Genomic DNA, 70,465 nt, shown 5'->3' with positions numbered 1-70,465 from the left:
CCTGCAAATATCGATCTATCTTCCCATACCAAGCTCTTGGAGTCTGCTTCAGTTCATATAGAGCTTTCTTCAACCTGTATACACTCTCTTCTTGCCCTTTGAAACTAAAGCCTTCAAGTTGTTCAACAAAAATCTCCTCCTCAAGCTCTCCATTAAAAAATGCAGACTTGACATCTAACTGAAATATAGGCCACCCATTCTCTGCTGCAATAGCTAACAGTAACCTTATTGTATCAAGTCGTGCAACATGAGCAAATGTTTAAGAATAGTCTACTCCCCATATTTGTGCATAGCTTTTCACCACTAGTCTAGCTTTGTGTTTATTGATAGAACCATCAGGATTAAGTTTTGTTCTAAACACCCATTTAACCCCAATCACATTATTATCAGATGGTCTGTCAACAAGCTCCCATGTGTGGTTTTTCTGGATCATTGCAATCTCCTCCTGCATTGCTGCAACCCACCTCTGATCCTCCTTAGCTTCCACAAAGTTAGATGGTTTGAGCATTGCCACATTGCTTCTTTCATAGATTTCAGCAAGTGACCTTGTGCCTCTTACTGGTAAATCATCCACATTGTCTTCCAATCCATCTATAAATTCATCAACCTCTACATCTGTTGCAGGTTTTTTTTTTCGAACTGCTGCTGTTCTGCACTCTTTCCTTCCATCCAATTCCACTCATCTTCCTCTAGAAAAACAACATCTCTGCTTACAGTCACCTTCTTTGTCATAGGGTGAAAAATTCTATAAGCCTTTGATTGGAGACTGTACCCAATGAAGCTTCCAAGCTCTGCTTTCTTATCCAGCTTGTCCCTCTTGATCTCAGGAACATGAGTGTAACACAAACACCCAAAAACCTTCAAATTTTTCACAGAAGGTTTAACACCATACCAGATTTCAAAAGGTGTTGACCTTTCTAAGGCCTTTGTGGGCAATGCTTCAACAGAACACTGCGTTATTAGCTGCTTCAACCCAGAACTTCTTAGGCAACATCTTCTCCTGCATCATACATCTGGCCATCTCCATAATACTTCTGTTTTTCCTCTTACTGACCCCATTCTATTGAGGTGAATAGGGAGCAGTGAACTGCTGCACAATTCCTGCTTGCTCACAATTCAACTTAAACTTGTGAGCAGTATACTCAGAACCATTATCAGACCTGAGCATTTTAATTTTCTTCCTACTCTGATTCTCAACTAAGGCTTTAAACTTCACAAACACATCAGCAACTTCAAACTTGGTTCGCAGAAAATAAATCCAACTCATCCTAGTTATATCATCAGTGAAGGTAATGAAATACCTGCTACCATTGAGAGAAGACTCAGACATAGGTCCACATAGATCTGTGTGGACTAATTGCAGCTTCTCACATGCTCTCCAGCCTCCTCCTTTGAAAGGAAATCTGGCTTGCTTGCCAAGAAGACAAGTTTTACCTTGTAGAAATTCCTCCTCCAAACTTGGCAAGTCATCGCAAGCTATTTCTCTGCATAAACGACATGCTCTTCCTGTGAACATGCTCAAGTCTTTTATGCCATATCTCTGCATTTTCTTCTTTGCACTTTAAAGCCATTTGTTGCATCTCTTGTGGCTTGAACATGAAACTCTTGTCCTCCATTGGAATTCTTAGCACTTCTTTGCTATCTGCATTATTAGTAAGACATTCATTCCATTCGAACTTCATTTTATAGCCATTCTCAACTAATTGACCAACACTTAACAGATTATGGTCAATATTTGGCATAAAGAGAACATCACTGATCAGCTTCACCTCATGATTTCCTTCAATAGCCACTGTACCCTTTCCTTGCACTTCAATATGCTGTCCGTTGCCAATTCTGACTCTGGACCTGACTGACCTGTCTAGACTCCTAAACAGCTTCGAATTGCCAGTCATATGATTGGTATAGCCATTATCCACCAGCCATGCATCATTCCCAACAAAAGATTCAGAAAAAGAAGCTACAAACAAGTGCTCTTCCTTAGTTTCATTTACCGCTACCTGTGCTTTTCCTGCTTGCTGGTAATTTTTTTTCTTTGCAGATGGCTTCCATGTGACCCAGCTTGTGACATCTTTTGCATCTAGCATCAGGCTTTCTCCAACATCTAAAAAACTGATGATTAGTTCCACCACAGTATTGACAAGGCTTTTTGTTCATCTTCCATTTGCTAGACCCACCAAAGTTTCCTTCTTTTGCTACAAACTTGGAGTCATTGGCATTTTCTCTGGACTGAATCCATTTCTTCCCTTTGCCTCCATCATTTGACTTCACTCTAGCTTGCAGCGCACCCTCTACAAACTCTTCTCTTCTCATCAGTCTTCTGTGCTCCTGTGCCTGTAGAGCATTTAACAATTCTGCAAGCTTTATATCCGCTAAGTCTCTTGTATTTTCCAGAGATGCTATGGTGGCTTCGAACTTCTCTGGAAGAGACACAAGGATCTTCTGAACAAGCCTTTCATCCTTCAAGTCAGTCCCTAAAACTCTGATTTTTCCAGCTATCCCAACCAACCTATTAGAGTACTCCTTCACTGACTCTGAATCTTTCATCTGCTGTCTCTCAAACTCCCTCAAGAGATTCAGCACCTTCATGCCTCTTATCTTCTCATCTCCCTCGTATTCATCCTTTAAGAAATTCCAAATTGCCTTTGCAGAATCACATCTCATGATCCTTGTGAAGATAGTGGGTGAAACAGCAACGTACAGGCATGACTTTGCCTTGGCCTTCCTTGTGATTCTCTCTCAATGGTACTTTATCTGATTCAAGGTCGAATTGTCTGGAAGTGAAGCAACCTCATAAGAACAGACGTATGCAAGTTTGTGTTCTGTTTTTTCTCTGTGCTTCTCTTCCTCTATAGCTTCTGGTTTTCTGTTTTCTTGTTTACTGTTTTTGATCAGTAACAACAGTGGTATCAGAGCCATTATAATCCAACAGTGCTTCGGGTGGCTGGGGTGTTTGTACCCCATGGCTGACGGCAACGGGGACGGCAGCTGGTTAGCGTGGCTGTAGAGGTGATGATCACTTCCACTTTCCCATGAACGAGCACCGACGACGGTGAAGGAGGAGGAGAGGAGCCTGAAGATGACTTTCGTGTTTGAAACCAAGTCAGATGATTATGACTCCATCTACTACTCGAATAGCTTGAGAGGCGCCAATACTCAGCTTGACGGACACGCCAGCCCATCTTCTACACTTCATCAAGTGGAAAATCAATCTACGGTACAAAAACACACAAGTTCCTTAAATTAAGATAGGATGGACCCCCACATATATCCATCTATAAGAATCTATTATTTTGAAGGCCTTTAAGGGGTTTTTCTTCCAATTTGCCAATTAACAATTTCATTTAGGGCGCAAGAGTGAAACGAGCCCAATCAAAACTCTACAACACATTCATCTATAAAGTTGAAAAAGCAAAATCAACAACACTGAAACTAATATGGAACCTAAATGTAATTATAAAGTCGAACATTAGGCAAAACATTCATAAAATGAAAATTTAGCACTATCGCATAAAAGATTTTACATGGAATTATTTAAATAATAAAAGAAAACAGGTTTAACGGCCTGGAGATCAATAGTATTGTATTTAATTTTTTTGACTTATGTAATTATAATTAATAGAAAATGTAAATTCTTTACTTCTTTTTATCAATGTAAAAGTAAAATCAAATATAATGCCCTTAATCTATTGACTAGTATAAGATTCTTGAATAGAGCCAAACAACAGTACCTCTTGTTAGTAGCTAGCTATTATCCATTAGTATATGAGTAGAAGTGAACTTCTAATCTTTCCTAGCTCAGATGCTACACAAAGACAAACACAAAGATGCTCAATTCAACTCATAAATCATTGGACTAACCAAAGAAATCACAGCGGGGTATACGATGGGGGTCTAGTTTTCATCGGAAGGGAATTGGCTAAATATTCTTTTTATCTCCCACAGGAAAACACGAAACTAGTGATACAATTATAAAATCATAAATAATTAAAATAAAATTCATTAAAACAAAACCATCTCACATAAAAGTTCACAAAAAATAGTGATTAAAAGTTATAATCTTAATTTGTCAAAAAGAAGAAGTTATAATCTTAAAAAAGTACCTAGATTCACCTCCGCTTAGTAATATTCAAGTTTTAATGACCTTGAGCCTAATCATGTGGTTTTTTTTTTTTTTTACATAGAAAATTTCCATTTATTATGAAGGGATCCATACGAAATCTAGAAATCACTACAACAAGCCCATAGAGCTGCAAAACAAACCAAAATTCAGAATCAAGATATATTATTAGAATATGGTTGGTAGAGTTAAGCATATACCCGTCCTTCAAGAACAGATTTGTGACTGCATCCAAGCAAAATAATTGGCAGCCAATCACCAAATCATGCATCATCATTAGTGATATACCCGTCCTTCAAGAACAGATTTGTGACTGCATCCAAGCAAAATAATTGGCAGCCAATCACCAAATCATGCATCATCATTAGTGATGATCATATGCCAAGATCTTTCTTTGTATCTACGGTTTTGCTTTTTGACGGTGTGTGCTTAGGTTTGGTGTTTTTAATATCATCACCATATAGAGACAACAAAAACATGTGAACCAAAGTTAGATCTCTCACTTATGAGAGCAAACCCTTCGGTAAGTGTGAGATGCTAGAGCTTCTAATGAAAAAGGTTGAAAAGGCACGAATCTGACACTGATACGGGTGATTGCAAGTTCATTTATGTCATGTGGTTATACTGTCTAATATTTTAAGAGGTTTGTGTCTATTTCTTTTGTAGACATTAAATATTTAAAAAAAAAATTGTAGAAGTTCGACTAGATTCGTGAGCATCTTGATTTGAGTATTCACGAGCTTGAGTTTGACTTGACAAGATGCACGAGTAAGCTCGAGTTCAATTTGAAATAAGACAATTCAATCTCAAAAAATTAATGAGTTGGGTGTAAGTTACTCACGAATTGACTTAGTTTCAACCCTACATATGTGATTGTAAAACTAAATAATTTAGTGGAAGAAAGAGGTTCCAAAAAGTATATATGGCATTTTTATTTTTATTTTGATGCATACATAAATCTAATCTAATCATTTTCCAATCTCATAATTAATGAATCTGATTGTAAGCGACATCTGTTTTAGGTGATTCGTGGCAAAAAAAAAAAAAAATCTTTTGTTTAACATTTGCAAGGAAAACTATAAACGGTTAATTACCTTTTCTTGACTACATCCACGTTATCCCAAGATTAATTTAATCTTAGGCTTTATTTGCTTCTCAAAAAATGAATATTTGAAAAATACTGATATAAAAATAATCTCTTGACATTGCTTAATAATTAATCAACGAAAACTTCAAATTTAAATATTTTCGTTGATAATGAAAATATTTTTTTGTTTATTCATATTTATAACTGGTACAAATGAATATTTTTTTCTTTTAAATATTTTATCATCATTCATTTTTTGCAAAACGGACGCATTCCTAGTATTTACATCCTTAGTTTTTACGGCACGGACTTGTGTGAATAGGCAAGAAAGAGTCAAATCATTATCACGACGGTCAAAACTTTTGCTGACCCGATAGCTTTCCTGGTCTTCTCTTTTAAGAGAAAAAACGGCACAATTGATCTGTTAGCTTCATGCCATTCTAGGACAAATTTAAATTCCACTCTGAAGGGAAAAATGGCATCCGTCACTTTTAGGAAAAATCTACCTCAAATGACACAGATTCTTGTACGGAGAGGTAGTAAATGTGAGAATATTGATCACCGCCAATGGGATTGGGAATAGTTTTCTAAATGCAATCGTGGGTGTGGTGGAGTGGGTCAGGTTTTTGGGGGGATTTATCGCAATTATGTCAATTTAGTTCTAATTTTTTTTTATGTTAATTTAGTGCTAAACATTTTGCATTTGTGTCAATTTAGTTCATTTGACTAATTTTGACTAGGTGCTGATGTGGGTGTAGCTAACACTAATGTGGTTTTTTTTTTTTTAATTTTTTCTTCGTTTTTGATTTTTTTTTCCCATCGAGCAAGGCTTGGATGTCGCGGCCAAAGTTGGCTGGCGAGGCTAGAGTAGCTATGCCGGCACTTTGCGATCTAGGCGTGAGGCCTGGGGTTGTGTATAAGGTGGCCTTGCCTGTGGTTGGTGAGGCCATGGTTGCCTCTGCCCACGTCGCCAAGGCCTTTCTGGCCGTGGGTGAAGGCGGCCATGGTCTTGCTAGCAAGGGTGAGGCCATGGCAAGGCTGGCCTTACCTAATAACTAGTCAGTGTTGACGTGGGCATCGGCTATTTAGCCAATGTTGACGTAGGTGCTGGCTGCCCAACCAACGGTGAAGTGATATTTTTTTCTATTTTTATTTTTCTTCCTTCTTTTTTATTTTTTTCTCCACGGTGGCTGGCACCATTGGGCAAGGCCTGGAGGCCACGGGCAAAGTTGGCTTCCCTTGAGGTTGGTTGGGCATGAGGCTTAAGGGCCGCGTATAAGGCAACCTTGCCATGGCCTTGTTGGGCATGAGCGAACATGGCCTCGCCTATGGCTAGCGAGGCCATGGTTGCCTTTGCTCACATTGCCAAGGCCTTGCTAGTCATGGGTAAAGCCAGTCATGGTCTTGTGAGCCATGGTGAGGCTGACTTTGCCCATGGCCAGCGAGGCCATGGCAAGGATGGCCTTGCCCAATGGTTGGTGATTGTGGGGAAAAAACAAAAAGAAAAGAAGGAAGAAAAAGAAAATAGAAAAATTCAAAAATACATTAAAAGAATTGCCTTGTTAGCATTGGCTAGCTCTAGGCGGCATCCACATGAGCATTGGCTGGCCAAAATTAGCCCGATGGACTAAATGGATACAAAAGCAAAAAGCTTCGGATTGAATTAGCATAAAAGAGGTTTAGGACTGAATTTGCGCAATTACAATAAGTTTATAACTTTTTTGGTAATTTTCTCTTTAAATATTTGATGCACGGTGTGATTGTTTGTTTTCTTAATTTGGGAAAAAAACTTAGAGTGTGTTTGTTTTACGAAAAAATTGAATGATACAGAAAATGCTTTCCAAGAAAGCATTTTCTCTGAATATGGTTAGTTTTCCTTTATTTGGTGATATGTTATCGAAAACAATTTCTGATGTTGGGATCTCCTTGGAAAATGATTTCAATCTTATGATTTTATTTTAGGAAAAAAAATTGAATTTTTAATTATTTTGATCTATTTTCTATTTTTTTCTTAATCTTTAATTTTCTTTTTCGTTTCTTTCCTTTTTGTATTCTTGACTTCCTCCATCACGATTGGCTAGTGACGACCACAAGTGAACTAAAGTTTGTTGGCCTCCGCGAAGCCCGACCTCACCTAGGTCTAGTGAAACTTGAGCTTAGTAGTCTCGGTTAGCATGAGTTCGCTAGCCTTCGCAAAGTCCAAACTCACCTCCCTCAATGGAGCCCGTGCTCATTTGGATTTGGCAAGTCCCAAGCTCGGTGGCCTCGACCAGCTTGTGCTTGCTTGGATTGGCCGAGCCTCTAGCTTCTTGGCCTATGTCATGGCTGGTTGTCGAGTTGCCAACTATCGCTGTGGCATGCGGTCGGTGGAGGATGAAGGAGAAAGGAAAGAAAGAAGAAAAAAATAAAAGAAAATAAAAATAATTAATAAAAAGTTGAACTTTTTAAAATAAAAATAATTAAAAATTGTTTTTTTAAAATTATTTTATAAGAATAAAAGTTCCATTAACTAAGGACCCTAAAATTAGGAAAATATTTGGGAAAATGTTTTCCGATTCTTTCAAAAGGGAAATTATTTTTCTGAACTTAAATTTTGGTGGAAAATTATTTTTCGTTTACTTATTTTTCTAAGTGAACTAAACGTCGGAAAATGAGGATTGCAAAACAAACGGACCTTTAATATGTGTTGGCTTTGATGAGTTATGTAAAGATCACGTAGTTAAGTTCCTAATTTTTTTTTTTTTTTTGTGATTCCTCATTAAATTAGAGCTGAATTTATTTCTCTCTTTTTTTTTTTTAGTCGGGGCTGAATTTATTTATCGAATAGTAAGTTTTGTTGACATGAGAAATTCTTAATACGTTGAATACGAATTTGCATTTGCGGTCATGAATTTCCTTAACGATCACACTTCACAGGTGTAATCTAACAGATAGGATCGCATTTTTTACCGAATAATTTGGTCATTCTCAATTGAAAAAGAGAATCAGGTGTCTCGAGAGAATGTCGTAACTTTTAATATTTTTCTATGAGTTGTCAAAGATAAAAAGTGGAATAGTGGAATATCTTTAGACAAATAGGCCCACAAACATCTATATTCACACAAATTTTGACCTGAATTTGCATTGTGCTTCACTTGTACCTTCGGTGACATATGAAGGCCATGAATACCTCCATCAGTACCTTTGTTGTCCAAGATGTCGGATTTAAACAGTTGTGGAAATGTAGTTTATACGAGGAAAATCCTTATTTTTGATTGTGGAAATGTAGTTTATACGAGGAAAATCCTTATTTTTGAGCTAATTTTTTAAGTGAGAGAGGTCCTAAGACTATCAAACACTGGTATACGAGCCCGATTACCAACAAGTTCGGGCCGCTGCTATCCCATTCACAAATCTGCGACCACCCATATTAATCAAAAGTTCACGCCTGCTGCTCGCAATCCAGCTTGCATGTGTCTCTTCTCGTAATCTCTCGTTTTCTACTGGGTGTTAGCTCCACCGACTGTTGAACTCGAAAAAGAAGCCGAAATGGGAAGTGATCGTTCGGCAACCGACGATAATCATGCCTCCTTTTCTTTCCATTTTAGATCAATAAGCTGCAAAGTTCTATCCAAAGGAGAATTCTTTAACAGAAGAGCTAGAGAGGATCAAGGATAATTTACAGGCGGTACGGGTAAAAAGAGAGATACCTGAGCGAAAACGTGCGATTGTCAAAGTTGAATATGTTCTTGAAGTCTTGTATATGATATTGAAGCACATACATTTCAATTGTATACGTTGAATGGGTAATACACAATCAACGTATACAAGAAAAGAAGTCTAAACTGTGCTGCCTGGAGGTGGACTGCCATCTCGCCATGCACTTGCTGTGCGGGCGCTCCTTGTGCCTGTTCAAGCCCCGGTATTGCCACCGGCACTGGTTTGAGCTCAGGAATTCAATGAAGCAGGAGGACGATGATGACAGTGAAGATGAATTATTTGATTACTGTGATGTTTGATTTTCTATTGCGACGATTGGGAGTACATTGCTCATGTGAAATGCTTATTATCACAGATATGTATATGATACGTTCAGAATCCAAATTTGATTACTCTGTCGTGTTCGCTCTAGCTTTTGAGAATTCTATGCTTTCGAATTATCATCATTTTCCATGTCTCTAAGGAAGCTGTCTCATTGTTCTATTCTTTTTCTCTGATTTGTGGCATTATCCAATTGCCTGCTGTGGGCATCAGAGCAAGTTCAATGTTGAGCACGAAGTTGCATTGGTCACACAAGAAGGTGAAGCCATGATAGTTCTTGTGACAGGCACTACACCATTTTCAGTCAGATATTTCCTGAAGACTCACTGTTCCAGAAATATTCTGATGAGTTCCTGGTAGACAAGGCTAAGAGGATTTAGTAGGTAAGAGTAATGCTTTATTTCCTTGGGCAATTCGGCACATGCTTTTGGATGAAGAACTTGCATAGGCTGCAACTGTAAATCGGGCCTGAGCAAACAGTCTCACATGCCGAGCACATAATTCTTTGATCATCCTTCAATTCACAGAGTATCAGATGGTGCCCATGAGTCCGTGACTGAGATGTTCAATCCAATCTCGGCCTTCTGGTTTTCGCCTTTCAGGCTTTAGCGAGCACATCTAAGTTGAAATCACATTGCTTGCAGCAGAAGGCAAAGCCTGAGCGTGTGCTGCAACAAGCATTGCACCGAAGTCCTTTTTCACCGCAAGGATTAGTGAGCAGCGCGAGAGGGTATAGGTTCTCGCGGCAGCTTTGCACATGATTCATGGACGTAGAATTGGGATCAGGATATCAGAAGTGTTGGATTTCTTGCGGCAGCTGTGCACATGATTTGTGGACGTGGAACCGACATCGGGCACAACTAAAAACGGGACCGAGTTGCTTGTGCAACACGCATTGCAGAAGATACTACTTTCTCTAACTTCATTCTTGCTGGCGAGAGTCAGTGAATGCTCATTGATGAAGTTTATAAATAAACTAATGGAAAATGGCATAAATAGTTCATGAATTTTTGCCACATATGTATTGCGGTCTCTAATCTTTTAATTTATTTGATGTAGTCCTTGAACTTTTAAATTGTTTAATGTGATCCATGAACTTTTGATACATATTTAATTCAGTCTCTATATTATATGAAAGCGTTGAATATTGTCTCTGAACTTGAATTAATAGAAGAACAATATATATATATATATATATATATATATATATATATATATATATATCTTCCGCTCCGTTCGTTTCACGGCAAATAATTTCCGGGAAAACGTTTTCCGGATTTTCCGGCATTCGTTTCACGGAAAATGAATTAGGAAAAAAAAATCTTTTAAAATAGGGGAAAATATTTTCCACTTTTGAAAATGGGAAAACATTTTCATCACTTGATCACTTGATCTCTCTTATCTCACACCTCTACAAATCCTCACTTCCTTCTCCTCTTTCTTTTTCTTCTTTTCTTTTTTTTTTTATTCGAATTATTTTTTAATTTCCTTTTTCTTTTCTATTTCTTTTATTTTTGCTTTTTCTTTTATTTGTTTCCCATTTTCTTCTTTCTTGACTAGTTGTCGGCCGTTGCTAGGCGAAACTCAAGCTCGTCAATCTCAAGCTCGCGCTTTGCACTCTTGCTTATCATTTTCTTTATTTATTCTACCCTGCAGTTGGATATTGCTCAATCAAATGACTCTACATGTTTTGCTTCTTTTTTCTTTTGTTTATTAGAACACAAAAGACGCACGGGGAGAACAGGCTACTCAACTGAAAGATTCTCATGAGGGTTGTACATACTTTACTTCTGTTCTCTTTTACTTCTTTTTAAAATCCATACAAACATTTTTTAGAGTAGATGGGTGTTTGGTGACAATGAGGGAACAAAGATATGAAGCAAGTTCGTCTGGTTTTAAAGGCAAGTTCATATTTGAGGATTTATAAGTTGGTAAGTAATACATGCCTAAGTGGTGAAGTTTTAGAAAATATTTTCCTTACCGAACATTGGAAAATATTTTTCAAAACATTTTATGGTTCTACATTTTCAGGTTCTAGCCGAACACTAGAAAATATTGTCATTTTCCTAGAAAATGACTTCTAGGAAAATATTTTCTGAAAATGACCAATTTTCTGTGAAAGGAACGTACCATTCTTATAGTTTAGGGACAAAATTGAACATATACCAACAATTTAAGGATCACATTGAATAACTTAAAATTTTAATGATGACATTGCACATTGGGCCAAAATTTAAGGACCACATTGAATAGATTAAAAGTTTAGAAACCATATTACACATTGAGCAAAAATTCAAGGATTATTTATGTTATTAACTCATAAATCAGTGTTCTCTAATTCCTCCACACTGGACGTACTATTGAGATTTTGGCATATGGTAGAGTTGTAGACTATATTTTGGATTCTATAGAAATACCAAGAAATTCAATCCGCAATATGTAAAATAATTTCTCGTAGTGACTCCCATTTGCATGCTCACATCAGTCTTGGGTCTAACAAAATCTCAAACTCCAGGACATATCTCATTAGGATAAGTATATTAGAAGTCCTAAAAAGTGTAATTGAATTCTAAAATTTTTAAGAAGTGCAATTAATTTTAAAAACTTGTCACAAAAATGCAGTCGATTCTTAAAATTTTTAAAAAGTGCAATCGAATTCTAAAACTTATTACGAAAGTACAATCAAATTATAAAACTTTTAAAAAGTGATATCAACGAAATGACTTAATTTGACCAATTTGATAAATTTTAGGATTTGATCATACTTTTTGAAAGTTTTAGGACTAAATCGCACATTGTTGACAAGTTTTAGGATTTTCAATGCATTTATCCCTATCTCCTATGATTTGTAATTTTTTTTTTTTTTTAAGAAAAGGACTAGGAAGCAAATATGAAATGGAAGAACTAGAAGCGGATATGAATTCTATATGTATCTTAGCTTTCTTTATGGACATAAATTTTCTGTGAAAATGGATGGACTGAAGGCCAGCAATGCAATGTTTTTACAAGCCGGCAATTTGCCTCTGAATCCAAGAATTAGGATGCTGGTTCTGGGATTTGCATAAGCCAAGCATATAATGTTCAGCTGATTCCCGAAACACTCCTGTTTGGTTTGGTAATTGTTCATGGACGTGATTCCCAAAACACTCCCTATCTTACACACTTGTGTTGCTGAGTTTTTGCCATCATAAATTCGAAGGTTACAAATTGATATACTTGTGACAAATTTACATGAAATTTATTTTTTGACTATCGAAAACCATAAACCACTAATTTACCCTCGTTAAATTGGATTAATACAACGAAAAAAAATAAACTGATACATATGTGATAGACAAAGGGTAAAATCCCAAACTGGTGCATCTGTCAACTATCACGTATATCACATATCATTAAACTCAGCAATTTGACGGTAAAATTTAATGAAAACTAACAAAGATTAAATTTGTCACAAAAATATTAGTTTAAGATTTTTGATGGTAAAAAAATTAGGTTTGGATAATTTTATCATAGATGTATCATTAAAGATTTTTGGTGGTATTAACCCTCCTATTTTGAAGATGTTTGTTCACAAGTAGCGCAATATCAATAACAATTTTGGGGTTCAAACGTGTGTTCATCGGAGGGATTCAGAGTGCATATGGAGATGGTAGATTCAGAAGAAGCCCAGGATCAGCAAGGCCCAAATAAGAAAGTAAGTGGACTAGGAACGGACGTTGTCCACACAACAACCACGATCACGAGCTTTGGTAACAGATCAAGCAATTTCTTCTTTATTTTCCAAAACAGAATGTGTTTAAGAATGCGATCATTTTTGGTTAATCTGAGTAAAAAATTTCCCGTGAGTACATAAGCAACTTTAAACAAATAATTGATGGGATAGCATACCCGGTCCATGCAAGAGGTGTTTCAGGGCGAGTCATATACTTATCAACTGCCTATTTCGCGGTCGGAAGCTTTTGAAAGCTATGAATGCTGCAAACTTTTGTGTAAGTGAGTAGACTTGTTGATGAAAAAGAAAGAAGACACTGGAGCTAGAATCTGAAAAGGGAATCCAGGAATTGACCTCATTCTGGGAAAAATTGGTAATGAAGAGAAGCCCATGCCACTTATTGGACGAAGCTTTCAATGAGATTATGCTTACAAGCCAAGCTCACATCACTATTAATCTTTCAGTTACGATGCGTCACGTTGTGGATAACCAAAGGCTGATCTTGATAGCTTACAGACGCCCGTCGGCTAATAATGGCATCGAGCATGTTTTCTTGGTATAGAATATATTGCCTAAGCCAATTTTTAGCCAGCCTGTCAAGTTATTCAAGTTTTCCACTTTTTATCTTCAAGAAAATGCTTCATCCTTTTGAAAGAGACTAAAGCAGAAAAAGATTCTCTTGAAGCATCTAATTGGTCATTTTTAACCAGTTTGTCAAGTTATTCGAGTTCTCCATTTTTTATCTTCAAGAAAATGCTTCATCTCATCCAAAGATATTTCAAATTAAAAAGATTCTCTTGAAACATCTAATTTGTCATTTTTTAATGATCTGTCAAGTATTCAACTTTTCCAATTTATATCTTGAAGAAGATGCTTCATTTTATTAAAAGAGACAAGAGACTGGAAGATTCTCTCAAAGCACCCAATACTTCTTTTAAATGGAGGATGACGAATTATTCGGTAGAAAATGTAGTTACATGCATTAAATAATGCCTATGAAGTGTGATCGTTAAGGAAATTTACAACTACAAATATAATTCCACGTTCACTGTATCGAGAATTTCTCATTTCAACAAAAATTATGATTCGAGAAATCAATTCAGCTTTGATCAAACTAGGTAATCACAAATTACTTCGGGAATTTAATTGTGATCTTTGGAGGACTGATCAATGTCAATGCCCATTTAGTCATTCCCCAAATTGCCAAGGTATCTGCATCATTTTCACCGAGGTACCAAAAAGTCAAGTCATCCGGCTCGAATGGGTTCATTTTCTTTCACTTGGGTTAAATTTCAGTGGCCTACTATAGCACTAGATATTGGATTCTGATGCATATCGTGCATCGCATGTCTAGATGATTACGGTTGAACCCACTTGCACTTGATTTTGGAAAACTAATCCCACTAATGGTGATTCTTTCCCAGTCTACTACCTCTCCATATAACGGTCTTCATCACTTGCCCTAGATTTTTCCTAAAGGTGAACGATGCCATTCTTTTCCCCTTTAAAATGGAATTTGAATTGTCCTAGAATAGAATAAAGTTAATAAATAAATTATGCCTTTTGATAAAGAGAGATTTGATTGGGGAAATTCCTTGTTCTTTTAAAGTCTCTATGATTAATGGTTCTTTTATGCACAAAAGGTTTAGAAGTCATCCACCTTGTAAAGGGTCACTTTATAGTATACCTTTCAAATGGGGCATTTCTATGATCCCATGTCCCCTTGGCCGGAATTCTATATGGAATCTCATCTTTTTCTCTTATGTCACATTAATGGATTACTAATGATGAGAAAAGTATGCGTACGGTTATGCTCGCACAAAACGCGGGCGAAGTAATTAGTGTATAGTAACTTTACAAAGTCTCGAGTTACTTTTACAACTATTACATGTAGCTAGTGACTCCTAAATGTGGTTAGTATTTTGTTCCAAGTGGAAAAGTAAATTGCAATATATTAAAATGGTAAGTTTTCCACATTTTTAATTAGCTATTTTTATGACAAAACTTCTGCTTCAATCCTTTCATTGTTAAATAATTTTGTTGACTTTAGTAGCATGTTAAGGTGAAGTGCAAGTAACCAAAAAAAAAAAAAAAAAAAAGGTGAAGTGCAAATTTCGGAAATGGTCACTAGCTTTTCTTTTCTATAAGTTTGAATAAACCAACTATTATAGGGTCAATTTTTTTTTTTTTTTTTTTTTTTTGGAAAATCTACAATTTGTTAGAAAATATTTTCTAGGAAAATGATTTCATTTTTCGATGCTTGGTTGAAATATGAAAAAGACCTGGAAAGTATTTTCCTTTGTTTGGTAAGGAAAATATAATGGGGAAAATGATTAAAAAGTTCATAGTTCTTCAAATTTTTTTTTTTTAATTTTATCTTCTTTTTGCTTCTTCCTTGGCTGGTCGCCAACGATTGGCCACAATTGAGCTCTAGCCTCACTAGATCTGACAAGCTTGAGCTTGAGCCTCACCACATGCCAGCTTGCTACCAAAGAAGAATCAACTTAATCCAGGGGGTGAGTTGCCCTAATCATATAGAAAAGCTATTCATACTACTAAAAAATAATCAACTCAATTCAAGGAACGAGTTGCCCTAATCGCGAGGCTCAAGCTCGTCGGTCTCAAGTGAGCTCGACCTTGTTGGCCACCGTCGTAGCCAGTGATTGGCCAAGGAAGAAGCAAAAAGAAAAGGAAAAGAAAAGAATATATAAAAACAAAAAAAAAACGAATTAATTTTTTGTTTTTGGTAAGAACGAATGTTTCATTAAGGACTTGCATATGGCTTTTGTGGACTCAGGCCTGAGAGTCGAGACCGAAGCTCAAGTGTTGGGAAACATAGCATGGGCCTTTATGGATCCGAGCTTGGGTGCTGGAGCATTGATAAGGGCACAAGGATTTAGGGCTAGCCTCAATGGACGTGAGTGTGGGTGCTTGGGGGCCAGGCCTGAGCACTAGGGTCTTGGGCTTGGTTTCGAGCCCTAGCTACTAGAAACCTAGTCTTGGATGTTGGGATTCGAGAACCAGCGTTGGGGTCTTGGGCTTGGTCTTGGGCTCTAGCCGCCGAGACTTAGTCTTGAATGTCCGGATCGAAGTGTTGTGACCTAGTCATATTTTGGAAAACTTTTTCAGGTTCTTTCAAAGAGGAAATTACGTTTCTAAATTTAAGATTTGATAGGAAAATTATTTTCTGTTTATTTATTTTTCTAAGCAAACCAAATGTCGACCAAATGTCCAAAAATGAGAAAAATGTTTTTCCGCGAAACAAATGGACCTAGGTTCTAAGTGTTGAGTAATTTCTTAACATAGAAAGTAGTTTTCATTTAATCAATTCCTAGTAAGTTTCTCTTAAAAGTTACTCATTTGTCTTGAAATTTACTTCGGATTCAAGACAAAAGTTTGCTGGCAATTTGTATCTGGGCAATCGCGCGTTTCATCTTCTTTCTTTAGAAATAGCCCAACTATAATTTCCCAGTCACTTAATTTGTCATCCAAGAAAAGTAACGTTCAATGAATTCCTCTGAGTCTGCGAACTGACTAGAACAATTATTACTATTGTTAGTTTTTTTTAAGGAGTGGATTATCAGAACTTACTAAACGACAAGAACAATTTCAGTATCAAGATTGTGCTGGATTGGTGAACCAAGAAATATTACTTTTCTGGTGTATATCATCAGGTGGTCCTGTTCTGTGTCTCTGTCTGCTTATATTGTTATGTTATCTTGAACCTCAATTTGTATCCATCAGCAGAGACATGATTGAATTTACCAAGCAAAACGAGTATAACAATTCTTGTCAATCCAATATCATCCTCTATTAGATCATGGTTAAAAATTTACAAGATACTCATACTATCATCAGGAACAAGAGTTCTTCATATGATTACCACTATCATTCTTGAACAAGATTTTGACATGAAAATGGAAACCATAGTACCAATTGCAGAAGCAGAGAGAACACGGAATAAAAAGCAAAAACATAGAAACTTTTGCCCATTTTCTATGTTAATTGACTAGGACTCTTGAGGATGAATCTCACCATGCTCACCCACCTCCTTGGCTTTGCGCTTCTCATAGAAAATCTCCCCCGTAACTTTTGCAGCCAGTGGCAGACCAGCACTCTTCTTTGTGACTGCTGGTTTCAGCTTCCTGATTTCGTCATCATTCAATTTTTCCCCATCTTTCTCGACCTCATCCCTGAATATACACCAGCAGCTCTCAGGGTTTGTGAGGGGCTGCAGGCGGATCACATTGTCTTCCCCATCCATGGTGTTGGCCACTTTCTCTGTCCTGCTTGTGATAACGACTGAACCGCCATTACCTTTGGGCAACTCATCCCAGACGTTGTGCCATGGGTTAGTGTCCCGCACGTCATCGAGCACTATCAAATACCTTTTGCCCAGTAGTTGCAGGTGGAGAGCGTAGAGTAGGCCGCGGAGGCCATGGCTGTCAATCGAGCTGATTATGTCCGTTTCAACTCCTAGACGGGTCAGTAACTTCTTGGCGATAGCCTCGCTTGTGTTCTCGGCCTCGTTAGGTTGTGGGGATAATGATACCCAGATTCTTGGAAGGAAGTGTGCCTTCACTTCCTGTTTGTTGTATACCAATTGGGCTAGTGTTGTTTTTCCGATGCCGCTTGTGCCGATGATTGCTATTGCTTGGGAAGAGTCGGATGGTTTTCCTGGTCGCAGAAGCTTTGTCTCCAAATTCACCACTTCACTGTCGAAACCACGGACTCTTGACAGATCGACCCATGTGGAGCTTCCTCGAGAAGCTTCTAGATTCTGTGGCAGAATACAGGTCTCTTGCGAATTTGCTATGGATTGGTCGATCTGGTGTTTGATCTTGTCCAAGGTTCTACTGATTTGAAATTTTGAGGGACTTAGAATTGTTGGAAGAGAGAGGCGTTTCTTCCTTGCTAGCACTTGGCACTCTTCCAAGACATTATTGAGGCAGTAGAGCTCCTCTTTGATTGATTTCCGTGCAGGGGACTCAGACGCTTTGATTTTGTCGAGCAGAGACTCCAGTTCTGTGAAACGGCGATAGAATCGAACTCTTGGGCCGTTGTGCAACTTCGTTCTGAACTTTTCAGTGAGATATTACTCAATGGTTTCTTCCATTTTGATTCTCTGAGTGGTGAGTACTTCTTCTCTCCTGAAAACTCAGTGCTACGTTGCTGGAAATGGCAGCCTAAATGCAGGGCATGAATATTTTCCATGCTCCATGACCTTTGGAGGAGTCTCAGATGCGGAGGTCACCCAATGGACCCCTCAAATTAACGAATAAACCGTCCAAAAAAGAAATTGACGAATAAAGTCGTGCTCATTGTTTGAGACTTGAGGGTATAATTAAAGCAGCCACTTAAATTATTAGCGGGCGCCTTGAATAGAATCATTGGATTGCTGATAAAGGCAACTCCCTATATTCCTTTGACCAAATTTGGAGGTCAAAAGGAATAATAGCTAGTTTCAGAATTTAGAATTCTGAAATCTTGCCTATTTTTATCCACTTAATTAGAGGAATAGATAATTGCCAAGTATAGCTTACTCTATTAGGGAAAGTCTCACTGTTACCGGGAAAATATAATTGCATGGGCAATCAAATCTCCGGTAATCATGTCTATCATTTCCAATAAGATTCTCCAACAGTTAAATTAGAGATTGAAGATTATATAAGAGGCTCCATACATGATGAAGGAAGTATGAAAAATGAGGAAAGCTACAAACGCTGATGTTGTCACATTTTTTTTTTCCACTCTAAAATCGCGATTCTACTTTTGAGAGTTATTGTTATTGTCATTTGTGGTTTGAGGATGTACAAGTGCATTAACAGTACTTGTTGATTGATAGTGGGATCTTTCATTTTAGGATAAAAGCAATACTTGATTCATTGTAACTATTTACAAGGTCCTTAGTGGATTTCAGCCTATTAGTAGTTCTTAGTCTAGTGAGTGAACGTAAAATTAATCTAAGTCGAATCACTATAAACTTTGCGTGCATCATCTTCTATGTCTTGACTTATTTTAATATTTATATGATGAAGCATCTTGCATGGACGGTATCAAACTTTCATCTGTCAATAACTTGAGTTATTCCGCAAAAAAATTGGTTAGTTATGTGAATCAATCTATATATCCTCTTTAGATTGTGTTATTGCTAGTCTTAACAGCCACCAGCTTAGGGTAACTGCCGAGCTAGATAAACGTATCCGATAGTTTTACATTAAATCTTCCACTCATTGAATTAAGGAGCAAGATGTGAAATAGAGTAGCCATGTAATCTGATTCCAAAAATGGTGTAATGGATGGATAATATAATTCAGGTGAAGGCAAAACATATCATTAAACAGCAATATCTGCGACATGTCTCACCAACAGCCAAATATCTAGACAGATAAATTTTTGCTCAAGTAAAAAGAAGAAGAAAAGGATTACTGCTTCCAAAGCTACTTAACGACATCATATGAAATAAGAGTTGCCACAATTTGGTGGGGACAGCATCATAACAGAGCAGAGCCGACCGTGTTACCCTCAAGACTCTCTGCCTCAATCGACAGCACCTTTATTAAGCTTGATTCTGCAGATTCACGATACTGCCTGCGTGCATCGGTCAGTTCTGCTGCTTTCACTGTCCATTCCTTCAAGGATGCCCGACAGTTTTCGATTTGACCATCCAACTCTTTCAGCTTTTCTTCCTGAACTTTGTTTGCTTGGACAGCAAAGCGAGCTCGCAAGATTTTGTCCAGATGACCCAAGAAAAACCGGGTTTCGAACCCAGCGTGCTTGGCCATTGTAACATGGTTGCACCAATTATAGAACAAGGTCTCGAAGAAGGGATGGTCAACTTTTGTGCTGGACATGCTCCGTATTGCCCCACACAGCATAGTGAAGATCAGGTTCTTTGAATATGAACTCAACCGAGACTCCGTGCTTATATCTCCTTGCTTCTCCAGCAAATTTTTTAGGACTGGGGCTAGGCTTTGGACGACCATGAATCCCTCAACTTCAACAAGCACCTCGTTTTCGAAAAATGTCATCGAGAAATGTGAGTTCTCTGTCTCGGGCTCTAGCATGTTCCTGAACTGGGAGAAAGCTTGATGCGAAAATGGGGAAGCTTTTGGAATGCTGCCCTCACCTTTCAGTGGCTTCCAGAAAGATTTAAGTCCTAAGCCACACATTTCCTTGGTCAAGATATGAAAAGCATCTGGGAATTTCATTTGCTTCTCTTCAAGGAAAACATCTAGTAACTTCTCCAATGTGGGTACATCTTTAGTGCCCATTTCCCTTCTAACATCAGTTGAACCATGAGGTTCGAACTCGGTTATCTCCTGGTCTTCACTCATTATTTTCCCAGAAATTCGTGTGCCAAGAGTTCTTAACTCTACATCTTTCTGCTCTCCCTTCAATAAACGTGTGACCTGACAAGCAAACACAATTAAAGGGAACACGAGTTAAGCATATTATGGCATCAAAAAGAAGCAAAAATAAACGAACAACATGTGAAGAGGAAGACTGTTACTTCCAAACAGGTCCACTGGCTTATTCTAATTTATGACTTGGATCTGATGGGGATATTTCCACCGTTTCTTTCTCCTTATGGTCATGTGCTTCAGTTTCTCACAGTTTTCCAACCATACCGTGATTCATTGTGATATTTTTATCTTGTGCTTGACATTTACTCTTAAATTGGATTATGTAGATTTAATTCAGAACGAAAATTGCATAAAACATCTGATTCTGGGCTTCTGGCTTAAATGGAACGTTCTCCAGCAAGTTACACAAATCTTGAGCTATAAAAGGGACTAGAAATACCTCAGATTTCATGCAATCAAAATGAGCAACATATGGGCATCGTGCTTGTGTACATCTGTAGACGCTCTCTTCTGGATTCCTTTTTCTCTCACAAGCATCACAATAGTATATGCCTGACTCATCTTCATGAAGCTCATCCTCAAGTTGGATGTCATGTTTGTGGTCCTCAGATTTGATTGTGCAAGGTAATGGACCACATACAAGATGTCGATTGTAATTACAACGAACACAGCGAACGACTTCTTCTTTGATTTCCATTTCCCCTTTGTTTTTCTTGCCGGAACATGGGACTATTTCTCCTCTGCAGGCATTGCACTTTACTTTGGCATATAAACTGTCAAAGAAACAAAGGTAGTGCTCATGAGCATCAAATTGTATTTTGGGCTTTAGATTTGCACAGCCAACATGGAGGCTGAAGAAGGGGCATGAATGGCAATCATAAGTGAAGCCAGAACTTTCTTTGAGACAGGCTTTACACGTGAATCTGTCTTTGTTGCCCAGCTCTAACCGGTGGTTAGGATGAAAAGGATGACGGATTGGAGCCAGTTCTGTGCAGGATGCATGGACAAAGAACTCACATAGACTGCACTCATACGTTGCATCGACGCAATGGTTCTCACATACAGAGCACCAGCGAACTGTAGCATCTTCATTGATTTGACGTAGCTGTAAAGGGTGCCCATGCCCGGTAAAATGTTTTGTCTGAGTACCTTCAGGAATGATAGAGGGCATTAAAGCGCATGCTACGTCCAACTTGAACGGACAGATCTCACAGCGGAATAAAAACCCCTGGCATTCTTTGTGACAGGCCCAGCACTTTACCTTTCTTAGCCCGGGCTTCAGGGTGGGTCGAACTTCCAAGTTGAGTTGACCTGTGCATTTTTTATGAAAGAAGTGACGATCGATCTTCTGTGGTAATTCAGCGCATGACTTATGAAGCCACACCCCGCACTTCTTGCAACCATATATTAGGCCCGAGTCCAAGCGCTGTTTACTGCAAGCTAAACACTTAGTGTTCCACTCCTCATCAGTGATTTTTAGGGGATGCCCATGACTGAAGTGTGGAATATAGCAATCCGGATCGCGAGTTACTTTTTTGGCCTTCATAGCGCACACAACATCCATATGGAACTTGCATTCCCTGCAAGAGAAGGTAAAGCCACAGCACTTTTTTTCGCAGGCTCTACAGTAAACCCCCAAATGGCTATTCTGGAGGGTGAGCTTGTGGAGCGGATGGAAGAAGTGTTCGTACTCTCTGGGTAACTCAGAGCACGCTTCATCGAGATAAAACTTACACGTGTCACATGCATAGGTTAGACCGGAGCACTGTTTCTTGCATCCGCTGCAAAAAACTCTATCCTCTTCGCTCTTCTCGCTACCTGTCAACACATGTTCATGACAGAAATGTTGCTTTTTTATGTCTTCGACTTTTTTCCTCGTACGTGTCACTCTTCCTTCTCCAGGTCTCATGGAGGTCATCTGAGCACATAAAACGTCCAGGTCAAAGTCACATTGCTCGCAGCGGTACGTGTAGCCTTCAATTCTGTTACCACAGAGAGCACAGTTGTGGTACTTTGCAACCTGAAGTTTCAGGGGATGCTGTTCGTGATAGAAGTGTTCCCGCTCCAACGGTAATTCTGCACATGACTCGTGGAGAAAATACTTGCACTGCTCACAACCGTAGACTGGACCTAAGCACCTCTCAATGCTCTCATCACATGCTCTGCATTTAAAACCATCATCTTCGTCATCCCTCAAGCGAAGAGTCAAAGGGTGCCTGTGACCAAAATGGTCTGTCTGCTTCTGACCCCTAGTTTCACTGGAAGGCAGTTGTGCACATATCACATCTAGGTGAAACTGACATTCATTACACTGGTACACAAAGCCATGAAAGATTTCTCCGCAGAAATCACATGATAATCCTGCATCATCATCTACGGTTGGGCAGAGCTTTAGGGTATGCGAGTGTACTGGGTGGCAGAGCTCTTGCTGCAACTCCGCACATGACTTGTGGAGAAAAAATTGACATGAGTCACAGGAATATGCAATGTTCAAGCAGCGTTTTTCGCAAGCTCTGCACCAAACTTCTTTATCCTCATCAATCACCTCCATCAATATTAAGGGATCGCCATGGCTGAAGTGCTGAATTTGCTTCTTGACATTGGAACCATAGGTGGACTTCTGAGCACATTCAATATCGAGATCAAAGTTGCACTTCTCACATCGAAAGGTGAAGCCGCGGAATCTCTTCATACAGCCATCACAGTAGATGCTGCCATAGTTTACAGTATCACAGAGGGTTAAACTGTGAGGATGTAAATCGTGTTTGAGCTCTCTCGAAAGCTCCGCACATGATTTATGGAGAAAAAATTTACATTCTTTGCAACAGTAAGATTCATTGGAGCAGTGCTTCTCGCATGCAGCGCAGTTAACTTCTTTATGCTCGCTGATCTCACATATTGTCAGCAGGTGTCGGTGGCTGAAATGTGCAATAGTCTCCATGTTCAATTCAGGTGAAACACCGACTTGATCTCCGGGGTGACACTCAAAAGATTTGTAGAACTTTCATCAGTGTTTTAGATTGTCATTACTCCTCTCATCCATCCAGCATTCTGAATCACGAAAAGCAATTCTATCAAGAAAATGTACAATAGAACAACCGGTTGTTTAACATGATAATCCATCAAACTATTACTGTTTTCCATATATCAAATTAAGATGTCGATAACTTGACTGCACAATTCCACTTCACCCTGCTTGTGTGGACATATGAATGTTTGCCATGTACTATTTTCACGTGACAAATTACAGGACCATTCCTACATCTGAGTTAGGTATGATGCTGGCAATATGCACAAGGTTGTGAAACTCACAAGATGAGACGCAGGAAACCATTGCTCTTAGTGGGGAAGAGAGAGAGAGAGAGAGAGAGAGAGAGAGAGAGGCAACTTCAGATTGATGAAACTCAATCTTAAGGAAGAGCCACGACAAGAGCAACACATCTTATTCCCAATTCAAACACGCCACGCAGATCTACCAACAACTCCGTAGACTCAACAAAGATTGAGGCTAAGTTGGAAGAAAACCAGTACTACCATCTTCAAAATTTATACATCAAGAGCAATGGATGTGACTCAATCACAATTATAAGAAAACTCACCTGTGGCTCTACTCCTACTGAACATCCAGTACCACATGAAAGAAGCTCCAATGTTGCGAAAAGAAAACCCTTTCCAAGGCAGTATATCAAAGCCCAAACGTACATTGACTGGCTCGAAGTCTCAGCTTCTCAGCTCAACTAATGAACATGAGACACCGCGTTTAGATAATTTGACGTGATTTAGAGCAACATTTGTCTGATACGCCGAGTATACATCAAAATGCGCAACTGAAGTAAGAGAAAATTGAAAACCAGCCGATTTCTCAATAGGCCTTTTCTCAGCATAGTATGATGAACACAAGCGTCCGTGATGATAACTAAAAATGGAAGGACAAAGGAGATGAGTTTAGAGCTCTCTCTCTCTCTCTCTCTCTCCCCCAACGGATACGAACTTGCTATTAATAACTTCTCTAACTCGTATTTTCTACTCATTCCATTGAACTCGCTAGAATTTTTTCTGGGAAAATTTTTTCAGGTCCCTCAGTGTAGTAGAAATCAACTAGATTGCACCAACTTAAAAAAGTTGTAGATGATTAAAGAAGCATAATCCAAGAAAACATCAAAATCAAGAGCATAAAAAAAGAACAAAATATTTACCTACTGATGCCTCAAAGGTGCTTGTCCACTCTCCAGTCATCGGGAATCATAAATAGCCAGAAATGAAGTCGACAGTGAAAAAGAAAAACTTTGGTTCGATTCGTATTCTGATGCAAGTGCACGGTGGGTGGATGCGTTTTAAGTGATAATGATGGGATCTATGATAGATTACAATCACCACCGAGGTTTATAGAATGTGCCACTGGCCAAGTATGAAGATTGGGGTTGATCGATTCTCTCAAATCATATTCTCTGTGATGGTTAAGGTCACACCTTTTCTTTTGTAATTTTCATTGCGGGCATAAATGATAACCTTTGCTTCCTAGGCCCTATTTATGGCCAGAAATAAATTATTCTATTTCTATTCATTGAATAAATTTCAAAGCAAAAATATTCTTTTAAAAACGACACAAAAATTCTATTTTCAAGAATAGAAATTTGTCTGATAGACCTTCTTAAATATCTCACTCCCAAGTGGCTAGTGGGCATGATGGGCATTGGTGAATAGCGGAGATGGCGAGTGATGAGAAGAGTTGTGACGACCTCGATCCGGGGTAATACGGAGGGATGGACTGAGATCGCTTTGACAGTACGCGGGTGAGGCTAAGGGCATGTCTCCCGTCCCACATCGCTTAAGAGGGAGTTCTGTGGCTAGTTTATAAAGGCTTGGATCCCTTTAATCTGTATAACACGTTTTAAAGTCATGAGGACTTAGTGTCCAAAGCGGACAATATTATACAGTGGGCTCGGATCGTTACAAATGGTATTAGAGCCGACTCCCGACCGCGTGTGGGGGCCACAGTGAGGGCCCTGTGCCTTAAGGGGGAGAATATGATGACCTAGACTGCGTGTGGGGGCCACAAAGTGAGGGCCCTATGCCTTAAGGGGGAGAATGTGACGACCTAGACTCCAGGGCAATACGGGTGAGGTTAAGGGCATGTCTCCCGTCCCACATCGCTTAGGGGGGAGTCTTGGGTTAGTTTATGAAAAGCTTGGATCTCTTTAATCTGTATAATGCATTTTAAAGCACTGAGGATTTAGTGTCCAAAGCAAACAATATTATACAATGGGGCTTGGGTCGTTACAAGAGTTATTATTTTTCATTTGCATTCCAAATCTCGAAAAGTTCATTTTTGTTTCAAACTTATTTTAGGGCAAAAAATTTGTCCTGAAAATAGAAAAATAAAATTGCGTTATCAAAGAGAATTATGTTCCAAACTTGTTTTCGAGAACTAAAAAAATAGAAAAATAGAGAAGTAAAATGGTTATAATCCGTGCCCTCATTCTCCTTCAATTTCAGTCAAATCCTGTGTTTGATATATTATCATTCTAAGGTTTTACTGACTGCTAAGTTTCAAGTAGAACATTAGGAAACATGTTCAACAAATTTTACAAAAAGAAAATGATTCAATTTTCACAATGTTGATTAGTTGTGTCACAAGAAAACTCAATGAGTTATGTGTATTAAAGATTGTGTTTTTCTATATTTGGAGAACAGAGCGTTCCGAAGAAAACCTCTAAAAATATGCATTCTTTTTTTGTCAAGTAGAATCATGCAATTGATGAATTATTTTCACTTAAAGGACAAACTATGACAGCCTGAATTTTTAGAATTTGTTTTCGATTAAATAAATCGGGCCATTCTTCGACGCGCCGATAGTGCTATTCTCTGAGCTGATCTGGAATTTATTTTCACTTAAGAGTGTTTGTTTAAGTGTCATTTATAACATATTTAAATTTGGGGATTTTCTAAACTTGTTTGGTTAAGTTTCTGGAATTAACCTAGAGACGCACGGGTAGACTCGGTTTCTGCCGATGAGGGCTAGTTATGGTCTCGTGGTTGTTCTTGGTGTCTTGCTTGCTAGGAAATGTATATGTTGTGATTTGATTGATTTTGGCATGCAAAGAACTTATGCGTGGTATTATGTGAATGGTTGTTCTATGGTGATTATCTATTATTATTGCAAAAGATGGCCTTATGGGTAATTAATTAGGAAAGCAATGCGGTGTCGGGTTTGGACACCAAAACTTATTTGCTCAATAAAACAATGAAGTTTTAAACTAGGTGCGTACAAAGTTTGACGGATTAATTTTGAATATGAGAGCACCTACGAATTTCTTTCCAAAAGTTTTAAAGAAAAAAAAAAGAGGGATTACAAAAGGGGTGGTTGGAAAAGAAAATAGAAAATAAATGAGATGTTGGGTTTGGACACTAAATTTTATTTGCTCAATTAAATAAGGAGGTTTTATAGTAAAGTGTGCAAATTTTGACAGACTGATTTTAAGTACGCGACCCTGTAAGAATTTATTTCGAAATGCTTTGAACAAAAAAAAGGGTTGCAAGGTTTATTATTTAAAAAGGGATTTTAGTGTTCTTGGCTAGTGAGGAAGATAACAATGGACTTGAGTGATGGTATGCTCGTGCGATCACCTAAATACCATGATGTGTATAAATATGCGGGATAATGAACCCGTCCTGATGCATATGAATATGCAAACGATGGATGATTAAGTTTGGATGCCCCCATGTCAACGGGATACCGAGTCGCGGTTGAGGTCGGACTGATGCTCCTTATTGGAATGCTGTCATGATGCGTATGAATACATGAGATAATGTCGTGCCTGACTAGGTGGGACAATGTCCGGTTACGCCGGATGACCGCCGACTTTTGAGTTGGCCGTGGCCGTTGGATTGTAATAATCGGAACACGCATGTATGGTTGTGCTATTGCGCTTGATTATGGGGCAAAATTATGTGGCATAGTATGGGACGTGTCATAATAGTTTTACATTATAATTGAGACCCATGTGAATGTTTGAGGGATAAAAATTATGTGTTCCGGTTATTCACTACACTTGTGATATTTATAATGGCATATGTGATGCACTATTATGCAGGGATGCGCCGAGTGATATTTATAATTGCATATGTGACGCACTATAATGGCATATTTATAATTATCTCACAATTGGACTTGGTTTTCCCTTCAATTCAATCCCATTTGGCCCTTACAAATTCAATTGACACCTCAATGCTCCAATTGATATTTTTTCCTCACCTATGGATCCATCTTGCATCACAATTTCTCAACCAAAGACAATCCTAGCCTTTTTCTGAATAAAAACGTTCCTATGCCGACTTTTTCCCAAAAAGTCTCGGGTTGCAGAAAAATCTTCTGAGACTAAATCAACGTTTCTAGAATTTATTGTGACATGACATAATTTTCAATTTTTGAAATCGGATTCAAATTCACGATTAATTTCACTCAGGCGCGTTTTTAGCGTGACCTAGGCTACTGGGTAGTTTTCAGAAATTTTTAGTGCAAATGACTAGTGGTCGATTTTCTTTGAGCCACAATGAACCCACTTGACACATTGGTGACTCTCGTTGATCGTAAAAATCTCAAGGTTTCAATTACGAGTATAGGGTACCAAAAACGATAGAAAATTAGTCTAGTGTCGATCGACAAGAATTTTGCAATCAGGTGGAATCACCCACACTCTAATCACACATCTCAGTCCAATTGACCTATCCCTGATCTCTGATTGACTTTGACAATGCCGTAATGACCCTTGCAAATTAGCACGGTCGAGCAATCGACTTCTGGTCGAATCCTCAAGTCTATTTGCCTTAAAAATCTTTAATGGCTTCCTCAGATAGTCTAGTTATCTCATGAGTGGCCATTTCAGAGAAAAGCACTATAGTCGCATTAATGAAATGCCCGACTTATCCAATCTAAATCAGAATCTGAAATTCAAGATGTCACACTGAGGCGATGTGAGTTTTGTATGGTGCGTGTTTATGTCCACCTTCGAGGCGAATCTACGTCCTAATCGGGGTTTAGGGTTTTGACTCACTGAGATTTATCTCACCCCATCATGGTTAAACTTTTTCAGGGTCGTAGCGTGGAGATCTGCCGAGTACTGATTTGGTGGGCGCATGATGCAACACCTTTTAGTTGGCCTTGCCGTTAGTGAAGTAGGTTGATCCTAATCCCTGAAGGTTTTGAGAGGGTCGATAGGAAGTGGCCGTGAAAAGGCTTGCAAGTATTAAACTTCCTAGGATTAACAGTTGATAAATGAATGTGTTTTCAACAATGTTTATCAGGTTTTACTATCCCTATGTTGTTTGTTGGCCGGGTGTTTATTTAATTTGCTTTCGCATGTGGTTAATTGAAGGATAAAAAGAATGGGTCGGCGACGCGTTCTGAGATATCGCATTTTTAATTAACCGCCAAGAGATGTGCATGTACCCGGGGTTCGGGGCGTAACAGCTTCCGTGAATTAATTTTAGTTTTCACATATATATCCTAAGGACGCTCTCCCCTACTTCAATGTGTAATTTGAATCATTCTTACCTTTTCATTATTCTAGAAGCTTATCAGGACCTGGTTGGACCAGATTGCTACACAATCTATCTTGAACCAGATTTTAATGCCCCAAAGTTTCAACAGTACAAATAAAAGCACCCATAATTAAAATGCCTATACAATTGAATCAGCATAATCCGTGCAGTGAAGAACTTCTCGCCCGTACAAAAAAGGGAGCATCGAATTCTCCTGTTCATGACAAGGCCGTTTCTTACCCATGTCACCACCGTGCTGAACCAGCCGACCTAGTACGTTTCCTACCTTCCTCAAGGAGGCAACATTGCAGAGCACAACAGCAAGAGATAGACAATGAATTGTACAAGGAAGTCTACATCGACTTGCAGGTAAAAAAATGAGATTGATTGGCATTTGAGAGAGAGAGAGAGAGAGAGAGAGAGAGAGAGGAATAAAAACCGATCCTGACGCAATAACGGGAAATTAAGGCAGAATTTATCCATCGTGTCTTTCATATCACAGTAATTATACTATAATGTACATACCAGAACCACTGAGCTCCACGTACCTCACATTATGAAATCTACGCAATGCTTTCTACAAAAGCCATACTGCTATTGTAGCAGCCATGGTTGTCAAAGTCATGCACAATATACGGTCTCCAGCGTATGAAAAGACTCCAAACGGGTGGATCCGCAAGAACACTTTAGAATGCAAAGAAAATTTTACTCCTCATCTAGGCGAAGTTTTAAGGTTTGCTCACAGTTCCCATTTCCAAGCTAATGCGTTGTTTAAATATGCTTTCATTAGGTTTTTATCCACTGGAAGCTCTCCCCTTTCCCGCTTTACCGTCATGTCTTTTTTCTCCAATTTCTTTTCCAATTCGTTCAACTTCTTCTTATTTACCTTGATCTCCTCAGAAAGATCCATGATCTTTTTTTCTCTTTTGGCTACGGAGTTGTTCCTATCCTGGAGATTGTAATGAGCACGCATGACCACTTTCAACCGATCAATGGCGAACTGGATCTTGAACTTTGACAGATGTACGAAAATAATGTACTTCCACCAGTTGTATAGCAAACTCTCCGAGACATCGGCTATTTTGGTAGTGGCCATGCTGCGTATGGTGCCGCACAACATGATGAAGACCATGTTCTTCGCCTTTGAACTTATTGTGGCTTCTGCGCTCACATCTCCGTAATTTGCGAACACCTCTTTTAGGACAGGTGCCAGCTTCTGGGTCACCTTGTACTCTACCATCTTAACAATCCTGTCATCTTCAGATGCCACCGCAAGCGAAGTAGAGTGTTCGATGCCAAGTTGAAGATTATTCCTGAACTCCAGGAATGCCTCGTCCAGAAAGGGTGAATTTGAATTGCTAAAGCTACCCTCGACATTCTTTCGCCAGGCTAGTACTTTAATAATTTCTGCCACTCTTTTTTTGCAGACATCCTCCAATTCCAATTTTTCTCTATCTTTGAAAGATTTAACGAAATCTCCGAATGTTTCAACATGGTCTTTCTCCTCCTCAGTATCTAAGTTTACTTCTTTCTCACCATCTTGTGCTTCTGTAGATATGATCTTCAACTTCATCCCTCCACGCTTCGCCTTCAGTGAAAACCATTACACAACTAATTGCCCAAAATAGGTCGGTGACAGAGAATGCATTAAAGGACTTCCAAAACAAAAAATAAAATAATAAAAAAATGGATCGCCCTTCTTGAAACAAATATTGATCCAATGACTGTTAATAGAGGTAGGAAAAAGTTCTTTATCGAAGACATGTAAATTCAAAATTCAAAGGATCCTATGCCTATCTAGTCCCACGTTTAATGATTCAGATGACTATTGTAAATACAAACCTCATACAAACTTGCAAAGGTAAAACCATCTCAATCACAGATTTAACATGTTCAACATGGAACGTGCGAGACAAAAGTAGCAAATCTGATGAGGTCATGAAGGAAGAGAAAGTACATAGTTTAACGGTGAAACTGATTGCAGGCGGTGTTACCAATTTCAGTGTGTTTTCCCCCCTTCAAATCAATTCAAGTGCCCTTCATTTTCATGAGATGATGTGACATAATATGACGATGCTTACGACTCCATGTATCTTGTTTGAGAGCCGACGCAGCAGGCAAGGATAATCCCACAGGTCAAAAAAAAAAAAAATGGAAGAACGAGATAACTTGCTACCGTATAAGAATAAATCAGGAAAGCTAGAGCAAAAACAACAGAGTAATCTGATTAGCATTCCGGTACCTGTGAGAATAAGCATTTTACATGAGCAATGTACTTGCAATTGTCGCAATGGAAAACCGGAATCGTTGCTTCTATTTCCTGATTACACGCTTGACAGTATTCAACTAAGTCGTTGTCATTGTCATCCTCCTCCTCCTCTTGCTTCATCGGAGCCCTGAGCTTGAGCCGTTCCCGGTGGCAGGATGGGTGCGGGAACAGGCACGACGAGCACCCACACAACAAGTGCAGGGCAAAATGGCAGTCCACCGTCAGGCAGCACATGACGGAAGATTGGCAAGGCTGGCGGCAAGTGTCGCACAGACGAGGCTCAACCTTCTCCCTGCCTACCTACTCCGATGCAGGACCGCATCAACCGCTAATAGAAATTGAATCCATAAGGCAAAGCAAATGGACGGTGGATTTGGGGCTTCGTTTTACCTGGTCGAAGAAACGGACGACGTGGCAGTGATCGTGGAGGACGATTGGGGGGGAGGGCAAGGCGCAGTGGACGCCGATGGTGAAGCAGCAGGCTGGGTCGAGGCAGAGGAAGCGGAAGCCGTGATGCTGGCGGAGGCAGGCGGCACAGGTGAAAGGGTGGGGAGGGTGGCAGGGGTGCGAGACCTTTCCAGGGAGTTCGAGGCAGGCGTAGTCAATGAAGAAGTTGCACTCCTTGCAGCCGTAGGTGATGCCGTTGCAGCTGGCGCCGCAGGCTGTGCACTGGGAATGCTCGTAGTCGCCCTTGGCGCAAATCACCAACGCATGCTTCGGGTGGCTGAGGTGTTTGTACCCCATGGCTGACGGGGACGGCAGCGGGGACTGGTTAGCGTGCCTGTATAGGTGATGATCACTGTCACTTTCCCATGAACGAGCACCGACGACGTTGAAGGAGGAGGAGAGGATCCTGAAGATGGCTTTTGTGTTTGAAACTGAGTCAGAGCGAGTTTCTCCGGCTCACTTGATGATTATGACTCCATCTGCTCGAATAGCTTGAGAGGCGCCAATACTCAGCTTAACAGGCACGCTGGCCCCTCTTCTTCTATACTTCGTCTGACAAAAACCAATGAAAAATTACAAATAAGAATATGACATGTTTTTAGTTTCTCAAATAAGAGATTAATCTTATTTCAAATAATAACTTAAAGTAGACTCGTTAAATGGCGATATCAATTTCAAAGGAGAGTCGGATTTCATCAGCTGATTAAGGGTATTTTTATCCTTTATTTTTTATTCTTTCTTTTTTCTATTTTTTTTCTTTTTCCATAGAAAGACAAACTCAAAAAAGAAAAAGAAGGCTAAAAATAAAAAATAAAAAAATAAAAAAAGGAAAAAAGGAAAAAGAAAACACACAAAAAAAGAACTCAGCCCTCCGCTTGTGGCTGCCAGCCCATCGCCGAGGCCTAAGGACCTTTGCTAACCAGAGGCAAGGACCCAAGGAGAGGGCTTGTAGGCCCTCGTCAAGGTGTTGGCGACTTACATTATCACCGAATCACACATTATCATTACTGATGAGCAAATGCCGAGATCTCTATTTGTAGCTACGGCTTTTTCTTTTGGTGGCGTGTGCTCAGGTATGGCGTTCCTAACACTATTGTTATATGGAGACAACGAAAACATGTTAAACAAACTCAAATATGACACTTATGAGAGCAAACATTTTAGTAAGCGCAAGATGTTGGAGCTTCTAACGAAAATATATTGAACGGGCACAAATCTGACACCATAGCTACTGTGAACACTATTGAATTTGGAAGTTGAGTACTTATTGATTAAAACTTCTAAAAGTCTAAAACTGGATCAAGAAAGAAAACTCCCAGATTAAAAACCAGGAGAGTGGGGCTCCTTGATCTAGATCTAGTTTGGAAGAGTATGGCGAAAACAAGAGAAAGATAAAAGAAAAATCAACTAAAGAGGAAGGGGAAGGAGAGATTTGGGTCTAATCCCTCTTCTCCATTGAAGAAGCGAAGAAAGGCTGAAATTCAGAAAGGGAGAGAGATATACAGGGGATTGCAAATTCATTTATGTCATGTGGTTATACTGCCTAATTTTAAAGAGGTTTGTGTCTATTTCTTTTGTAGACATTAAATATTTAAAAATGTTGTAGAAGTTCGACTAGATTTGGGAGCGTCCTGATTTGAGCATTTACGAGCTCGAGTTTGACTCAACAAGATGCTCGAGCAAGCTCAAGTTCAATTTGAAATCAATTCAATCTCAAAAAATAAGTGAGTTGAGTGTGAGCTACTCACAAATTGACTTGGTTTCATCCCTACATAAGTGATCGTAAATTTACAGAAGGCAGAGAACTAAATATTGTAGTTGAAGAAAGAGGTTCCAAAAAGTATATATATGGAATTATTCAATTTCGATGCATACATAGAACTAATCTAATCATTTTCCAATCTCATAATTAATGAATTTGATTGTAAGCGACAGCAACTGCTCAACACAAAAACCATCCTTAGCCACCACCAGCTTCATTACTTGGCCGTGAGGGCATGACAGTAATCGTTGTAACTCATTAGTTCCGGCCGGTCATGGGGTATGCGCACTTCAACCACCAGAAGCACACACTGGTGTTTACACTAAAAACTAGCTGACTATTTAGAAACGACACGAAGTCGGTTTGGTCAAAGAGATATTACAGCTATCGATGTACAAAGGTGCATGGCCGACGAACATCTTGTTCTCTACAAGCCGGCAATGTGCCACTGAATCCAAGAATTAGGATGCTGGCTCTGGGATTTGCATAAGCCGAGCATATAATGTTTTCAACTGATAGGCTCCTGATTGGTTTGGGAATTGTTCATGGACATGATTCCCGAAACACTCCCTATCTTTCATAAGTGTGTTGCTGAGTTTTTGCCTTCAAAAATTTGAAGATGTTTGTTCACAAGTAGCCCAATATCAATAACAATTTTGGGGTTCAATATATGTTCATCGGTGAGATTCATGGTGCATATCGGGACGGTAGATTCAGACGAAGCTCAGGATCTGAAAGGCCCAAATAAGAAAGTAAGTGGACTAGGAACGGACGTTGTCCGCACAACAACCTCGATCGCGGGCTTTGGTAACAGGTCAAGCAATTTCTCTTTATTTTCCAAAATAGAATGACTGTGTTAAGAATGCGATCATCTTTGGTTAATCTGAATAATACATTTCCCGTGAGCACATACACAATGTAGAAGCGACTTTAAATAAACAATTGATGTGATCGCATACTCGGTCCATGCAAGAGGTGTTTCAGAGTGAGTCATAGCCTCATCAGCTGCCTATTTGGCGGTCGGAAGCTTTTGAAAGCTATGAATGCTGCAAACTTTTGTGTAAGTGCGGGGACTGTGTTGATGAAAAAGAAAGAAAACACTGGAGCTAGAATGTAAAAAGGGAATATAGGAATTGACCTCATTCTGGGAAAATTGGTAATGAAGGGAAGCCCATGCCACTTATTGGACAAAACGTTTAATGAGATTATGCTTACAAGCCAAGCTCACATCACTATCAATCTTTCACTCATGATGCATCACATTGTGGATAGCCACAGGCTGATCTTGGTAGCTTACGGATAACCGTCGGCTAATAATGGCATCCAGAATGTCTTCTTGATTTGGAATAATAATGGCCTAAGCCATTTTTAGCCAGTCTGTCAATTATTCAGGTTTCCCACTTTCTTATCTTCAAGAAAATACTTCGTCTTTTTAAAAGAGACGAAAGATTAAAAAGATTATCTTGAAACATCTAATTTGTCATTTTTGACCTATCTATCAAGTTATTCAAGTTTTTCATTTTTTATCTTCGAGAAAATGCTTCATCTTATTGAAAGAAACTAAAAATTAAAAGGATTCTCTTAAAACATCTAATTCGTCATTTTGTAATGATCTATCAAGTTATTCAACTATTTCAATTTTTATCTCCAAGAAGAAAAAACATTTTATCGAAAGAGACTAAAGACTAAAATATTCTCTTGAAGCACCCGATGCTCCTTTTAAATGGAAGATGACGAATTATTAGGTAGAAAATGGGTATAATGCCTATGAAGTGTGATTGTTAAGGTTTTAAATTCTAATTTCAGCAAAACATACTATTCGAGAAATAAATTCAGCTTTAATCAGACTAAGTAATCACAGATTACTTCAGGAACTGTGTGATCTTTGCATGACTGATCAATGTCAACACCCACTTAGTCATTCCCCAAATTAAGAAAAACGAGCAACCGTGATTTTTCAAGATATCTGCATCCTTTTCACTGAGGTATCATAAAGTCAAGTCATCCGGCTCAAATGGGTTCATTGTCCTTTCACTTGGGTTCAATTTCTGCGGCCTACTATAGCACTAGATATTGGATTCTGATGCATATCGTGCATCGCATGTCTAGATGATTACGGTTCAAGCCACCGATCCCACTAATGGTGATTCTTTCCCAATCTACGACCTTTCCATACAACGGTCTTTGTCACTTGCCCTAGATTTTTCCTAAAGGTGAACGATGCCATTCTTTTCTACTTTAAAATGGAATTTGAATTGTCCTATAATAGAATAAAGTTAATAAATAAATTATGCCTTTTGATAAAGAGTGATTTGATTGGGGAAATGCCTTGTTCTTTTAAGAACTCTATGTTTAATGGTTCTTTTAAGCACAAAAAAAGGTTTAGAGGTCATCCATCTTGTAAAGGGTCACTATATAGTGTACCTTTCAAATGGGGCATTTCTATGATCCCATGTCCACTTGGCCGGAATTTCATATGAAATCTCATCTTTTTGTCTTACGTCACATTAATGGACTACTAATGATGAAAAAAGTATGTGTACAGTTATGCTTGCACAAAACACGGGTGAAGTAATTAGTGTATAGTAACTTTACAAAGTTTCGAGTTACTTTTACAACTATTACATGTACCTGGTAACTCTTAAATATGGTTAGTATTTTTTTCCACGTGAAAAAGTAGATTGCAATATATTAAAATAGTAAGTTTTCCACATTTTTAAGTAGCTATTTTATGACAAAACTTTTACTTCAATCCTTTCATTCTTAAATAATTTTGTTGACTTTAGTAGCTTGTTAAGGTGAAGAGCAAATTTTGGAAATGTTCAGTAGCTTTTATTTTCTATAAGTTAGAATGAACCAACTATTTTAGGGTCCATTTATTTCACTAAAAATATACCATTCGTTGGAAAATATTTTCTAAGAAAATGACTTCATTTTTCGGTACTTGCTGAAACCTGAAAAAGACTTGGAAAGTATTTTCTATTGTTTGGTAAGAAAATGTGATAAGGACAATTATTAAAAAGTTTGTATTTCTTATATTATTTTGATTTTTTTAATATTTTGTTTTCCTTTCTCTTCTTTTTGCTTCTTCCCTGGCTGATCGCCAATGACTAGCCACAAGTGAGCTCGAGCCTCACCAGATCTAACAATTGCCACATGCCAGCTTGCTACTAAAGAAGAATCAACTTAACCCAGGGGTGAGTTGCCCTAATCGTAAAGAAAGGCTAATCATACTACTAAACAAGAATCAACTCAATCCAGGGCCTAGTTGCCTTAATCGCAAGGCTCAAGCTTGTCGGCCTCAAGTGAGCTTGACCTCTGGCGAGCTCAATCTTGTTGGCCGTCGCCGAAGCCAGTGACCGGTCAAGGAAGAAGCAAAAAGAAAAAGGAAAGAAAAGAAAAGGATATATAAAAATAATAAATCATAAATAATTGAATTTGAAAATATTTTTGTAAGAACAAATGTTTCATTAAGGATTTGTTTATGGCCTTTGTACTTAGGCCTAAGGGTTGAGACTAGACCTCAAGCGTCGCGGAATAGAGCACAACCTTTATGGACCTAAGCTTGGGTGCTGGAGTATTGAGTAAGGGCACCAAGAATTGAGGCTAGTCTCAATAGACATGAGTGTGGGTGCCGGGGGCCAAGCCTAAGCACTAGGGTCTTGAGCTTAGTCTCAGGGCTGGCTACTGGAGAGCTGAATATCAAGATTCGAGAACTAGCGTTGGGGTCTCGAGCTTGGTCTCAAGCTTTGGCCGCTAGAGACCTAGTCTTGAATGTTGGGATCCAAGCGTTGTGATCTAGTCATTTTGGGAAAAAAAAAATTGTTCTTTCAAAGAGGAAATTAATAGCTTTGGTAGGAAAATATTTTCCATTAATTCATTTTCCTAAGTGAATCAAATGTTGACCAAATGTCAAAAATTGAGGAAAATGTTTTCCGCGAAACAAATAGACCCGAGTTCTAAGTGTTGAGTAATTTCTTAACATAGAAAGTAGTTTTTCATTTAATCAATTCCTAGTAAGTTTCTCTTAAATGTTACTCATTTGTCTTGAAATTTGCTTTGGATTCAAGACTTAAGTTTATTTGGCCAGTCGTGCGGTTCTGCTTCGTTCTTTAGAAATGGCTCAACTATAATTTCCCAGTCACTTAATTTGTCATCCAAGAAAAGTAACATTCAATGAATGCCTGTGAGTCTGTGAACTGACTAGAACAATTATTACCATTGCTCGTTTTTTTTAAAGGAATGGATTATTGGAACTTACTAAACAACAAGAATAATTTCAGTATCAAGATTATGCTGGATTGATGAACCAAGATATATTACTTTTCTGGTGAATATCATCAGGTGGTTCTGTTCTGTATCTCTGTCCGCTTATATTGTTATGTTATATGGAACCTAATTTGTATCCATCAGCAGAGACATGATCGAATTTACCAAGCAAAATGAGTATAACAATTCTTGCCAATCGAACATCATCCTCTATTAGATCATGGTTAAAAATTTACAAGATACTCATACTATCATCAGGAACAAGAGTTCTTCACGTAATTACCACTATCATTCTCGAACAAGATTTAGACATGAAAATGGAAATCATAGTATCAATTGCAGAAGCAGAGAGAACACGAAATTAAAAAAAGAAAAGAAAAGAAAAAAAGAGTAGAAACTTTTGCCCATTTTCTATGTTAATTGACTAGGACTCTTGAGGATGAATCTCACCATGCTCAACCACCTCCTTGGCTTTGCGCTTCTCATAGAAAATCTCCCCCATAACTTTTGCAGCCAGTGGCAGACCAGCACTCTTCTTTGTGACTGCTGGTTTCAGCTTCCTGATTTCGTCATCATTCAATTTTTCCCCATCTTTCTCGACCTCATCCCTGAATATACACCAGCAGCTCTCAGGGTCTGTGAGTGGCTGCAGGCGGATCACATTGTCTTCCCCATCCATGGTGTTGGTCACTTTCTCTGCCCTGCTTGTGATAACGACTGAACCACCATTACCTTTGGGCAACCCATCCGGGCCATCCCAGACGTCGTGCCATGGGTTAGTGTCCCGCACGTCATCGAGCACTATCAAATACCTTTTTCCCAGTAGTTGCAGGTGGAGAGCGTAGAGTAGGCCGCGGAAGCCATGGCTGTCAATCGAGCTGATTATGTCCGTTTCAACTCCTAGACGGGTCAGTAACTTCTTGGCGATAGCCTCCCTTGTGTTCTCGGCCTCGTTAGGTTGTGGGGATAACGATACCCAGATTCTTGGAAGGAAGTGTGACTTCACTTCCTGTTTGTTGTATACCAATTGGGCTAGTGTTGTTTTTCCGACACCGCTCGTGCCAATGATTGCTATTGCTTGGTCGGATGGTTTTCCTGGTCGGAGAAGCTTGGTCTTCAAATTCACCACTTCATTGTCAAACCCGTGGACTCTTGACGGATCGACCCATGTGGAGCTTCCTCGAGAAGCTTCTAGATTCTGTGGCAGAACACAGAAGGTCTCTTGCGAACTTGCTATGGATCGGTCGACCTGGTGAAGTTGCTGTTTGATCTTGTCCAAGGTTCTACTGATTTGAAATTTTGAGGGACTTAGAACTGTTGGAAGAGAGAGGCTTTTCTTCCTTGCTAGCACTTGGCACTCTTCCAAGACATTATTGAGGCAGTAGAGCTGCTCTTTGACTGATCTCCTTGTGGGGGAATCAGACGCTTTGATTTTGTCGAGCAGCGACTCCAGTTCTGCGAAACGGCGATAGAATCGAACTCTTGGGCCGTTGTGCAACTTCGTTCTGAACTTCTCAGTAAGATATTTCTCAATGGTTTCTTCCATTTTGATTCTTTGAGTGGTGAGCCCTCTTCTCTCCAAAAAACTCAGTGCTATGTTGCTGGAAATGGCAGCCTAAATGTAGGGTATGAATATTTCCCATGCTCCATGACCTTTGGAGGATCTCAGATGTGGAGGGTCACGAAATGGACCCCTCAAATTGACGAATAAACCGACGAAAAAAAAATGACGAATAAACTCGTTCTCATTGTTTGAGACTTGAGTATATAATTAAAGCAGCCACTAACATGATGGTGGAACCATTATGAGGACTTGGCGTACGGAGACTGGGTGCCCATAAGCTGTATAGTTCCTGGACGCCACATGACAAAAAGTCTTACAGAAGTCCAACCTATCTGGGCCCGGTTTGAGGACGAGTCTTTTACACGACACATTCAAGAAAGAAATTCTTCATTGCTGATTTTGTTCTCTATATTGCAGACCCACCACGGAGTTCAGTCTGTGGGCGTGTGTAGAGAGAGAGAGAGAGAGAGAGAGCTGAACCATGGCTATTACTGCATACATCACTGACCATGTTAAGAAGATTTGGGATGCATGGAACCTGAGGGGAGCCATTCTCCTTAGTCTCTGGCTCCAGGTCTTTCTGATCTTGTTTGCAACCTTCAGAAAACGAGCATCCAAGGCCGTGGTCGTCATGCTAATCTGGATCACCTACTTGCTTGCCGATTGGGCTGCTAGTTTTGCGGTCGGTCTCATCTCCAAAAGTCAAGGCGACCATCTGGGCCCCGACCATTACGGGGACCTTCTCGCTTTCTGGGCTCCATTTCTTCTGCTCCACCTTGGTGGTCCAGACACCATAACCTCCTTCTCGCTTGAGGACAACGAGTTGTGGCTCAGGCACCTCCTCGGACTCATATTCCAGGTGATTGCCGTGGCTTATGTGTTCTATCAGTCACTGCCTAACAAGTTATGGATGCCGATTGTCCTGGTCTTCCTATCGGGAATCATCAAGTATGGCGAGAGGACTCGGGCGTTGTACCTTGCAAGCAGAAGCAGATTCAGTTATTCAATGCACACGAAACCGGACCCTGGACCGAACTATGCCAAACTGATGGAGGAGTACTCCTCCAAGAAAGAGGCCAATCTTCCGGCCGAAATCAGAATGATCCCAGAGCGCGACAAAGAATCCAGGACCCAGGACACCACAGTTAACTCTGGTATGGATGATATCGAGGTGGTTCAGGAGGCTCGCCGCTTTTTCGAAACCTTTAAGGGACTGTTTGTAGACATTATCTTCAGCTTCCGTGAGAGAAACACAAGCCGGGAATTCTTCCATAGGAGAAATGCAGAGGATACTCTCAGATTGCTGGAGGTAGAACTCAACTTCTTTTACGATGTCCTCTACACGAAGGTTGTGGTAGTGCAGGATAAGTTTGGATACTTTTGCCGCTTAATCTGTTTCAGTTCAATGGAGATTGCTCTGGTGCTCTACTTTTTCATGGACAAGGATCGCTTCGGGAGATTCAACGTTCAAGTTACCTATACCTTGCTCCTTGGTGCTATAGCCTTGGAAGTCTTAGCAGTCCTCCGATTTATCTTCTCCGACTGGACAGTTTCAGCATTGAAGAACCCCGAGAAACACAGTGTTTTGGCCACAATCTTGAGGAGTTACCTTTCTCTCAAGAAGTGTACCTGCCCTGACGAAGAAGAGGAGGCGAAGATTGGATTCTTGGCCGGGCTTAAGAGTTGCCTATTCCGCAGGTGGTCGAAATCTATCTCAACGTACAACTTGATTGATTATTCTATCCGGGAACGCCCTCAGAAAATTCAGACCTTCTGTGATCGTGTTGGACACCCATTCAGCAAGATCGTTGATCTGATGGGCCTAAAGGAGCTTCTAGACCACATGAGGTACTCATCGAGGACCCCTTTTACTAAAGAACTATGGTTATTTATCCATCAGGAGCTGCGAGACAAATCAGTGCTCGCTGACGATATGGGATTTGCAAAGAGGATATATTCAGCCAGAGGTGACTGGGTGCTTAACGATCTTCATTGGAGTAAGCTATTGCCTTACGTTAATGATGTAGAGTACGATGAGAGCCTTATATTGTGGCATGTGGCTACAGATCTCTTGTATTCCACTACCACCAACACTGAGGAGAGCAATGATCGTCACAGAGGATTTTCTAAAGATCTCTCTGATTATATGCTCTATCTTCTTGTCGTGCAATCTAAGATGATGTCTTCCGTTGTGGGTATTGGACGAATAAGATTCCAAGACACTTGTGCTGAGGCCAAGAAGTTTTTGACCAGGAAGGAACTATCAACCGGGAAAGAACATGAAGAAGCCTCTAAGTGCATTCTCGGGGTAAAAACAAGCGTGAGACCTGTCGATGTAAAAGGAGATAGAAGCAAGTCAGTGCTGTTCGATGCGAGTAGGTTGGCTCAAGCTTTGATGATGTTCAAGGAGGAGAAATGGAAGATCATCAGCAAAGTATGGGTGGAGTTGCTGTCATATGCCGCGAGTCATTGCAGAGCAACTGCTCATGCTCATCAACTGAGCAAAGGCGGGGAGCTCGTGACTTTTGTGTGGTTGTTGATGGCCCATTTTGGTCTGGGGGAGCAATTTCAGATCAGTGAGGGTCATGCAAGAGCAAAGTTGATTGTGAAGAAATAGCTTACGCAGTCTCATGTTCCTGGATTCTACCAATAAAAGAGATTAAATGTTTTACTTTAAATTGCAGTAGAAAACAGATGTGGTTCATCTTGTGGGCTTATCTCGTAGAAAAGTTCTGCTTCATGTAATCCTATGACTGAATGTAATAATTTTCTCTGGCCAAAAACAAAATGTAGAAGTTTCTTCTGTTTGGAGCTCGGCATACGGCATCAAAACCTGGCCATCGCATTGCCTCAAGTTCTTTGATGAGGCACAACTATTCAAAGTCTATCAGGTCTCGTCGTTTTATACATACTTTGTCTCACGTGGTCTTACGCAATGGTACCTTCTGATTTGAGTAATTTAAGCTTTTAAAATTGTCTGACAATTGCAAATTTTTATTTCAATTATGCGTCCCATTTATGTTAGAAACTTAATGGCTCATATGTTCTATTTATATACAATCTTCCTTTATTTATTAACTTAAGTATTTTGGTAAGACTTTCCAACATGACATTAAATAAGGCATTGTCCCACTTTCAAGCGTGAGAGCCCATCCGAAGGTTATTTCGTCCTTAATATGGCTTGCATGTGAAATAGATGTTAAAATATCAAATATCGTTTGTATAAGAGGATTATGTGTTCTTTATATATGTGTTGTCCTTCCACATATTAATTAGGGATGAGTGCTGCAAAAATCCTAAAACTTGTCACGAAAAATACATTTGAGTCCTAAAACTTGTAAAAAGTGCAAATAAATCCTAAAACTAGTCAAAATATTTCATTTGAGTCCTAAAATCGACGCCTTGATGAAAAATGCTGACGTTGCATTTTAAATTATTTTTTTATTTTCCATCTGACTTTTTAAAATAATTTTTTATTCAATTTTTTTAAAATATATTTAAAAATAAAATCCAATTTTAAAAAAAATATTAAAAAAGAAAAAAAAAAGGCAGGAGTTGCCGGCCGAGTGATGTAAATTTAAAAAAAAATTGAATAAAAAATTATTTTAAAAAACTAGCTGGAAAGTAAAAAATCATTTAAAATACTACATCGGTGCCACGTCGGCATTTTCCATTAATAAAAGTAATGGCGTTGATTTTAGGACTCAAATGAAACATTTTAACAAGTTTTATAACTTATTTGCACTTTTTATAAATTTTAGGACTTAAATGCATTTCTACAATAAGTTTTAGGATTTCCGCAGCACTTATCTCTATTAATTATTTGTCTTGAATATCCTATCATTTTATTTAAGAAATTCTCTATTCTATTGCCTTTTCTCTAATCCGTTGCCGGAAGCGGTCGAGACCTTGTTGGTGCGACGCTCGCACGAGCCCAGCAGACTTCAGTCCCGTGCTGCATGGACTGCGAATTCGGAGTGCGCTCGTGCTTGGTCAAGCCGCTGCCCCAGCTAAGATTGCCTTGGGGAGGACGTCCGCACCGATCTCCTTCGTCTCTGCGGTTCAGAATGAATGGGTTCATGTACTTTCCTAGACGGGAAAATTATAAATATCTAGTATATTTTCCCATATTTATTTATCGATACTTTTATTAATGGTAGTGTTCCCAGAAGTGACGCTTGGTAACCTGCTTCAATGGTGAATCAATGATGAAACAACACTTAAACAAGACGAAAGATTGGTGATGATATAGGACGTGAACAAGCCAGATTCTTCATAGCACTAGCTAATAAAACCTAATTACGGATTGACACAAGCAAGCTTTTGGGCATCAGCAAAATACGGCAAATTCTCGGCGGGTGAACCACTTTAACTTTTAATGGGTAATTATGCTGCAATGAAAATTGCTACTCCCAACCCATTTAGATCCACATGGAGCCCATTTAAACCCGTTTTTAAAATTTTAGGCATTGTGACCTGGCTCATTATATAAGTTAGAGTAATTAATTATCAAAGCATGGTTTCATTTAACAATTTAAGCTCTTAGAATGGTTTCACAAAATCTCATATGATATTAGAATAAAAAGTCTTGAGTTCAAATTTTTCCAGAGTCTTTAGATTTGGGCCAAAGTCCAGCCTATGTATGAGGGAGAGTATTAGTCTAATTAAATATTACATTATGCCTTCATCTGACAATTCAAATTTTTAAAATAGTTGGCAGTGATCCTACAAAATCTCACAATATATGAATGAAAGAATGTGTTTTGGACCCATTTACCATCTCTAGCAACAATCCTTGTGTTGATACTGCCTATTAATGCACTAAATGTGAGGAGTTCATTGTCCTCGATTCACGTACTGAATTGCCATGGGGTATCCTGAAACCTTCTCATCATAGCCACCCTATGGAGCTGCTCAAAGAAGCAAACTTACGCATACAGCCTGTCTCAAGTTATGGCTTCACTTACAACTGCAAGATATGCTTGTCATCATTCTACTTCCACATTGGCTGCATGAATCTCAAGCATCATAAATTGTCGTGATCACAGTTGTGAGATAATGCAGGACTACAGTTGATTTTTTAAAAAGTTTAAGCTGTTAGAAAAATGTGTTGTTTATAATTTATATATTCTAACAATAACCATTACCTTTCCTTCTTCAAGAACATACGGGAGAAAGTTTCATGTAGGACCTATTATGGAGGGATATTGCCTTGTCCAAGCAATGAAATGGAAGTAGAAACTGAAGACAAACAAGGATTTTTTCGTCTCGTGAGGTGTAACCGCAATCTACATTTTTTATGTGGTCCATCACCTTGTCTAATTAAGTCTGACAACCACAAGCACTGTCTCCAACTCGAGGACTAGTTTGTTACATACAGGTGTTGCTGAGTTTTTGCCTTCATAAATTTGATGATGTTTGTTCACAAGTAAGCCCAATATCAATGACTACTTTGGGGTTCAATATAAGTTCACCGAGGAGACTCATGGAGCATATGGTGATGGCAGATTCAGAAGAAGCTCAAGTTTTGAAAGGGCCAAGTAGGAAAGGAAGTGGGCTGGGAACGGATGTTGTCAGCCCAATAACCTCGATCACAGGCATCGGTAACAGGTCTAGCAATTTCTTCTCTGATTGTCAAAGTAGAATGACTGTTAAGAATGCTATCGTTCTTGGTAAATCTGGATAATATATTTCCCGGGAGCACATAGACAATGTATAAGCAACTTTAATTTAAAATTGACCGGATCATTTACTCCATCCGAGAGGTGTTTCAGAGTGAGCGATAGGCTCTTCGGCTGCCTATTTGGTGGCTGGAGGCTTTTGAAAGCAATGAATGCTGCAAACTTTTGTGTAAGTGGACCGTGGTAACGAACAGGAAAGAAGATACGAGAGCTAGAATGTAAACAAGGAATCCAGGAATTGACCTCATTTTGGGAATATTGTGAATTGCGGATGTGCAAAAGATCTGTGAACAGGCGGTTCCCATAGGAGCTAGTCCAGTTTCTGATTCCAATAGATTGGAAATTGATGAGTATTGGTCCGGTTTTCAATAGCAAGTGTTAGCCAGTTCCTAGTTCTATTGTGGAGCACACACCCACTTGGACTTGACTGATACATATATATATTTTCAATTTTTATGTTTTCAAAAGAAACTCTAGTTCCCACTAGTCTCTCTCCCAAGAAGGAAAAGATGAGCACTGCTGAGCTGCTCAACATCGAACCCTTGGATTTGTTTCTTTGTACGTTTTTTTTTATTTTCACGGTCCTCTTTCCAATTTGAGCCTTTCGCGATTCTGTCATTCGAGTTTGAGTTTTATTTTTGTTTTGTTGTGGTTTGATCAGTTGAGCTGAAGAAGTAGAACTCATGTTCTCTTCAGCTGTCAAAAAAAAAAAAAAACTGACCATCATGTCGCTTTCAAGGCATGCGTGTTCTGATCCCTTATATTTTTCGTTCTTTTCTATGAACCTTAGGAATTTGTTTGATTACACCTCAGAAAATGAATCTATTTAACCGCGATCCTGTGAAACAGCATGGAAGCATAAGATTTAGCTATCAAAATTCAAATTTTGTTTTGCCCGTTTATTTTATTTTCTCGGGTAAAACAACGGAGAGAATGCAAATGGGGATGAAAATCCTTTAAAGACCTCTTTCATATTCACTTATGTAGAACCTCATGATTTTGTTGAGAACATTTGGACTAGTTTCATAGACTCATTTAGGTCGCGTTTGGTAACCCGCTAAATAGTGTCTAATTCTGTTATTTTATTCCCGATAGTATATTTAGAACAAAAATCTATTTGGTAAATTCTTTATTTCTGGGAACAAATTTTTTCTCGAGAATAGATTTGAAATAGAATCGAGAAGTAAAAAAAAAAATTGATTCTTTATTCTCGGGAACAATTTAAAATCAAGCGAATCGAAATTTTTCTTTTCTTTTCTCTACTTCTTTCCTTCTTGTTTTTCTTCCTTTTCTCTTCTTCTTCCACCGTCGCCGCTATCCACCGCCGTCGATCGCCGATGAGCAATTGGGCGAGGTCTAACGAGCTCGTTAGAGGCTCGCCCAGCCATCAACAAGGCAAGCTTGACCTGGCCTCCCTAGTCATTAGCCAAGCAAGGATCAACCTCACCCAAATCTAGCGAGACCAAGCTTGCCCAGTGGCTAACGAGGCTCAGCTAGTGAGGCGTAGCCTCACCGGGGGCTGGCGATGCTCCGACGAGATCATCAGCTATAGCTTGAAAAAGAAGAAGGGAAAGAAAAGAAAAAAAAAGAAAAAAAAAAGAAAAAGTGATAAAATTATTAAAAACTTGAAAGAAAATGGCTTCAAGTAGAAATTTTGAGAACGATGCCAAATATAATTGTATTATGGGAATAGAAATTTTAGATAGTTACCAAACGCCTTGAAATGCTTAGAAATTATTCTCGTGAGTAAAATAAAAAATAATCATTTTTTATCATAAATTGTTCTCGGAAATAAAATAGTTACCAAACGTGCCTTAAAAACAAAACCGATAGAACTAATGGGTGGTTCCTAGTTTCAATTGTTCGAATCAGTTCTTAGTGCGTAGTTTTCGATTTTGGGATGGGAACTACCCTCCCTAAAATAGATCACTTCTATTTGACATGTGGAGAAGCCCATGCCTTGCAGGCCAAGCTCAAATCACTATCAATCTTTCAGTCATGATGCATCGCGTTGTAATTAACCAAAGGCTGATTTGGATAACTTACAGATAGCCGTTGGCATGCAGGCTGTCTTCTTGATATGCAATACTAGACACGAAATAATGGCGGCCTCGGCCACTTTTAGCCAATCTGTCAAGTTATTCAACTTTTCCGTTTTTTATGTTTAAGAATATAATTCATCTTATTGAAAGAGACTAAAGATTAAAAAGATTTTTTTTGAAGAATCTGGTTCATTTTTAATCGGTACATCAATTTATTCAAGTTATCCACCTCGGCCACTTTTAGCCAATCTGTCAAGTTATTCAACTTTTCCGTTTTTTATGTTTAAGAATATAATTCATCTTATTGAAAGAGACTAAAGATTAAAAAGAATTTTTTTGAAGAATCTGATTCATTTTTAATCGGTACATCAATTTATTCAAGTTATCCACCTTTTGTCTTAAAAAAATGCTTCAAGCTAAAAATTTAAAAGATTTTTTTGGAAGCATCTGATTCGTCTATTTTAGCTGGTCTGCCAAGTCATTCAGCTTTTCCACTTTTTATCTTCAAAAAGTGCTTCGTCTTATCAGAAAAGACCATAAATTAAAAAAATCTCTTTAAGCACCTGATACTCTTTTTAATTGGAGGATGACGAATTATTTGATAGAAAATGTGCTTACATCCATTAGATAACACCCATGAAGTGTGATCGCTAAAGAAATTTACAACTATGATTGCAAATTACATTCACTGTATCAAGAATTTCTCATTTCAATAGAATTTGCCATCCGAAAAATAAATTCAGCTTTAATCACCCGAGGTAATCACAAGATACTTCAGGAACTTAACTATGCAATCTTTACACGACTCATCTAAGTCAACACCTATTTAGTCTTTCCCTAAATTAAGATAAACAAACGACCGTGTTTTTCCAAGATTGCATCCTTTTCACTGAGGAACCACAAAGTAAAGTCATCAAGCTCAAATGGGTTCATTGTGCTTTCACTTGGGTTCATTATCTGTGGCCTACTGATAGGCACTACGCATCGGATTCTGATGCATATCGTGCATCGCATGTTTAGATGATTACGGTTCACACCACTTCCACTTGAAGTTAGAAAAATAATCCCACTAATGGTGATCAATTCTCACAATCTACTACATCTCCACACAACAGTCTTCATCGCTTGCCCTTGATTTTCCCTAAAAGTGAAAGATGCCATTCTGTTCCCCTTGAAAATGGAATTTGAATTTTCCTAGAATAAAATAAAGTTAATAAATCAATTGTGCCCTTTGATAAATAAATAAATAAATAAAAAGAAGAAGAGAGATTTACTTGGAGAAATACCTTGTCTTTTTTAAAAGGAGGACAAGAAAGTGGTACTCTGTTAGCATGAGGTCGTCAAAAGCTTTGTCCATTGTGATGATGATTTGACTCTTGTTGTTCCTCTTTACACAAGTGCGTGCCATGCTGATAAGCACTAAGATTAGATCCAATTCCTCTTGGGATAAGATGGATGTTGACAAATCGACACACCTACACTAATTAATAGAGCAGCCGAGAAGATAAGGGGAATTAATTGTTTCTAATTTTCCTTGCAAGTATTAACAAAAGTTTCCTCTTTTTTTTTTTTTTTTTGCCAGAAATCACCAAATGTCCATGTTTAGTAGTTCTCTTATGCACAAAAGATTCATAAGTCATCCACCGTGGAACGGGTTATTATACAGTATACCTTTTAAAAAGAGGCATTGCTATGATTCTGTGTCCACTTGCACTGAATTTTATTATATAGTATACCTTTCAAAAAGAGGCATTTCTATGATTCCGTGTCCACTTGCACGGAATTTTATCTGAAATCTCATCTATTTTTCATGTGCTAAGTAATTTCTTGACATAGAAATTAGTTTTCATTTAATCAATTACTATTAAGTTTTTCTTAAAAGTTACTCATTTGTATTGAAATTTTACTTCAAAATCAAGAGAAGTTCTGCAAGAAATTTGTATTTGTTTAGTCACGGAGTTCTTCTTTGCTTGTAAATAGCCCAACTATAATTACCCGGTCACTTAATTTGGCATCCACGAAAGATAACATTGAATGAGTTTGAGAACTGATTAGCACAAGTATTACTATTGTCATTTTTTTTTTAAGGAATAGAATGATCAGAAGTTACTAAACAACAAAAACAATATCGTTGCCAGATAGCACTGGATTGATGAACCAAGATGGTATATATAATAACAGGTGGTTCTTGAACCTTATTTTGTATCCATCAGCGGAGACATGATCTAATTTGCCAAACAAAATGGGTATAACAATTCTTGCCATTCCAGTATCATCCTCTATTAGATCATGGTTAAATTTACAGGATACTAATATTATCATCAGGAGAGTTCTTCACATGATTACCACTATCAATCTTGAACAAGATTTTGACATGAAAATGGAAACCCTAATACCAAATGCAGAAGCAGAGGGAACACCGAAAAAGAAAAAAGAAAAACAAAGAAACTTTTGCAATTTTCTATGTCACAAGCCCAGTACTCTGAGGATGAATCTCACCATGCTCACCCACCTCATTAGCTTTGCTTTTCTCATTAAAAATCTCCCCCATAACTTTTGCAGCTGCTGGCAGACCAGCACTCTTCTTTGTGACATCTGGTTTCTGCTTCTTGATGCTGTCATCAATCAAATTTTCACCATCTTCTTGGATTTCTTTCTATGCTTGTCAGGATAACAAGCATGAAGTTCAAAACAGTAATTGGTTCCCCAGCATCCTGTGTATAGGATGTCCCACTATGTACAGATTCGCAATTATTCTGGGAAGTGGAAGTTGTTTTTTTTTTTTTTTTTTTTTTTTTAATGACCCGGGAACTCTTGTACAGCCGGTAGCCGGCGAGGTAAATTCAAGGGGAAGCTAACGAAGGACCCACCACCCGATATCCCACTTAAGACACCATATGCCTCTACTAGATTTTAAACCCTTCACCTTTGAAGAAGGATCAATGGAAGTTGTTGTTAATCATAGGAGAGGTAGATAAATCTCACCCTTCACCATACTGCCAGAAGATGGCAGGGTGACTCGCTTTTTCGACTTCTCATGATAAAAGAAAGATAAGATCCCAAAACAAAGATGGTGCGTACGTCTCTTTCAGGGGAACATAGCCAAAACATGTTTATTCTATTTTTATCCGATGATCCCTCAATTACAAAGACAAAGAAAATATCTAACTTTTAAATTTAATGCCCATTAAGAATGTAGAATAATCTTTTTAATTTTCGGTCTGGGAATATAGAATACTTTGGAGTAATAAGCTTTGAACTTCTATCCCTGCTTTCAGAAACTATAAATTAAATCTACTAATGTGACTTATTTTTAATGCTGTAGAAGTTATTGAGCTTTGCCTTCTTTTCTTCCACAAACACATTTAGGTGTGCTGATAAACTACTAAAAGAACAAGGGCAACCCCGATATTACATGAACGGCGTACGAGGTTCTAGCTAGGCAAAATGCTGGAGTACAAATAATCTCTTGTTTGGCCTCTGTTAGGGCTTCTTTTTGTCTAACCAGTCATTGAGGTCAGTAAATTATTTCATAAGTCACAATTTTTCTTAGCTAATGCGGGTTTCCTTATCATTCAAAATTATGATTTCTTCCATATTTATTGATCATTCAGGAAAGGAGCATCACTCTTCTTTACCAAAGTAACCAGGAAACTGAAAGCATAGACAGTCACTAATCAGCTTTCAAGTTTTCAAGCATACAAGTTATTTCACCTCTCATATTCTGCAGCTGAAGAACCCAGGTCTCTCTCTCACTTCCCCCCGGTTCTTCATGCTGATTGTCTTTAGTACTTTGTGCTTTTTTACAAGTCAATTTTTCCAATATTATAGGTTACATACTCCGAGCCATTTTAGGTTATGCTGCGGCAATGGCACATTCTTTGGATTCTTAATGACTGTCTTTTAGCCAATGAATTAAAACACCTTTGTTTTGTCCCTTATGAATAGTAATAAGTTCCTACGGTTTAACTGTTAAGGGAAAAGCAAAAAAGAGATAGAGATAGGGAAAATATTGAAAGAAGTCCTGGTGAACTATGGGGCAAGTTTTTGCAGAAAACGTGTAAAAGGGATGGCGGGTCTCGTTCCCAATTCTATAGGGTATTGGTTGGTATTGCTAAACTTCAACAAGTGTAATCAAACGTAACGTTCTCTTATCTGCTGGCCGTGCCTGGGTGTTTGATTTTGCGTGAGCATGTGAACAAATGAATTGCCATCTTGGAACCAGATGATCGACATTCTACATTTGTTTTGCTAGAAGTTTCATATCCTTAGTTTTCTGGATTGTTTTAACAGAGTATATTAAGGAGCTTGTTGCAGAAATAAGTGATCAAACAGTATAATAAATAAAACAAGAAAATAAATGGATCTCATCAGAATATCAACTCCACATGCACCTTTAATCATTTGACAAGGATTTTTTGACGCAACATACTCAATCACATATAAAGCAAACTACCGTTGCATCCATATCTAATAGGAGATCAACACACATTTTTTCAAATTCAACGGTTACAGCAACTGTTGGCTCTATAAGCTTCACCTAGTTATGAGCACTATTTGTGTTGATTATTCCTTTGTACCAATTACCTTGAAAGTTTCTTGGTGCAATTCCACCTTGAGCTGAATACCATTTAGATATGTATGAATGCCATGATTACTACTAGCCAAAGACTTGTCAAATGTAACATTTTCACTAATAACAAGTGAATTCAATTCCAAGCATCACAATTGATGAACTTGCTCATCTTGTGCAAAGCCTAGGAACATGCATTTTCTTGCATTTCCATTGAGCTTACTATCACTCACTCGAACATATTATGGGCAACCAAATTTTATAAAAGTAGAATAATTAGCAATGTTATTGGGCCACACTTGTTTAGGAGTCCAACATCCAACCACGGTTGATGAGGATCTATTAATCAGGTAACTCACTGTATTCAGTGCATTTATTAGGAATTTCTTAGCTATGCTAGAAATAGAGAGCATTCTATGGGCATCTCTAAAAATGTTTTGCTCATCAACTTCATAACCTATTGTGGTTCACTAGCACTGGTGTAGTGTCTCACTAGCCTTCCTTCATACAGAATTTATTTAACAGCTCTAAGCAAAACTCCCAATTGTCCGCATTTACTTGATTGTATTACTAATTTCATTTTTTATCAAAGCTCTCAATTGTCTGATCCTAAAAACAACATCAAATCTTCGCCTTAGCACAAACACCTAGGTCCTCCTCGAGGTCATCCACAACTATTAACACAAATCTGACACTCTTCCTTGAAAGAAACTACAATAGCCTATAAACATGCAAGTGAATTAACTTTACAATCTTTGTAGTTTCTCTGATAGTTGTACTAAATTGTACTTTTTGCTATTGGCTTAAGTCACTCCACTTGCATACATTTAGTTTCTCAATCACATAACCACCCAACAAATTCTTTTTAATAAAAACCTTCAAACTTCTCTCATCAATGTGCCCCAAATACATATGTCACAATTTGGACTCTCTTACAAATGCATATGATGTCTCCACGGTGAATTCTGTCACCATCTCGTCTTGAAGCTCATCTTGATTAATGTCATTATCACTAGGACACCTCTAACAACCTTCAGAAGTCTACCTTATGAAGTATGCTAACACCTAACTAAATTCAAGGCACTTAAGGAAATTAGATTTGTCTTCAATTTTGGAACATGCCTCACTCTAGTCAATATCCCCACAATACCATCATGCATTTTTATTCTAGCATCATTGACACCCACAACATCACACTCAGTGTCGTTCCTCAATTGCACAATACCACTATCCATGCATTGATAAGTAGCACACTAGTTGCTATTTGGTGTAGCGTCAAATGAACAATCATAATCAATAATACATCTATCAAACAACAAATCCTTAGCGATAGACAAATCAAAATCTACACTATACAAATTACATTTAGTTACAGCTGCAATATCATCTGCAGACTCAACTTTAATTCGCTTACCATATTCGTTTTTTAGCTTAGGGTAATTCCTCCTAAGATGCCCCTCTTATCACAACTCCGACAAACAACACAACTAGTCCTAACTAGTCCTAGACTGACTACTTTTGTTAAGGTTTATACTAATTCTACTATCACGGATCCTAGTTCTTCTAATAGCTTAACCTATTTTAGCAATAGGTGTAGATTTACCAAATTCTCTTCTACGGATATCCTAACCTAAAATTAAATCACGAACCTCATCAAATGTCAAGCTTGTTGATTCAAAAGAATTACTAATAGTTATAATAGTAGTATTACAGCTATTGGACATAGAAAATAATATAACCAAGGCACTTACCTTATCATTAAAGTGAATCTCAACTGAACTTAATTGATTAACAACCATATTGAATATATTGATATGATTAGCAACTGACGCACTTTTCCCATCTTAAATAGATGTCACATCATGTAGACCTTAATGATCGCAAAGGCTTCTTGTACATTTCTGAGAGAGCCTTCATCAAATCCGTAGCGTTCTTCTGTTTTGCGATGTTAAATGCGCATTTCAAGCCAACATTGACTACAAAATGCCCAACATTTGTCTATCCAACAAATTCCAATTAACTTCCTTCATCAAATCAGGTTTCTCTTTAAACAAGGGTAACTTCATATTCCTCTAGTAAAGCTAATCATCAATCCGCATCTTCTAGATACTGAAATCCTTCCTAGCATAATTGTCGATTTTACTTTTCCTTCTTCTATCACCATTGATTCGCTTCAACTCAGTTAAGCTTGGCTTTGATACCAATATTTGCTTAAACAAATGATCAAACGATATAATAGACTAATAGACACAATAAGAAAATAGATTTACATGGTTTGGTCAATGTCACCTATGTCCATGGGGAAAGTGGCACAAAGTTCTACTATAGATCAAGCGATACAACGAAGATTACAACCACACTTAAATTATTAAAACACTTTCAGTGTTTTTCAACCTCCAATTACATCTAATAACTCATACACTATTTAGCCCTCACAATTCCTTTCAAAACAATTACTCAATCTCACAATAGGATTCATGCATCTTACAACAAGATTTATTGGCTGCAACATTCTCGAATTGCTCGAGTATGTAATTCATAAAGAAAACAGTGAAGTCATGTTTTATACACAAGAGAATTGGATCCAAAGTAATAAATTAATAAATAAAACATACTCAAACTTGGAAGCTACTCAGCTAAGAAACCTATTCAAATTAGGAAACCTACTTAAATAAGGAAAGTTTTCTTTTCGAATTATTTTCCATAGAGGTGGTGTGAATGAGAGAGAGAGAGAGAGAGAGAGAGAGAGAGTTCTCGCATTCCACGTCTTCATTTCCTTCCTCGTCTATACTGATGAAAGATCATTTCTTCACTTTTTAGCAATGTCTTCAACACAAATTGCAGACAAGAAAGCGAAGATATTAGAGCTCTTGCGTGATAAGAGTGTAGCAAAAGTGATTATTCAAGGGGAAGCTGGTATCGGAAAGACTTGGATGGCAAAGGAGATAAGTGATAGTGCGATAGAGGAGGGTCTATCCTGCGGCTGTATCTGGGTGTGTTGCACAAAGAAACAGCATATCAGATGTATAATTGAAGATATCGTGCATGAGTTTTCTCCAACTCACCCTAGTGAAGAGCTGGATAAAGTCAATGAGGGCAACGACAAGACCACAGGGAACTCCGATGTCTTGAAAGATAAGTTTCTCGAAATTATCAGGGAAAAAACATCATCAAAGGATCGTGGGGAGAAGTTTCTTTTGATCGTCTTGGATGATGTTCCCATTGAAATGAAAGAGGCTGAGATAACCACAGAACTGCTTGCCTCTCATGGACAGAAAGTGAAGCTTTTAATCACAAGGAACTGTGAACATAGACAAATTGTGATCTTGGAACCAGGTGCATTACGTTCCCCATTTGTTTTGCCAGAAATTTTAGTACATTATAAATGGCACTTGTAAGACCCGTATTCCCATCTCTACATTTTCTTCCTCTTCTGTACTGATGAAGGATCATTTCTCTACTTTCAGCAATGTCTTCAACAAAAGCTGAAGAAACAAAAGCGAAGATATTACAGCTATTAGATGATGAAAGTGTGGCAATAGTTGTCATTCAAGGGGAAGCTGGTGTTGGAAAGACTAGGATGGCAAGAGAGATGAGTGAGTGTGTGATGGAAAAGAGTCTATCCTGCTGCAATATCTGGGTGTCTTGCACGAACAAACGGGACATCACATGCATGTATGCAGATATTGTGCATCAACTTTCGCCAATACCCCCCAGTGAAGAAGGGGATGATAGTAATGAGGGCACCGATAAGATCACAAAGAGCTCAGTTGTCCTGAAAGATAAGGTTCTTGAACTTATCGCTAAAAGGACGTCAGAGGATCAGGGAGAGAAGTTTGTTTTAATCATCTTGGATGATGTTCCAACTGAAATGAAAGAGCCCGATATAACCACAGAATTGCTTGTGCCTCATGGACAGAAAGTAAAGATTCTAATCACAAGAAGAGACTATTCTGGAAATGATATTGAGGAAGCAGCAAGAATAGTGGAGATTGAGCCATTTCCTTCAAAAGAATTATCAACTTTGTTGCAAAATCTAGTTGATAAAGAGATCCGTGAGGTCCCAAATTTTGAGACGCTATCAATAGCAATTGCTGAAAAGAGCAGGGGTCTGCCTGCTGCAATTGTCATGATTGCCGCAGCTTTAAATTCCATTGCCCGAAACAAATCCAGCTGTTGGAGCCTAGAGAGTGCACTGCGAGAAATTGCCAGTGGTGAAGGCCTTCCTGAGGACTTACCCAAGATGTTGCATTGTTGTCATGACATGTTGCCTAGCATGGAAAATTGCTTTTGGCACATCAGGCAATTCTTTCTCAGGCATGGTGGGATCCATTACAACGAGCTGATTGCCAACTGGATACTGGAGGGATACTTCAGTGATAACGACCATGTTGAGAATGCTTATGCAAAGGGTCATCGTGTATTGATGGAGCTTCTGGATCGGTGCCTTCTGAAAAAGCTGCATAGTAATATTGTCTCCATAGAAGGATTAGCTCTGAAGATACCTGATTACAGGTATATCAGAACAAGCAATCTAGGACTGACTTGCGCATTTGATGATGGTAAATGGGAAGGCTTTGGGAGAATTGCATGGACAGATGGTATGATACAAACACTCTGTAGGCCAAAGGACCAAACAATCACCACTTTACTAATTGACGGAAGCTGTCTCAGCAGGGAAGTTCCTCAAACCTTCTTTGAGCCCATGAAGGACCTTAAAATTCTTGCCCTCTTCAAGCCCAGATTTAAGTCTCTGCCCTTGCCCCTGCACAAAATGGAGAAGCTTCTGGTGCTGGCACTCAGAGGCTCTGATCTGCTTGAAAGCATAGACGAGATTGACAAGCTCAAAGAATTGCTCATTCTCGAAATATCTGGTGCTAGCTCCCTGAAAAGGATTCCTGATGATATTTTTGAGCATGTTGTCCATATTAGAACTCTAAACCTGTCATCTGTCCCAATAAACAATCTGCCTTCTTCTTTTTCCCAACTGAGTGAATTGCGATGGCTCATCCTCAGAAACTGTCCTTGCTTAAAAACACTCCCATGCCTTACAACTTTGGAGAACCTTGAGATGCTTGACGCCTCCGGCACAAATTTGAAGGGATTCCCTGACAAATGCTTCGCACCACTCCGGAAACTTCAGTATCTGAATCTCTCACAAACTAAGATTGTGCGCTTGCCCTTTATCTGTGATGCTGCAAGGCTCACATGGTTATTACTGCAAGGCTGTTCATGCTTATTCAGGCTGCCCAGTCTGCCAAGAAGCCTTCAGATTCTTGATCTTTCAGATTCTGCCTCAACTGAAATCGAGCCAGGCCTCAGAGCCACACAAAAAGTATCAAATGCAGATGTTACCAGCCTTCGACATCTTAACTTGACAGGTTGTAGTGCACTTGAGAAACTTCCACCTACTAAAGCATTTGAGAAGCTTGAGTTACTTGATGTTTCAAATGCTGTTAATCTGAAAAAAATCGAAGATGAATCCTTCAGTCATCTGAAACACCTTAACGTACTCAATCTCTCTAACACCAAAGTTGAGACCTTACCGTCCCTTCACAGACTTGGCAATCTTCGTCAGCTCTTGCTCAAGGACTGTAAATTATTGAGAAGACTGCCCGTCATGGAAGGTCTTCTGAGACTCAAGGAACTTGATCTTTCAGGTGCCTCTTCTTTGGAGGAAATGGGTCCTGAGTCTCCGGACTGTGAGAAGTTCGACCTCCCAAACCTACAAAAGCTTTCACTGGCTCGTTGTGATCACCTGAAAAAGTTGCCTCCATTGAATTCCTTAGAGAAACTGGACATTCTCAATATTTCAGGTTGTACTCTTCTCAACAAAATACCAGATGAATCCTTCGAACACGTGCCTCGTCTTCATCTGCTAGATGTCTCTGAAACAAAGATTGAAATCCTTCCATCTGTTGCTAAACTTGGCAATTTGCACCGCCTCATCCTAAGGGGCTGTCATCTCCTTACAACTCTAACTGGATTGGAATATCTAACAAAGCTTCAGGAGCTTGATCTTTGTGGCACGAGCTCCTTGGGGGAAGTCAAAGCTAAGTGCTTGGAGTGCATGCCTCAGCTTCAGATTCTCAAGTTATCTGGACTTAAGGTTGATGAATTACCATCCATATCAAATCTCCCCAATTTGACTCAGCTTTCACTGAGCGGCTGCTCAGGGTTTGCAGAATTGCCACATTTGGATGCACTGACCAAACTCAGGTACCTGGATCTTGTGGGAACAGAGATCAAATCTCTAGCCTCCATTAAAACTCTGGGTAATCTCCAACAACTGTCCCTGAGAAATTGTACGAGTTTAGAATCGGAAGAGTTGCCACCTCTTGAACCAGATAGTCGTTTGGAGGTGCTTGATCTGGTGGGAATCAGGATGAATGAGTTTCCCTATTGGATTTTCGAGATGACAAATTTAAAGTGCCTCCATTTGCCAGACCTCAACGTTATTCGACAGGTTGATTGGAGTAAAATAAAGTGCTTACCTGAACAAGTTAACTGGGATCAATGTGGGATCTTTAAGCTTGAGGGGATTGTTACTGACAGTAACAGGACTTTCCTATCTGTTCGTGGTACTGACTTTTTTCAGTTCCTGGAGCAAAATTCCGCACTGAGAAATACATGCTTCAAACGATTTCATTTCAGTGTGTACCCTCCTAGAGAACAAGGTAAAGGTGGTGACATCTATCGCTATCAGAATGACCTGGATTTTAGGAACATCTACAATGAGATCAGGCATCTCCCTGATCCTGGACAGCCTGACCGGGTTCTTGCTCCTGCACAGCCCGACTGGTTTCCTGATCCTAAACAACCTGACCAGCTTCCTGATCTTGGACAGCCTGACTGGTCACTAGAGTTCTACGGGTTTGAAAGTTTGCATAAATATCCCAGAGAAGTGATCAAGCACGGTAACTGTATTTCTTTTATTGATGATTTGTGCATGAGTTGTTTGTCTGATTTGGGGGATGACAACTTGGAAGCACTCAAGGGTTGCTGGCTAGAGAGGTGCAATCGCATCGAATCCATTTTTGCTGGATCAGATGTAACTACTCTGTGGGTTGCCAACCTTCCACATCTAAGAAGCATATATAGTGAGACAGTGCAATCTAAGAGCCCTAAGAATCTGAAGAATCTGTACATAGATTGTTGCCCCATGCTCATGTGGGCTTTCTCTTCCTGCCAGCTTCCGGAAAACCTTGAAGTCATTCAGATAAAGTTTTGCGACAAATTGGAGACACTAGTTGAGCATGAAACATCCACAGAGTGCAAGTTGCCAAATTTAAAGACGTTGCTTCTGTTGGGACTGCCCGTATTGAAGAGAATAGGGCTCCAGCTCCTGGGAAACCTTGAAATTGTCCAGATACAAAATTGCGACAAAGTGGAGACACTGTGCGACCACGAAGCATCAAGGCTGTGCACATTGCCAAAGCTACACACCTTGCATCTATCGGAACTGCCCTTCTTGAAGAGCATTGGGATCAGTAGTGCATCTCCCGGAACATGTGGAGTTCTTGAATGCCCAAATCTGAAGAATCTGCTCATAGATTTCTGCCCCAGGATTGTGAATGTTTCCTCCTCATCCCGACCTCCAAATGACCTTGAGGTCATCAAGATACAACATTGTGACAAATTGGAGAGTCTGTTTGAGGACATAACATCTGCAGAGTTTGCATTGCCAAAGTTACACACCTTTCATCTATTGGAACTGCCCAGGTTGAAGAGATTAGGGGTCAGCAGAGCCGGATCATCTCTGGAACCATATATTCGCGGATGCCCAAATCTGCCAAAGGATCTTTGGAATCGCCAGTACTAAAGAGCTTTGAAATAAATTCTATCTGCTTCTTAATCCTAGAACAGCCTATTTCTTGATGTGTACGGACAATAACATATGCATGTTCCCAAAGCATATTTTACGGTTGTGCTAAGGATTATCGACTTCAAAGTCCGTATAATCTCTTGCTAGCTGTGGTTTTCATTGAAACTCTTGATACAAGAAAGGGGAAGAGAAGAATAAAAAAAAATACCATACCAATCTTCACGGCAGATTCAATGAGACAAATGTACTGTATCAATAGGTGTATGCGAAAGAACAAAAGAAATTGATAGAAATGGTAAACCTCAAGATACATCTAATTTTATGAAGATGAGAAAAGGTCACATATCTTTATCCAACCTAGGACCACTAAGGCTGCGTTTGGCAGTCGGGATAAAATTCGGGATATGATATAATTTATCATATCTTATGTTTGGTGCTCACTCGGAATAGAATAAAGTCAGATATAATGGGGATATAGACAGGATAAAATTATCCCATGGGAGATGTGGAATAAAGGTGGATAGGATTTCTAATGTCCATAATAGGAAAGTTATTTTTCTTGAATAAAAAACTTATTAAATTAACAAAATTGAAATTATATTTCAATATAAATAATATTTGAATTCTAATTTAAGAAAATAAAAATAAAAATAAAATTTTATTTTTAATTAATCTTATTTTAATTTCTATATTCAATTTTAATTCTATTTTATAATAAACATTCAATCTATAAATTAAATATTTATATTTATTATATATTTTAGGTATTTTTGTATTTTAAATATGTTAGTACAGTTTACTATTTGATAATTTTTTAATTAAAAAATGATGAAAGGGAAAAAAGAAATAATAATGAAAATAATATAAAAAAGAGGAAAAATATAATAAATAATAAATAATAAATCAATTAAGGAATAGTGTTACGAGATATTTTCACAATCTTCATTTATGAAGATTTAGGTTCATTTATAATGATATGTCATTTATATATAAAAATATATATATATATATACATGATGTGAACACATCCGACTTTAATACTGCGATTCACCAAACACTGAACGGGATATAAAAAAATCCCAGGATTTTATATCCTATCTTATCCAATCATATCTCGATTATAAATCCGGACGACCAAACATAGATGTCTGGTTACAGCATAACACTTAGCCTGGTCGCTGTCATTTATGTAAGCTGAGAGCTACATTGAAGATTTAAAACCAGTGCAACTTGTAAAGAAATTCTAAATTCCTCCTGCTACATGTTATGCTCAGCATTTATTGCTTCAGATGGGGCAACACGTTGAAATGACAGTAAAATTGATTTTCATTAACAACGCTTTAGATCAATCAATGATAGAGGAAAAAAGGAAACGGTTGGCTGCGTGATCTCTAGTGAATCAAGAATGAAAGTTACTCAATCCTTCAGTTACTTTTTCTTATTGTGTGTTTATTTTGTGTTTATGATAACTGTGTATGAGGTTGTTTTGTTTTCTTAATTAGATCCCCATCATTGACATTTGTGAATTATTACATCTTTTTTTAAATTAAATTTTATCATTGGCGTTGGTAAACTTCAATTTCTATGCAAAGGGAGGAAGTCATGAATTGTGGATCAAGCTATAAGCACAAAGCCACAACGAAGAGAAAAAAAACTCCCAATAAGTTCTCCCTCAAATTTATGGTGCTCTTATTCCAAATTTCCAAAGTTCATTCCAACATTTGGTGTCAGATCTACAAATAGCATTCATAAGTTTTGTTCAATTGCAACTTCCAAAGTTGAATGGGAGGAATTTCAATAACTAGTCCATCAAGATGAAAGTTCTTTTCAAATCGCAAGATTTGTATTAGTGGAGAACAGCCACACTGAAGTGGCTGATGTTGAAGTATTCAATGCTTTAAGAAAATGAGAGAATGAATCTTTGGTGGAATCCAAGAAGAAAGATCATAAAGCATTATTTGCGATCTTCTAGCTTGTAGGGGAAATGATATTTGAAAAAAATTTGAGCACCAAGACCGTGAAAGCAACATGGGATATTATTTAACAATCCTACTAAGGTGATGATTGTGTCAAATAGACCATTGTTAAACCAATTGAGGATTTATGGTGAAGAACTCCAATATGCGCAAGTGGTAGAAAAATTTTCTGAGGTCTTTGATCGAAAAATTTGACTACATTGTCACGGCAATTGAAGAAGGCCAAGATGTGTCAACCATGTTGTAGGAGCAAATAATGAATCAAAAGTCTTTTAGTTCCAATCCCAAGCAAGCATTGTAGAGTTTGGTTGCTCAGTCAAACTTAGGAGGCTATCAAGGTGGCTGAGATCATGGAGGTGGTTCAATACGCAGAGGTGGAAATTTGAATTTTACTGGAAAATGTAGAACACGTGACAAATCAAAGGTCAAGTGTTTAAAGTGTAACGAATTCAAACATTACAAACCTAAATGACAAGCAAAGATGACATACAAGCAAGCAAAACAAGCGCATGCTATTGATGCTAACGAAAACGTGATGCTAGCGTGCATGAAGGATGACTCAAGCACCATAAACACCAAGATCTAGCAATTGATATTGGGTGCAATAATGATATGGCTGACCAAAAGAAGTTATTCTCACAATTGGACAAGCTAATTTATGGTGAAGTTAATTTTGGGAATAAATCAAAAGTTCTTGTAATGTGCAATGGTAACATTAATATCAAGTTAAAAGATAGTACTAATATTACTGTAGCAAATGTTTAATTTGCACCTAGGTTTTTTCTTTTTCTTTTGGAATTTATTAATTATTGGGCAACTTTTTAAAAGAGGCCACTATTAACACCTAAATTTTAGCTAAATATTTAAGATAAATTTGCATAAAAAAATTAGAGATCGATTTGGACCTAACAAAAAGGATTTTTGCATCACGTAGGTACTAATGTTATTTGCATCTACTAACTTTTGTTTTCTATTTTTCTAACCCTATTTTCGGATTATTTTTTTAAAATAAAATAATTAAAAAAATATAATAATAGAAGCCCCTTTCTTCCTCTTCTCCTTTCCCATGCGTGGACCCGAGCCCATTCCACCATTTATTTTCGCAGGCCCGGCCCCTCCGCTTTCTTCTCCTTCCTCCTTCCTTCCCTTCTCTGCAACTCACGCGCGTAGAGGTCGTCGACGCAGGGAGCACGATCTACGGCAGAGAGAGGGGAGAGTAGGCCGGCAACGGATGGGACATGCCTTCAATGCTGAGACGAGACGCCGGTTTGGCAAAGGGGGAGGCCGGTCGGCACGCCAAGAAACGGCAGCCGTATCCTTCATCGACCGGCCCCCCTCGGCCTATGAATAGCGCATCGGGCTGAGGCCGAAAAGCGCATAAAGAGAGAGAGAGAGATCGGAGGAGTGAGCTTGGAGGACTTCACCTGAGAGACATCGGGGAGAGGCCTGAGAGTGAACGAGTCCGAGAGGTAGAGATGAAGAGAGAGATCTGAGGGTTTCTTAAGAGAGAATTAAAAGTGCGCAGGATAAAATTTTTGAAATAGAAATTGATTTCGATCAAAAATTAATTTAATTTTTATTTCAAAGAGAAGCTAAAAAAAATGTTTTTTTAAATTTATTTTTGAAATAAATCTATTTTAAAAATAAGAAATCAAATGCGTTCAAACAGTTTATATTCCAAATCATTCCTAAATAGAGAAATCAAGAAACAGAAATTTTATCGTGCGAAATGAGCAAGAGAAATCAAGAGTTTGAAAGAGAGAAGGTTGAGATCTGAGGGAGAGGGAGCTCGAGCAGAGACTGAGAGTGAGTGGTGAGGTGAGCTCGCCGATTGCCCGGCACGCCTTGTTCCCGTCGAAGCCGCGGTAAGTCCCGCTTTTGTCGAGTTGGGGTTGGTTTCCCGAGGATCTTGGCTCGGGAACGAGCGAGGTGGACGGACGCAGCTTGATCTATCGAACTCGTCCGCTGGCTAACGACTTCAAGCCAGATAGGGAACGCCGTCGACGGCCTCCCTCTCTTTTCTATCCTTTCCTTCTTTGTTGCAGGCTCGCCAGAACAGGCTGCCGTAGCCCGATCCGAGCAAGTTCCAGCCTCAGTTGTGTGTGTGCTGCGGTGGCCTAGGGTGTTGATCGCTTTGAATTTCGGCTTGAATTGGGGCTGGGTTGTTAGCGTTTCTCACCCTCAGGCGATGCACACCACCTGTTCGATGAAATGCTCGAACCAGATCTCACTTAGGTCTCCTCTGATTTCAGTAGGGGGAATGGCCCGTCGGTTTGGCGACATCGTCCTGGTGACCGGTGGAAATCGGGGGAGCGGATGTGTTCTAGCCGGTCGAAGAGCGTCGTGTGTATGATTGGGGTATGGATGTTCTTGAATCGGCGAGCAAACCTTCGGCGTTCTGGGCATGCTCGAAGGGGACTATACGTGAGGGTGAAAGAAAAAGGAGCAAAGGGGAGGGAAAAAAAAGAAAAAAAGAAAGAAGAGAAAGTAGAAAAGTGAAAATAAAAAGTATTAAAAATAAGAAAGAGGCGAAAAGAAGAGGAGAAGACGATGGGTCTTCCTTTCTCTCTCCTGCCATTCTTGCGTGTGCAGAAGGGAGAGTGGGACAAAACGAGGAAAAGACAAAAGAAAAAGAGAGAGAAAAGAATAACAAAAAAATCATGTGGGGAAGCTCATCCGGAGGCGCGACCCGGGTTGGCTGGGTCGGCGGGGCTGGATCCGAATCGGGTCAACCCGCTGGTCTGACCGGCCCGGGTCACTTATCTTATTATTATATTTTCTATATTTATTTTTTTCTTAAAATCCAAAAATATTTTAAATTTTCCAAAAAAAAAAAAAAAAAAAAAAATCTTTGAGTGTTTTTCCTTAAAACGCATGAAAATCCTTAAAAGAAAATCCAAAAAAGTCGTGTTTAAGTTCTTAAAAGAAAATATTGACTTATTCCAATTGCACCTTTGTGGCACACGGATATCTATTCCCTTAATTTGGTTAGGAATTGAATCTTAGAACCCATAATTGGTATAAAATACTGCATAAATATTTTACTTGATGTTTAAATAAGATTATGTATCAGAAGGACATTAATGATTAATGAGTGTAATCAAGTCTCCAAACATAGTATTTCTAGTTGTGTAAGATATTTCACTTGAGTCTCTAATCAACTTACTCCAAATAAATTAATGACAACTCATATATGAAATTGACTTGCAGAATAAAAACTCGAACCATAAGTTGTGAATTAATGAGTTTAGGAGAGTTCGTGCTAAGCTTAATATTTAGCGAGCCATTAGTCTCCACATGCGCCTGAGTGTAAGCGGGCGCCCAAATAAGAGGTCGCGACAGCCACAAAGTCCACATTGAAAATGGAGTTCGCACTGTCAAGTGTTAAAAATAAATTGATCACAACGGTTCATATGACAAAGAATTGGATGTTCCCTCTAACTTTTTAGACGAAGAACCTTTTGAGCTTTCAACTTTTCCTCCCGATGCCTCAAAGGTGTTTGCCCGCGTTTTGAGTTTGCTTTGACTCATCATGAATCATGAAGAGCCAGAAATGAAGGGCGCATTTGGTAACGATTTTAGTCTCAATAATAGATTTTGATCATAAATTATTCTTTTTTATTCTGTTCTTGAGAATTGATTCTAAGCATTTTAAGCCGTTTGGTAGCTGTCCAAAATTTCTGATTCTAGAATAGAATTGCGTTTGGTATCGTGCTCATTAATTTTGTTCCAAATCAATCTCTTTTAATTTTTAAATAAATTTTTTACTTCTTTCCTTTTTTTTCTTTTCTTTTTCCTTTTTTCCTTTTTTTTTTTTTTTCCTTTTTCTCCTATTCTTCTTCTTCTTGTGGTCAGTCGCCGGACTAGCGATCGGCCAAAGAGGGCCGGCGACCTCACCGGAGCATCACCAACCCTCGGTGAGGCCGGCCCTCGTCAGCCGAGCCTCGCCGGCAGCTAGGCAAGGCTCGCCTAACCCCGCCGAGGCTCGACCTTGCCGGATCGGCCGGCCGGCCTTGCTAGGGCTGGGCGAGCCTCGCCTGGCCACCAGTGGGGCTGGGCGAGCCTCGCCTAGCCACCGGCGAGGCTGGGCATCGTGAGGCTTGCCCAACACCAGTGAGGCTCGGCCTCGCCAAATCTAACGAGGCCCACCTGGCCACCGACGAGGCTCGGCTTTTGCCGATTTGGTGAGGCCGAGTCTCGCCGATAGCCGGGCTTGCCTTCGACGAGCTCGCCGAACCTCGCCCTAGCCTAACGAGCCTCCGGCGAGCTCGCCGAACCGGCGGTGGCGGACGGCGGACAGCAGCGGGTGGTGGTGGACAGCGGTCATGAGATGGCCAAAGGAAAGAAGAAGGGTTATTGGTTTTGATTCTCAAATTTATTCCCAAAACAATAATCAACTTTTTTTTTTTATTCTTAGATTCTACTCACAATTTGTTTCCGGGAACAAAAATTTTACTAAACACGATTCTAGGTCAAAATTGATTCTAGGAACAAAGAATCAGAATTTGACCATGTTTGGATAGTTACCAAACAGGGCCGAAGTCGGCAGTGAATAAGAACTCATTCTCTGTCGACGTCTAGTGCTGCTCCTTTTCTTCAATCATTTTCGTTTTGAATCACCCAAATGAACTACTGTACGAACCACCAGTGGGTTAACAGTAGTTTGATTGATGAATATTAGTTTAAAAAACCATTCTGTGCTTTCGCTTCCTTCATTGCTCATCAGTCCCGGCCGGTCATGGGGGTCAGGCACTTCAGCCACCCGATGCACGACCTGGTGATCTGCAGCAAGGCCGACTATGAGCAAGTGCCGTGCGCGGCCTGCACTGACATGTGCAGCGGCATGACGTATGCGTGCAAGCCATGCTGCTTTTACATCCATTACTGGTGCCTGATCCCTGAAGATATCTCCCACCCCGCCCACCCTCCCCACCGTCTCCACCTTGACCTCCACCCTGTCCCTGCCGACTTCACCTGCTCTGCCTGCTGCCGCTCCCTCCACAACGGCTTCCGCTTCATCTGTCGGGAGCCCTGCTGCAGCTTCACCATCGATGTCAAGTGCGCCTACCCTCCCCCTGTCATCACCTACCCTAATCACCGCCATTCCCTCAACTTCTTCGATGAGGTACTACAATTTAGAGCCTATCATATCTTGTCATATTCAAATTTTCAGAGTGCAAGTTCAATTTTTTCCCTTTTCTATTGCTTTTTCCGTAATCAGTTGCCGGAAGATGTCGAGTTATCTCGGTGCGATGCTTGTCGCAAACCTTGCAAATCATCGGTCCTGTACTGCTTGGGATGCAAATTTGGAGTGCATTTGTTGTGTGAGCGCCCCATGTGCATGTTCGAGCACAGGCACGGGGCGCTGCGGCTTCCACAGTCCCGCTGCCCCAGCAAAGATTGCCTCGAGCTCAAGCCTTCGATTGATGAGGAGGAGTTCCCACGCCATCTCCTTCGTCTCTGCTTTTACTGTCGGAAGGAGATAGGGCCCCAGACTCCGCTTTACTACTGTAAAGATTGCAAGATGATTGCTCATGTTAAGTGTATATTCTCAAAGGTAAGTCATGTCTGAGATCTCTCGGAATTGGATCACTCTCTTGTCTGAGCAAAATTTTTCGCTTTTCATTGGGAGCTAGATATGAACAGAAATCCAGATCCAATCCATCATATCAGTTCAATTTTTCTCCAATGGAACCGTGACGGATCAATCCTCTTTTTCTGTGCTTCTGATCTGACAAAGTTAAGCTGGTCTCTTTAGTGCATTCTCGGCAACTGCAACTACCAACTCCAGATCTCTGTCCTATCTTGGATACTATGAAGTAGCTCATGTTGTACTTTACCTATTTATGAAGGCAAAGGGTCGAGGCGAAGTTTTGGAGATGATTCATGCAGAAGCAAAGCAAGATGGTGAAAAACAAGGAGCCAAAGAGGCGGCAACGCAGCATGTTGAGACCTTCGGAAGTATGGTCAATTCTTTGAACGACAAAGAGAAGGCAGAGTTGGAGGGTGTGCACAAGAGGCGGGTGGTGGAAATCATAAAGGTACTAGCCTGGCGAAACAGCACCGCTGGCAGCTCTGACGGCGTCCCGAATTCGCCCTTCCTGGATGTGGCGTTCTCGGAGTTCAGGAAGAAGCTTCCCCACGACATCCCACGGACTAATTCTCTCACAGTGGCATCTGAGGATGAAAGGCTCTTTAAGGTGGCGGAGTACAAGATGACTCAGAAATTGGCTCCTGTCCTAAGAGAACTGTTTGTAACTCACGGAGATGTGAGCGAGGAATCCAGATTAACCCACAATCCGAGAATCATGGTCTTTGTAATGCTGTGCGGTACAATCTACAGCATGGCTAACACAAAAGTCGCCGAAGTCACTGAAGAGCTGTTGTACAACTGGTGGAAGTACCTGATGTTCATACACCTCTCGGGGTTCAAAATCCAATTTGCAATTGACCGACTAAAAGTCGTCATGCGCGCTCACTACACCGATCTCCAGGATGATAACAACTCCATCTTGAGAATGGACAAAGAGATCAGGGAGCTCTCCGAAGAGATCGAGGAATCCAAGAGGGAATTACAGAGATTGAAGGACGAACGAGAACCGACGTCGAGCGTCACAGATGAAAGCTTAGTGGAAGCATGTTTGAAGAACGCGAGAGCTTGGAAGTACTAAAACATGGAGCCAACGCTAGAAGAGTTTATGTTTCCGTGAGCAAGAATTCGATTGGTACATCCAGGCGATGCCGGTGTCTGCGGATACGCCGGACACGATGATAGCCTAAATAACTGCTAGACAACGCGCAAGATTGAGGATTGTCGGGGGTATGGAATGCATTGCGGTATAAAAAATAAGCAAAAAGTGAATGTGTAATTGACCGCTCTATAGCACAGAAGGGCCAACCAATAATCACAGTCTTATCACCATGCAAAACTTGTATAAAACACCTGTGTTACTTGTGATTTTTTTTTTCGGACATATTGTGTTACTTGTAATTAATTAATGGGCTTTGCTAGCATAATAATTTTTGGATTACAATGAAAATAACATCTTATTATAAATGACAAATTCTTGAATGAGTGAATTCCACAACAATTTATAATTATTTATCGTTAGATTTTATGTTGTCCAGAATAGACTGTTATCTTCATTATATATTAAAGATTGTCACCCAATCGTTTCTCTTAATTTATTATAATTTGATTCCCATTAGGTGGAAGTGGGAGTCACTAATTGCCAACTAACAAAATCACTACCCATTAAAATGAGAGGGTACATTTTCCAGCAATTATTGTAAATAACTAGTCTTGGAGCACAAGCTACATGCTAAATAAAAATATTTAAAAAAAAAAAAAGAAGAAACATAATATTAAATTGAGAATTACATTTATAAATTTAAAAAAAAAGGTCATTTTTTGAGTATAGAAAGTTGAGTGCTTGCACTAAGGGTGAATTTATTCTTTAATTTTAGTGAACTTGACATAGATATAGATAAGAACATTTTAGTAGATTTGAAAGTAGACACCACTACTAAAAAGTTCCCTTTATAAATAGCATAATTATAGATAAGCACATTATCAAAATTATTCACATTCCCCACTTTAAAAGACAAATACTTAATCGCTCAGTTTACCCTAGTGACCATCATTCCCATATGAAAAGAGGGAGATTGGAAGTTTAATTCCTCACCTTCCCAAGGAGCTAGGGTGAGTGTTAGGATAATTCAATAGTAAATCATACATTCATCTAACAATTTAAAAATGTTAAAAAGAAAAAGAATATTAAATTGAGAATTACATTTTTTTTTTAAAAAGAAAAAGGAAGAGGATATTTATTTTTTGAGTAGAGAAAGTCTAGTGCTTGCATTAAGGGTGGAATTTATTCGTTAATTCTAGTGAATTTGACATAGATATAGATAAGAACGTTTTAGTAGATTTGAAAGTAGACACCATTACTGAAAGTTATTGCCACATCATTAAAGTTATTCACATTCTCCACTTCAAAAGAAAATACTTAATCACTCAGATTGCTTGGTGGCCACCATTCCTACATGAGAAGGGGGAGATGAGAAGTTTGATTCCTCACCTTCTCAAGAGAGCTTGAAGTGGGTGCTAGAATAATTCAATAGCAAACCGCACCTTCATCTATAGTTTAAAAATGTTTTTTTTTTTTAAAGAAAGAGAATATTAAATTGAGAATTACATTAGAGACAAGGATAGTTATTTTTTTAGTAGAGAAAGCCATGCCTGCATTAAGGGTGGAATTTATTCGTTAATTTTAGTATACTTGACATAGATATAGATGAGAACATTTTAGTAGATTTGAAAGTAGACACCATTACTGAAAGTTCGCTTTATGAATAGCATAAATATAGATAAGCACATTATTAAAGTTATTCACATTCCCCAATGTAAATGACAAATACTTAATCACTAGGGTTGTCCTAGTAGCTACCCTTCCCACATGGAAAGGGGGAGGTTGGAAGTTTGATTCCCAGCCTTCTTAGGGGGCTGGGGGTGAATGTTAGAATAATTAAATAGTAAAGCATGCATTTATCTAATAGTTTAAAAATATTTTAAAATGAATATTAAATTGAGAATTACATTAAAAAAAAAAAAAAAAAAAAAGAGGATAGTTATTTGAGTAGAGAAGGTCGAGTGCTTGCATTAAGGGTAGAGTTTATTCATTAATTTTAGTAAATTTGGCATAGATATAGATAAGAACATTTTAGTAAATTTGAAAGTAGACACCACTCTCGAAAGTTTTCTTTATAAATAGCATAAATATAGATTAGCACATTGTTAAAGTTATTCACATTCCCCTTTTAAAAGATAAATACTTAATCACCAGAGTTGCTTGAGTGGCCACATTTCCTACATGTGAAGGGGAAGGTGAAGAGTTTGATTCATCACCTTCTCAAGGGGGATGGGGGTGGATGTTAGAATAATGCAATAATAAACCACATATTCATCTACGGTTTAAAAATGTTAAAAGAAGAAAGAGAATATTAAATTGAGAATTACATTAAAAAAAAAGATAGTTATTTTTTTAGTTGAGAAGGTTGAGTGCTTGCATTAAGGATGGAACTTATTCACTAATTTTAGTAAACTTGGCATAGATATAGATAAGAACATTTTAGTAGATTTGAAAGTAGACACCACTACTGAAAGTTCTCTTTATAAATAGCATAAAAATAGATAGGCACACCTTTAAA

General features: G+C 38.9%; 7 protein-coding genes across 10 annotated transcripts; 3 read left to right on the top strand and 4 right to left on the bottom strand.

The window, feature by feature from the left end:
• Nucleotides 1-16,948: 16,948 nt before the first annotated feature.
• Nucleotides 16,949-18,160, bottom strand: LOC120293555 (probable disease resistance protein At4g19060). Its single transcript, XM_039313225.1, has 2 exons — nt 18,108-18,160; nt 16,949-18,014 (listed from the first exon to the last, which is right to left on the bottom strand). Exons 1-2 carry the CDS (start codon nt 18,158-18,160, stop codon nt 16,949-16,951), a joined length of 1,119 nt encoding a protein of 372 aa, XP_039169159.1.
• A 1,091-nt stretch (nt 18,161-19,251) lies between these two features.
• On the bottom strand, nt 19,252-24,509 carry LOC104445959. Of its 3 annotated transcripts, none has more exons than XM_010059883.3 (3): nt 23,906-24,509; nt 20,746-23,357; nt 19,252-20,351 (listed from the first exon to the last, which is right to left on the bottom strand). In XM_010059883.3, exons 2-3 carry the CDS (start codon nt 23,245-23,247, stop codon nt 19,434-19,436), a joined length of 3,420 nt encoding a protein of 1,139 aa, XP_010058185.2. In that variant the 5' UTR covers nt 23,248-23,357; nt 23,906-24,509; the 3' UTR covers nt 19,252-19,433. The 3 variants fall into 3 exon arrangements, with proteins under 3 accessions (XP_010058185.2, XP_039168199.1, XP_039168200.1); XM_039312265.1 differs by lacking the exon at nt 23,906-24,509 and adding an exon at nt 23,619-23,673; XM_039312266.1 differs by lacking the exon at nt 23,906-24,509 and having other exon boundaries at nt 20,746-23,017; nt 23,121-23,259.
• A 4,796-nt stretch (nt 24,510-29,305) lies between these two features.
• Nucleotides 29,306-31,860, bottom strand: LOC104443653 (hypothetical protein). Its single transcript, XM_010057154.3, has 3 exons — nt 31,507-31,860; nt 31,090-31,416; nt 29,306-30,435 (listed from the first exon to the last, which is right to left on the bottom strand). The coding sequence occupies exons 1-3, from the start codon at nt 31,858-31,860 to the stop codon at nt 29,587-29,589; spliced, it is 1,530 nt and encodes a 509-aa protein (XP_010055456.2). The 3' UTR covers nt 29,306-29,586.
• A 6,158-nt stretch (nt 31,861-38,018) lies between these two features.
• LOC104443652 (probable disease resistance protein At5g45490) lies at nt 38,019-39,140 on the bottom strand. The gene has a single exon (XM_010057153.3). The coding sequence runs from the start codon at nt 39,138-39,140 to the stop codon at nt 38,019-38,021; it is 1,122 nt and encodes a 373-aa protein (XP_010055455.1).
• Nucleotides 39,141-39,474: 334 nt separating this feature from the next.
• On the top strand, nt 39,475-41,969 carry LOC104443651. The gene has a single exon (XM_010057152.3). The coding sequence runs from the start codon at nt 39,640-39,642 to the stop codon at nt 41,773-41,775; it is 2,136 nt and encodes a 711-aa protein (XP_010055454.2). The 5' UTR covers nt 39,475-39,639; the 3' UTR covers nt 41,776-41,969.
• An 8,241-nt stretch (nt 41,970-50,210) lies between these two features.
• LOC104443650 (putative disease resistance protein At4g19050) lies at nt 50,211-59,380 on the top strand. 2 transcript variants are annotated; one of them, XM_039314109.1, is made up of 4 exons: nt 50,211-50,397; nt 50,496-50,624; nt 54,299-54,790; nt 54,922-59,380. In XM_039314109.1, exons 3-4 carry the CDS (start codon nt 54,388-54,390, stop codon nt 59,274-59,276), a joined length of 4,758 nt encoding a protein of 1,585 aa, XP_039170043.1. In that variant the 5' UTR covers nt 50,211-50,397; nt 50,496-50,624; nt 54,299-54,387; the 3' UTR covers nt 59,277-59,380. The 2 variants fall into 2 exon arrangements, with proteins under 2 accessions (XP_039170043.1, XP_010055452.2); XM_010057150.3 differs by having other exon boundaries at nt 54,275-54,790.
• Nucleotides 59,381-65,850: 6,470 nt separating this feature from the next.
• On the top strand, nt 65,851-68,213 carry LOC104445958. Its single transcript, XM_018874846.2, has 3 exons — nt 65,851-66,380; nt 66,477-66,812; nt 67,108-68,213. Exons 1-3 carry the CDS (start codon nt 65,994-65,996, stop codon nt 67,924-67,926), a joined length of 1,542 nt encoding a protein of 513 aa, XP_018730391.2. The 5' UTR covers nt 65,851-65,993; the 3' UTR covers nt 67,927-68,213.
• The last annotated feature ends 2,252 nt before the right edge of the window (nt 68,214-70,465 follow it).

The sequence above is a fragment of the Eucalyptus grandis genome, chromosome 5 (assembly GCF_016545825.1).
Source record: "Eucalyptus grandis isolate ANBG69807.140 chromosome 5, ASM1654582v1, whole genome shotgun sequence".
NCBI lineage: Eukaryota > Viridiplantae > Streptophyta > Magnoliopsida > Myrtales > Myrtaceae > Eucalyptus > Eucalyptus grandis.
The sequence above is the reverse complement of the archived record's forward strand: the minus strand, read 5'-3'. Positions and strand labels throughout refer to the sequence as shown.

What these genes read in the sequence shown, in the direction of transcription:
- LOC120293555 (XM_039313225.1), bottom strand. Translation starts at nt 18,160, where the DNA reads ATGGAGCATGGAAAATATTCATGCCCTGCATTTAGGCTGCCATTTCCA. An exon ending in AGGCTGCCATTTCCAGCAAC is followed by an intron (nt 18,015 to 18,107) that starts GTAGCACTGAGT and finishes TGAAAAGTTCAG; the next exon opens with AACGAAGTTGCACAACGGCC.
- LOC104445959 (XM_010059883.3), bottom strand. Translation starts at nt 23,247, where the DNA reads ATGGAGACTATTGCACATTTCAGCCACCGACACCTGCTGACAATATGT. An exon ending in TTGATTGCATGAAATCTGAG is followed by an intron (nt 20,352 to 20,745) that starts GTATTTCTAGTC and finishes TTTGCTTGTCAG; the next exon opens with GTCACACGTTTATTGAAGGG.
- LOC104443653 (XM_010057154.3), bottom strand. Translation starts at nt 31,860, where the DNA reads ATGGGGTACAAACACCTCAGCCACCCGAAGCATGCGTTGGTGATTTGC. An exon ending in TCGTCCGTTTCTTCGACCAG is followed by an intron (nt 31,417 to 31,506) that starts GTAAAACGAAGC and finishes GCATCGGAGTAG; the next exon opens with GTAGGCAGGGAGAAGGTTGA. An exon ending in TAAAATGCTTATTCTCACAG is followed by an intron (nt 30,436 to 31,089) that starts GTACCGGAATGC and finishes TTTTCACTGAAG; the next exon opens with GCGAAGCGTGGAGGGATGAA.
- LOC104443652 (XM_010057153.3), bottom strand. Translation starts at nt 39,140, where the DNA reads ATGGAAGAAACCATTGAGAAATATCTTACTGAGAAGTTCAGAACGAAG.
- LOC104443651 (XM_010057152.3), top strand. Translation starts at nt 39,640, where the DNA reads ATGGCTATTACTGCATACATCACTGACCATGTTAAGAAGATTTGGGAT.
- LOC104443650 (XM_010057150.3), top strand. Translation starts at nt 54,277, where the DNA reads ATGTCTTCAACACAAATTGCAGACAAGAAAGCGAAGATATTAGAGCTC. An exon ending in AATTGTGATCTTGGAACCAG is followed by an intron (nt 54,791 to 54,921) that starts GTGCATTACGTT and finishes CTCTACTTTCAG; the next exon opens with CAATGTCTTCAACAAAAGCT.
- LOC104445958 (XM_018874846.2), top strand. Translation starts at nt 65,994, where the DNA reads ATGGGGGTCAGGCACTTCAGCCACCCGATGCACGACCTGGTGATCTGC. An exon ending in CCCTCAACTTCTTCGATGAG is followed by an intron (nt 66,381 to 66,476) that starts GTACTACAATTT and finishes TTCCGTAATCAG; the next exon opens with TTGCCGGAAGATGTCGAGTT. An exon ending in TTAAGTGTATATTCTCAAAG is followed by an intron (nt 66,813 to 67,107) that starts GTAAGTCATGTC and finishes CTATTTATGAAG; the next exon opens with GCAAAGGGTCGAGGCGAAGT.